At 38.2% G+C, this 60,948-nt stretch overlaps 2 protein-coding genes across 2 annotated transcripts in view; both read right to left on the bottom strand.

The window, feature by feature from the left end:
* Positions 1-986: 986 nt before the first annotated feature.
* Positions 987-35,680, bottom strand: PAXBP1 (PAX3 and PAX7 binding protein 1). The gene is made up of 18 exons (XM_012780887.2): positions 34,196-35,680; positions 32,638-32,766; positions 27,701-27,877; positions 26,060-26,281; positions 25,012-25,115; positions 23,702-23,919; positions 22,975-23,164; positions 19,216-19,339; positions 15,351-15,450; positions 15,138-15,253; positions 12,696-12,895; positions 11,298-11,442; positions 10,508-10,629; positions 9,333-9,409; positions 8,898-8,964; positions 4,864-5,010; positions 3,769-3,923; positions 987-2,147 (listed from the first exon to the last, which is right to left on the bottom strand). Exons 1-18 carry the CDS (start codon positions 34,533-34,535, stop codon positions 2,030-2,032), a joined length of 2,751 nt encoding a protein of 916 aa, XP_012636341.1. The 5' UTR covers positions 34,536-35,680; the 3' UTR covers positions 987-2,029.
* Positions 35,681-49,347: 13,667 nt separating this feature from the next.
* EPCIP (exosomal polycystin 1 interacting protein) overlaps positions 49,348-60,948 on the bottom strand; it is a 17,277-nt gene continuing 5,676 nt past the window's right edge. Inside the window, exon 2 of the mRNA XM_012780888.3 lies at positions 49,348-50,158. Within this exon, the coding sequence (XP_012636342.3) occupies positions 49,435-50,094 (660 nt within the window). The 5' untranslated portion in view covers positions 50,095-50,158 and the 3' untranslated portion in view covers positions 49,348-49,434. The remainder of the gene's footprint in view (positions 50,159-60,948) is intronic.

Raw genomic sequence — 60,948 nt, 5'->3', positions numbered from 1 at the left:
CCCCAATAAATTACTTATGTATCTAATGCCATCTCAGTGTTCCTTGAGGAAACTGGACTGATACACTATGGTTATTTGTCCTCCAAGACCTTTCCTTCTTTGGCTGAGGTCTGCCTCAGGGACAGTATCTTGATGATGATACTCTACCCTGCAGAGCAGGCCAAGAGAAAAGCCCTCAGGCAGAGGAGCAGGTGCTTGCAATAGGACAACAGTAGCATGAACAGGGATAAGGTGACATCATTGGCTGTAATAGTATTAATCACTCCTTATGAATATTTTATACTGTTACAATAAAACAACTTTCCTTTTAAAAAACCTTTCTCACCTATTTTGGAGTTAATTCTGATAATTACCCCAAGAGAAAAGAATAAAAAGGAAAACTTCAGTTTTATCAAAATGTAACCCTCTGAATTTACTTTTTGACAATTCCCTTCATAAGAAATGGTATTCTTTAGCTATTTCAGGAATAATACTTTCTTGCTGAGAAATGAAAACCACTTGTTTATGTACAGTTTCATGTTAAATTCACCTTACATCAAATTTCTAGTGCAGATTCAAACCCATTCCCGAAACCCTAATAGCCTGCTCAATTTCATATGATAAAAAGTCCAACTTTATTGTAAAAGTTCTTAAAAGAAGATATAGGAAGAGTCATCAGTCTAATGAGTTTGGAAACACATAGGCCAAAATAACCTGCATATGATATATATGCATGTTTTTATATTTTATTCCACTAATGATAAGAATACATGTTCTAATTTTATTTCTACTTAGTAGGGTACTAAGGTGTAACAAAAAATTCATCCAGAATGACTACGTAGGGATAAGATAAAATTGATGGAGCAAACAGAATACATGACACTATTCTAAATATTGTTTGTCTTGACCAAGAAAGCGTACACATGGATGGGCTAATAATCTCACTTTGTGAGAGTCATTTAAAATGCTGTAAAATTAGTCACCAGGCAAATACAACAAAGAATATATTTAAAAATTAATTTAATGCTTGGCTAAAGCTTAATTACATATATAATTATCAAACAATAGTCCTTAATTTCCAAAAAGTTCTTCTTTTGAAAATCACAGAATCAGAAAGCATAAACTTTAAAACAAGTTCTTTGAATATTTACAATGTGGTATAAACGTTATAGAAGACCATGGATATTAAATTGCCTGGGTGTGAATCAGCAAGGCGTATTCTTTATTGCATATATAACTCACATATTTGGGATTTTAAATATAATGACAGACTACTAAAATTCAAATGCATGTATCTGTAAGCTGGGCAGGGAATAAAATCATGAATGAGACAGGATAGTCAGCCCAAAACCATGCAATTAGGTTGTGGGTTTATTTTCAAAAATTAAACTGCTATGTTCCATTTGAAACTATGTTGCACATGTCATTTAGCGGTCACATTAAACCCATTTAACTCTAATGCCGATTCAGGAAGAATGTTCAACATTCACTCAATGACTAAGTCCACAACTCAGCTCTCAATTTTAAGGCAGCACAGCTACAGTGATAGCAACGCTAACCAAAAGGTGATGAACATCTAGTCACTTGCCAGCCCTTTTGTTGCAACAGTGTAGTAATTTCCCTAAGACAATTTGCTACTGGATAATTTTCTGCTGTTAAAAGGCTTCCTCTGTAAAAAAACACCACAAATTTCCAGTGTGAAAGTAAGTCCATGGTGATATAAATATATATATATATGCATAATTACATAATTTACACTGCACACATCGTTTACAGAGGACAATTAACTGAGAGGGTTAATTTGAATGACCATACAAAATACTTCTGTAAACAAAGTATGACAGGCAGTAAAGAAAACATTCATTGACTCCTAGAAATAATCTGAATTCCTTTCATTCTGAAGAAATTGCATTTAAGGACAGAGTATTGAATATAATGTTTTTTGTATTAAAACAAGAATCAATATTTTACAGTTTAAGAAACTTTACATATATACAAAATTTATACATTGGGAATGGTACTAGAGCAAATAGGCCTTTCGGTCTCAGATCTATTTTCCTTCAATCAAAGACTTAAATTCTTTCACATTGTGGTCACTTGCAACAGACATAGCATGATCCAAAGCTCGAACACTTGCAAGGAGTTTTACTATCTGTTTTATGTTTTCCCTAAAAGAGAAAAAAATATAGCAGCATGTCATTAATCAGTACATTTAAGGGAAAATTCGTTACTGACTTTATGATCATTTTAGAGACTTTGCAATCAAATTTTCTGAGCATACATTTTTTAAAAAAGGAAACAGAGATGCAAGCTACAGCATGTAAAAAAAAGTTGATATGTATCCATGTAAAACAAAACATATGTTTAAACAACTAGCCCTGAAACAGTGGACTCATTTTTAAAAATGAAACAAAACAATTCATTCAAATCAATCACTTTCATTAATAACTATAAAGAAAAGTAATTTGCAAACTACTTCAGAGTCCTGTCTCCCAATCCTTCCCAAACCAGCTTTTGAAGTATACCTAGAACACAAATAATATTTGTGTGTCTTCATCATCAATCCATCCAAATCCAGCTTAAATTCTACTCCTCCAAAAATTCACAAAATATAGCATAATCTGGTATTCCTTATCATCCCAACCAGATGTCTTTCTGCCGTATGATGAAATGAACCTCAAATTTCAGCACACATCAGAATTACCTAGAGGGCTGGTGAAGCACAGATCGCCCACAGCCCCACCCCAGAGTTCTAATTTCGCAGGCCTGTGGTAGGGCCTGATAATCTGCACCTCTCACAAGCTCCCAGGCCACACTGCTGCTACTCTTCAGGGACCACACTTTTAAGATAAGAATGACTGTTTTAATCATCGCTCATGAGAAACAACACACAACGTGACATTATTAATTGTCTTCTCTCCTCTAAAAAATTGTAGTAAGAACCTTTTAGGGAAGGATTATAACTTGCAAAATTTTGCAACCCACATGAAATCTACTTTATATGCATACCAGACCAGAGTGGGTGATTAAATAGCTGCTGAAGTTCTTTTCTGCAGAAAAGTAAATTGTTTGTTGATATTTAACTCCCCAAACAAAAATACTGCTAAATATATGTAAATCAAAGTTTAAAATCTTATAAAATTTATCAAGTATAAAACAACACACTGGGAAAAAATATTAGTGCCAAGAAATAACAACCAGAATGATAAACACTAAGAACAAAATTAAAACATAAACCAAAATCACCTATCAAAGAATTCTACCATTAAAATCTTTACCATCTACTTTGCTTTTAATTTTATTGTGGAAGACAGCAAATTTTCTGACAAAATAAGGTTCTTTTCAAGAAAGGGGAATGAGGTAATAGAAAAATGTTTTGTTATAGAGGTACGACTAATGATGTGATCTAAACAAAAACTGAAACTTTTTGATTTTAGGAAGATACATGAAATCAAAACTTTAAAAAGGAAATGTTTTCAAACTGTACTAGTTATTATGATTTACTTTTTATGCTAGAGATTTATCCCAAAATTACATGAACATCCACAATATTAATGTCCACAGAAAGATAATGGTTCATTCATTCCTTATAAGCCTTGATAAACAGCATATTGAAAAAAGATAAATGAAAGATTATGTGCATTTTTGGTAGGATTATAATACTGAGTGAATGTACAATTTAAACTAAAGTATAAACATGTCTCTAACTTAAAACATCTTAATACAGAATCTGACGACAACTAAAGAAACTCTCGATTACCATGTCATCAAGTAATTACAAAAAATTACCTTGCATTTCTTTTTTCCACATCAGAGCACCCAATACTATTTCTATAAATTGTATCTGCTAAATGTACAAGGTATCGACAAAAGTTTTCTAACTGAGAAATAGTTCTTTCTCCTTTCAAATTCATGAACCACTGTTTGGGGAAACAATTGATTACCTATGGAGAAAAAAGATGCAAAATAAAATAGTTAAAACAGAATAAATGAAAGCATCTACCCTGACTTCAACACAATGCATTATATCAATGTAGCAAAATTATACTTGTACTGCATGAATACATATACATATAAAAATAAATGAAAAAAAATTAAATTATACAAAGAAAAGAAAGTATCAAAAAGCTAAGTCCAGATAATGGGCATAATGTATTTAACTAGAAGACTTGCTATTCAGCTATAAACTACTCTGAAGGGATATTTTTTAAACCTGACTTCTTAGATTAACTATACCAATATTCCTGAATTTTTACTCCACCTGATGGGTCAGGTACTCAAAGCAAAAGATAAGTAATTTGTCTGGTATTTAAGTAATTTGTCTGGTATTTAAGTAAATTAGTAACATAAAATGAATAACCAATTGCTTCATTTTCCAGCCTTCCAAGATGCCGGTAAATGAACTGAGTTCTCCTTTATCAGCAGCTTTTGATATAATAAATATGAAATTGTGACACCCCCCACAATAATTCCACGAACAGGCATCCATGCTAGTAGTGGCAGCTGAGCTGGCCCAGATTGAGGTTAAGATAATAAAGTTTTTATTATCTCAGAATTAAAACTTTTACTAAAACTAAAACTTTACTAATACCTAAAAAACATTAAAACTTTTATTAATATCTACAAAAATAATGATAGAGATACATGGATAGATATTACAGTATACATTTTACAGCATACATTCATACATTACAGTATAACATTTTTATGTGAAAAATGCTATGGGGATTTGGCATTACCTAAGTAAATTGATTATCAACCTTACACAAGTCTAATAATCAAAGGGGGTTACATAAAATTCCCAAATTTCTCTTCAAATAAAGAAAACTCAATTCATTGTATTTTATGTACTTTAAGAACTACACTGTATGTCATTTAACTCACATTTTGGGCTTTTTTGATGCTGTCATCTCCATATTCTGAATTCTGAAAAGCCATGAGAATGTATCTATTTAATAAGCCATCTATTGATAATTCCTGAAGAGTTTTATTTGAGAAAATGCCATACCACTGAAGAAAATTCCCTAATAGCTAGAAAGAAGGGGGAAAAAAAATCACAGAGGCAATGTTAAGCAATTCAATTTAGGTATAGAGTAAATAAATTACACAGTAAAACATCATATTAAATATAGTAGATAATGTTTTGCCAAAGTTCTAATAAGTACTTTCAAAGGTCCAAATATTTCCTAGAATTACTAAAGATTTAAATTTTAAATTTTACATTAGTTAAAATTTAAATAGACACACGAGGCTAGTAGCCATAATAACAATCAGCACAGTTGCAGAACATTTCCATCATTGTAGGCAGTACTACTGGGCAATGCTAATTCAGATAAAGTATTTCCTCCATTCAAAATTATGCCTAAGCTGGCCGGGCGCGGTGGCTCACGCCTGTAATCCTAGCTCTTGGGAGGCCGAGGCGGGCGGATTGCTCAAGGTCAGGAGTTCAAAACCAGCCTGAGCAAGAGCGAGACCCCGTCTCTAAAAAAAAAAAAAAAAAAAAAAAAAAAAAAAAAAAAAATTATGCCTAAGCTAGTCCTATGACCCCCTCCCAAAAGATGGGAGATTCTCTTTCTGACTACAACACTGTATGGCTAACAGATCTCATTAACCTGGACCACCCTATATCACTTGGACATCTCAAGCTATTCAAGCTCAATACATATATAAAATGAAAGCCATTATCATAAAATGGAAGGCCCAAAGCATCCTACCATAAAAATTTCCCAGTTATTTCCTAACACTATCTATCCAATTGCTCAGGCCAGAAGCCTGGATGTATTTCTGGACCTCTCCTTCAAGTTGTTTGAATCCACCGCCATCAAATCTGTCTGTTTCTCTTGGTTCCGGTTGCTACCCTCTAATCTAAGCTGCCATCATCTCTTTCTGAACCCTGCAGTCACTTCAGTGATTATGAGCAAGAACTCTGGAGTAGCCTTTCTCAAACAGAGTTCAGCAAGAGAAATAAATAAACCTACAGAAAATGATCTGAATAACTCTTTACTCAATTTCCCCAAGGATAATCCATAGCTAGTACCATTCTAGATGAAAAGGAAAGAGAATTCATTGTACATAATGGAAGCCTTAGGGCATTAGGTATGATTCCCAGCTGAAAAGAGCTGCTCAAGAGTCAGACTGGCCTGAGTTAGATTCCCATGTCTACCACAAGCAACAGAATGCCCCTGGGCAGGTTGTTCTGTGCCTCACTGTCCCAGAAGTAGAGTTAAAACAATATCTATCTCACAGAGCTGTTCTGAAGACATAACAAGACAACCTATATAAAAGGTGTGGCACACAGGGCTTAGGACCTAGTAAATACACAATAAACACTAGTTCCCATTTTCATTACTATTACTTCAATCCATTATCTGCACAAGCAGACAGAGTAATCTCAAAGATGGTAATCTGTTTATGTCAATTCCCTGCTAAGCCCTTCCATGACTCACATATATATGGTGAACTGATTTTTATCAAAAGCACAAAGCAATTCAATGGAGAAAGAATAGCCTTTTCAAAAACAGTGCTGGAACAAATGAACCCAAATCCAAGCCTAATACCCCATAATAAAAATTAACTAGAAATAAATCACAGACTTAAATGTAAAACTGAAAACTAAGAAACTTCTAGAAGAAAGGAGAAAAACTTTGTGGCCTTATGTTAAGCAAAGATTTCTCAGATATGGCATAATCCATAACAAGAAAAAAATGATAAATTGGACTTCACCAAGATTAAGAACTTCTGTACATGGAAGAGTTGTTAAAATTATTTGTCTGATAAAGGACTTCTTTCCAGAATATAGAACTCAAAGCTCAAGAAGAAAAAAACTGCCCAACTTAAAACACGAGCACAAGATTTGAAAAGACACTAGCAAATAAGCACATGAAAACATGCTCAATACATTAGGGAAATGCAAATTAAAACCACAATGAGATAGCACTATATACCTAGTAGAATGACCAAAAAACAAAACAAAAAAACCACGCTGACAATAATAAGTGTGGTGAGAGCGAGGAATTACTAGGACACTAACAGAATACTGTTAAGAATGTAAAACCATATAGTCACTTTAGAAAATAGCTTTGCCTAGTTGTTTCACCCAAGTGAAATGAAACCTTATAAACTCAGAACACTATAATAGTAACTTTATTCATAATTACACCAACTTGAATACAATCCAAATGTCCTTTATTTTTATTTTTATTTATTTTTTTTTTTTGAGACAGAGTCTCGCTTTGTTGCCCAGGCTAGAGTGAGTGCCGTGGTGTCAGCCTAGCTCATAGCAACCTCAAACTCCTGGGCTCAAGCGATCCTCCTGCCTCAGCCTCCCGAGTAGCTGGGACTACAGGCATGCGCCACCATGCCCGGCTAATTTTTTCTATATATATATTAGTTGGCCAATTAATTTGTTTCTATTTTTAGTAGAGACGGGGTCTCGCTCTTGCTCAGGCTGGTTTTGAACTCCTGACCTCGAGCAATCCACCCGCCTCGGCCTCCCAGAGTGCTAGGATTACAGGCGTGAGCCACCGCGCCCGGCCCAAATGTCCTTTAATATGGGAATGGATACAAAACCAAAAAACCCAACTTTGGTACAACCACACAACATGGACAAATCTCACATACATTGTGTCAAGTGAAAGAAGCCAGACTCAAAAAGACTCCCTACTATATAATTCCATTCATAAGACATTTCTTGCAAAGAAAACCACAGAACATAAACAGATTGGGAGGTGGCCAGGGGTTAGTGGTGGGCTTAACTAAAAAGGGGCATGGGGAATTTGGGGAAACAATAAGTGTTACATATCTTGATTTTGGTGGTGATAACATGGCTGTATTCACTCATCAGAATTAAGAGAACTATATACTGAAAAGAGTGAAATTTACTGTATATAAACTATACCTTAAAAAAACTGGAATAAACAATCTGTCTGTGTCTTCCTACAACTTTTAGGATAAAGAACAAAGACTTTCATAGAACCTACTAGATCCTATAGCATCTGGACACCTTACCCACTCCCTAACTCTAGCCACCCTGTACTTTTTTCAGTTCCTCTAATGTAGCCTGCTCTCTTTCACTTCAGGGCCACTTCCTATTTATTCCTCTGGTCTAATAATCTAAACTGCACTTCCTCAAATGGAAGGCAATCTTCTGGGACTAAATAGTCAAGGTCTCTGTGCCCTTTGTCATATGCTCCCACACTAACTTGAATTTTCCCTTTCACAAGTCATCACACCTGTGATGACTTATTCACTACATGCCAACTGTGCTGGACTGTAAACTCCACGAAGGCTCCACTTCTATCCTACTCAGTGCTATATCCCCAAAACTTAGAAGAGTACCTGGGACAGTAGTCCCCCATTATAAGTGCTTTCAGTTACCCAGTATAATACATTAAGATATTCTCAGAAAGACAGAGACACAAAGAGACCACATTCATATAACTTTTATCACAGTACATTGTTAATAATTATTCTATTTTATTATTAGTTATTGTTAATATCTTACTGTGCCTAATTTATAAATTAACTTTATCATAGGTATGTATATACAGGAAAAAACATAGCATATATAGGGTTCAGTACTATCTGCAGTTTCAGGCATCCACTGGGGGTCTTGGAGTATATCCCCTGTGGATAAGGAGGGACTACTGGACTCCATTTATTGAATAAATTGTGGCTTAGTTATTAGGCATTTTGTTGAGAAGTTTGGACCTTACTTTGAAACCCAGGATTCACTGTCTCTTGTTGAAATATCAAACTTGAATAAACTTTTGGGAAAAAATTAGTTAGCAAAATGGAGATTTTTATATGTATAAATAAAGCTAAGCCTATGGAGCTAATCGAAAACTGAAATACTTTTCAAAATATAACATGAAGTCAAACAAAATCCGAAGTCTTTTAGATACCCTATGGACACGTACCTTAACCGAAGACCAAAATTGTCGTTGAAAAAACAAGTAAGGCCCAGAATTTTTATTTTCTAAGACACTATTAAAAAAAAGAGAAACACACAATGATCAAATATTTTATAAGTAGGTACCATATGATTCCTACCCAAAAAAACATTTTTTCTCTAAGTAAAACAGGTAGGTTTTTCAAATTTTTCAAAGAATTATATTCTGGAAGATAAAAAGCAATGGAAATGTATTCTGAAATACTGAGGGAGAACAAAGAGTATTAACTGCATTATTCTGCTTACGGGAACAACGTCCCCACGGTGCTAGTCTTTGGAACACTGGCTTACACTACATAGGTAAAGTCTACATTTCAAGCTACCTTCAGTTTTCGAGAATTGTAGAAGCCTTTTCTGAAAGATAATGGAGAATACTGTTTTAATATATTTCAGAGTTACTTACTTTTTGGGATATAAAGGCATAAATACATCATCATCTAAAGTTCTCCTCATTCTCAATAAAAGTGCTTTTAGGTATACCTAAAGAGTTAAAAGTAGATCACATATTTTAATAAGGTCTATGATAATAAAAATAAGCCACATTGCAAATCATATAATGAGTATCAAATTTTGAGCTAACCATTTTCTAAAATTTTTCATTTCCCTCATTGAAGGCCCTTATGTCATTAATACTTACTAATCTATTAGGTCATTCCCCAAAAATTACCAAACAATAAAGCCATTTAGAAATCTTTCAATCTCTTAGACTACTGTATAAAGATCAGATGCATAATCTGGTTCTTCTCAAAATGAGGTCAGAGAAAATTCAACAATAATACAGAGCACCCACCTTCTCCAAGTTTATATAGCTCATATAAAATGTCCACTGAGGGAAAGCATCACTATAGAAAATAATACTTAGTCCTTTTATACTCTGTTTAAATGTTTTAGCATTTAAATTCATTGTTAACCATTCTAGTAGTTTTACATTTTTCCCCTTTCCCAAAAATACAGTTCTTAAAGGGGCATTTGATTAGTTCAATTGGGAGTGGTGGTGTGGTGGTGAGAAATAGTACAAATGAGAGGCTGACTGATAGTATCTTCCTTCCATGTAGATTTTTTTAATTGAAAACTAGTATCTCGGCCGGGCGTGGTAGCTCACGCCTGTAATCTTAGCACTTTGGGATGCCGAGGCAGGCGGATTGCTCCAGGTCAGGAGTTCGAAACCAGCCTGAGCAACAGAGAGACCCCGTCTCTACTATAAAATAGAAAGAAATTAATTGGCCAAATAATATATATAGAAAAAAATCAGCCGGGCATGGTGGCGCATGCCTGTAGTCCCAGCTACTCAGGAGGCCTGAGGCAGAAGGATCGCTTGAGCCCAGGAGTTTGAGGTTGCTGTGAACTAGGCTGACACCACGGCACTCACTCTAGCCTGGGAAACAAAGCGAGACTCTGTCTCAAAAAAAAAAACAAACAAAAAAACTAGTATCTCAAATTTTGTATACTTTAGGCATTAAAGGCCTGGATGACCAGAGTGGGAGAATCAGATTTCTAGTTGGTTTAGAATAACCAGTCATTCTTCGACTTTTGCTGATTTTCAATAGAAAAAGAAAGCCTCCCAAAGATAATAATTACCTGTGTATTTTTATTTTCTGCATTCACTACTGAAGAATATCCATTTATTAATTTTAGTGTAATTCCAACCATTCTTGAAGTCTGTGTTGTAGAAAAAGGGTCCCACATATTTTCAGCTATCACTATTAAGAAAAAAATTGGATATGTTGAGATACAGATATACAGAAGTAAATTACAACTTACTTAAATCTGTATCAAGCAGTCTTCTAATTATAATGCCAATTCTAATTTATTTTTCCTTTCTCTCTACAATGTAATCGTCAGTCTTCTTTGTCCTATTAACCGTGGGAATTCTGAGGAATAGGGGAGGAATGTGGAGCAAGGATAGAGTCTTCCTATTTCTGCTACTTAGAGAAAATAAACACTGGGGGGAAAAGGATTTCTGTATTGAGATGTTGTCTCAGCAGCAAGAATTTCTAACTAAACTCGAAACTTACTTCTAATATAGGTTTCTATATCAATGAGTCCTAATCTTTTTGAGAAACTGATGAAATTGCTCCCCAGATAAATGCATATCCCCTCTCTAACTATGTATTCAGTTTTGCTCCAGGCAGTCTTTGAGTCTCTAAAACTCAACTATTAATCAATTACTCTCACAGGCTCACCCCAAGGGTCTTCAAGTCCCATCATAAGAACTCCCTACCCTTTAGCTATCTCTGGGCCATACAATAACCATCATTTATCAGGCAATTTCTATCAGAAAATGTGCTCTCTATTAAAAACTCTCTTAACAATAGGTTTGGGAAAGCCAACGTGTCTAAATGTTCAACTCAGAAAACAGGAGATTTACCTGTTAGTTTAGGAAGAATCACCTTTTCCACAATGGTAGGTAGTAGTGCAACATCTACATCATCTTTCTCTTGCTCTCTTTCTTCACATCCATAAAACAGCAAAGATTCAAACCACAACATATTCTCAAAGTCACGACATTTTGCCTAAAAAATATTAAAATGGTTACCCAAACATTTAAAATAGTGGCCATTTCCGCTTTTAGCCATAATAAGAGTAATAGGAACTGGAGTTAGCTTTTGATTATAAACAATTAAGAACTGGACAAAATGTGAAATCCATTTTCAGACAATGAACCACAAGCAGCATATGAAAGAAGGGAATCAAATGAGGTGAGCTATTGGTTCAGGACAGCAGAGCAGTCTTGCTGAGTGGAGGAGACAGAATATGGAGTTCAAGGAGGCTGACAAGAGCTGGAAGCTAGGGACAAGAGTGGGCTACACAGAAAAACAACTCCAAAATACACACACAGCCTTGAGCCTTTGCTGTCTACCAAGACACCTATGCACAGGATAAAACTCCACAAGGTCTGGCAAAGAGCATTCAGGAGCTGTGAGCTGAATGCTTCCCAGAGCTCACATTTTTTTCAGTTGTGTTTTCATGGCTTCATGCTCAGTCTTCTTTCCTTATAGTTTACACCAGGCACTCTCAAACTACAGCCCGCGGGCCACATGCAGGTGTTTTTGTCCGTTTGTTTTTTTTACTTCAAAATGAGATATGTGCAGTGTGCATAGGAATTTGTTCATAGTTTTATTTAAACTATAGTCTGGCCCTCCAACGGTGTGAGGGACAGTGAACTGGCTCCCTATCTAAAAAGTTTGAGGACCCCTGGTTTACACATTCAATCTAGCCAATCTTAATCATGTCTACAGCTCTACCCATATGTTGGTAAGTTCCAAAACCATACTGTAAACATACCATTAGATCTACCTATACAGTCAAATCCTTATATACCAGGCCAATGGGGCCTACTGATTCCACCTCCTAAGTTTATCAGCGCCTCACCCTCCCAATTTCCATTACTGCTGACTTAGTCCAGGTCTTCATTCATAACTGCTTCACTATGCTTTCCCATCAGGTTCTAAGTTCCTCTAGTATCAAAGGACCAAGTTCGTTGTACTCATGTTCATATTCCAGTGTCACTACATAAAATTTTAGCTGACTGAGAAAGGAACTATGTATCAAATGAAAAGCAACAGATAGCCCTTTTGGGAAGGTATAAAATTTAGAAGGAAAAATCATAAGATTATACCCAGATACAATCTGCATTAATTAATTATAGCCTGTGCCTTATTTCCCCTGAAAAATGTTTTGCTTAAGCTTACATCTCTAACTCTGAGACTAATATTATCCAGACATCAGGTTATATTGCTTTCTAACAGTGACAGAAGCCACCCACCTCCAAAGGAGTCCAAGTGAGGAGCTGCAGTCTTATGAGGGGGTTGAACAACTTTGGCAAACAAAGGCCGATGTAAGCATCTTTATAGGACATGTAGTATTTTGAACGCCATGCTTCAAACTGTGCTTTAATACAATCGATTGAACAGAAACTTTCAAGGACATCTTCAAAAACTTTGCTGGATTCTTTTGAAATTCGATCTAAAAACAACATAAAACCCCACAGAGAACCATAACTAAGCATGAAATAGAAAAAAACAGTTGAATACTTTCGGTGTTTTCTCTGTAGCCTTACTATTGATCAGATAAGCTCATTAACAAAGGCTGTTAATTGCAATTTAGAAGAAAAGATAAATAAAGGTAATTTAGGTTTTAATTTGTCTACTATGCAATCTAAGGTGCAGTCAGTCCTCGTTTTGAACAGTTTCAATGTGCGTAATTTTCCATTACCAGGGTTTAGCTAAATATCTGTGCCCTAAAAACATGGTTCAAATTTCAGTTACCTGGTATATTAACTGTGAATAAACGCATAAATTACAAACTTTGCTGCTGGCTTTAGTCCACAAATCACTGTACAAACAACAGCTATGCATCATGATCGGTGACATTGCTTCTTTCAAAGTCAGTTGGTGATTATATAAGTAATAACTGACACAGACAAGTATTAGCTGAATGGATACTAGGATCTTTAAGGCAAAATTTGGGAATAAGATATTAATGTGATGCCTCAGATAACTTGGGAAAAGGAAATCTTTATATTGGAGAGATTAAGTCCTAACAAACTTCATCAGAAGATCAATCTTAAGATTGATAATAATAGGACAATCTAACATTTTTTATGTTCTATTATGTAAGAAACAGCATCCTGTATGAAGTATTCTTGCTAAAAATAAAAGTTTAAGGCTGGGTGCAGTGGCTCACACCTGTAATCCTAGCACTCTGGGAGGCCAAGGCGGGATGATGGTTCGAGGTCAGGAGTTCGAGACCAGCCTGAGCAAGAGTGAGACTCCCTTCTCTACTAAAAATAGAGAGAAATTAATTGGCTAACTAAAAATATATAGAAAAAATTAGCTGGGCATGGTGGCACATGCCTGTAGTCCCAGCTACTCGGGAGGCTGAGGCAGAAGAATCACTTGAGCCCAGGAGTTTGAAGTTGCTGTGAGCTAGGCTGACACCACAGCACTCTAGCCGGGGCAATAGAGTGAGACTGTCTCAAAAACAAAATAACAAAAATAAAATAAAATAAAATTTAACCTGAATCTAATCAAACCTTCAGACCTAACTTTCAGTTTACAAGAAATACTATGAATGGAAGAACAAGTTAAACAATAACCATGAGGAAACATACAAACAAATCCAGAATGTAGGAGGTTCTATAAGCCAAGTTGTCTGGTCTCTTCAAAAAGTTAATGTCCTAAACAAGTAATAAGGGTGTGTGATGTGCAGAGTACTCATGGATACCCATTTATTTCAGATGAAAAAATGTAACAACCAAATGCAGAGCATGAACCTTGGGTGGTTCCTGGTTTGGAAAATACAAATGAAAACCACAAAATGACCCATAAAAACAGTGTGGATGCCATTGAGGAAAATTAAATATGAACATGATATTTAAAACTTTTAGTTAATATTCTTAGGTGTGACAATGGCACTATGATTACAATGAAAAATATCCTTTTTTAGGAAAAACATGCTGAAAATTTAAGGAGTGAAGTGCCATAATGTCTATAGATTACTTTCAAATGGTTCATCAAAACACACACACACACACACATCCATGTATATAGAGATACAGCAAACTTTATAAAATGGCAAGCATTGTTCAATCTGAGTGATAGGGATATGGGTGACTGCTGTGCTATTCCTGAAAGTTTTCTGTATGGTTAGGAACTTTTACCATAAAAAAAGTGGGAGAAAAAAAGATTCTCCAACTAAGTTTCAAATGGCTTGCAGCCAATATAATTACAAATAATTAAAGCCAATGGTGGGAAATGAAGACTTTTATTTGGAGATCCTTCTGGAAATGCCTCACACATAATACTAACTATTCCTCTAAGTTAAAATGATTCATGACTCTATAAGTCAGGAGTTTTTTCCAGGTTTACTGCCAAGCTTTACCTATCCAGCCCAAATAGGCTAAAGTTAGAGCTGCCCTCAGGATCTGACACATATTTTGGTCACTTAAAATTCTACTATTCTAAAGAATAACATCATTTATTATGCAAGTACTAAGTAAATCCTATGACAAGGTGTTATCCCTGTTTTTGATATTCACTAATATCACATCATGATAATCACTAATAAAAAAAAGTTTTTGCAATAAAAAAAAAAGTGTTTGATTCTAATGTAGAGGCCACAAAGATCCAAACCATTTCATGCTAAAAACCACACCCAAGTAGAAACCAAATTGACAATGAGTTTCATTTACAAATAAATGTCTAACCTTTTTCCAGATTGAAATTAGTAATATCTGTAGAAGTTTCTTCGTCATCACTGGAAAGGCCTTCAAGGTGATCTGCCATCTTACCAGTTTGCTCTCTGGCTTGTCTACGACGAGTCCTAAATAACAAACATGAAGTTTCTAAATCACATAAAAAAGATTCCTCCCTTCCCAAATAAACCAAGCATTTCCCAAACACAGCACTTTTAGAATTACCTCCTGGCCTCCCGCTCTGCAATCCGGCGTTTTGCATGTTCTTGATACAGTGCCCGATCTCGTCCAAAGGAATCAAGATTTGGTGCCATCAGAGCTTTATCTGTAAAACAGCAATGGTTAAAATTAAAAGCCTTCCTTCAACAATCTTGAGGAAAGAGTTTGCACAGAATAAGCCATTATGATAGACTGCTTGCTAATCTCAACAGCAGGATTCTGCAATAACTGGTAAACTGGGCAGGTTTTTAGTTAGAACAAATCTCAGTGTTATTCTGCATTCCCATGAAAAGAAGTAGAAAAGTTTAAGAATTGATTTCTTTTTTAAGAGTCCAGCAACCCTACACAAATGCAACTGGGTTTACTCACTATTCTTATGTCTAAGTAACAAGACTAGTTTATGCTAGCATGATGACCAAATAAATTAAAAATAAAAATTACCTGTGCAAAGGGAAAAATAATAGATTACATTTTCAAGAAAGAACTTAAGCATCACGTCGAATGATATGAAATGACAGCAAAGAAACATAGGTAGGAAAACATAAGAAAACAGCTTTGTTGCAAGAGTTTAATAATTTATTCTATTTTATTCTAATTTTGCTTTGTAGAAATTTACTCTCCATCACTAGTTTTAGAACAAGACGAAAGTATAGATTGAAAACTGTACCTGAGTAGGACCAACTTACACATTCTCAAACACTACTTTCATAGCATACTTGGCCTTTTAAAAAAAAAAACTTTCTAGGGTAATTTTCTAGCTTTAGATTCCAATTCTTCTATTTAAATTTATATTTCAGTTACCATATTTTTAGTTTCCAAGAGTTGGTTCTTATTTTTATAATATTCCTCTTCTATAGCATTCTATACTGGTATTGAATAAGATAACTTCTATTATCTTTTTAAAACATTTCAATTAAGTTTTAAAGCTTTTTGCTGCCATCAGCATTGTCTTTTTCCTCAGTCCTTTGGTTCTATTACTTGTGTTGGTGTTTATGATGACTGTTAACTGCCTATTCACATATAAAAGCAAGACTGGAAGCTCTGTGTGCATAGGAGGGAGTTGTCTAAAAGCATCTCCATCAGATCACTGGGTAGGAGAACCATTTCTTTTATTGGGGACTCCCAGATGTTAGTGTCTCAGGGTCTTTTCTCCATTCTCTTTCATCAGAAAAAACTCCTCTAATCTCATCTAGGGTAGAAGGGATGGCGGAAACATCTGTCTGCTATACTTCCCTCATTTCTACATTTTAGTTCCACACTATGAAGGTATTCTTGAAAGTATGGAATAGTAATGGGACATAAACCCAAGAAATTGGGGAAAAAGGGGTTCTCATGCAAGATAAAAGACATCCACCTAAGACATGCTGGCTAGCATGTCTGTTGGTTTAAAAAAAAAAAAAAGATTTGTACATATTTTTTCTCTGATATCAGAAATATGTTACCAAAATCAGTAGCAGGAAAAACAAAACCAAAAATCAGCTCTTACTTCAGAGTATCCTAGCTATCATATTCTATTATTTTTAAAAGTTCACTGTTTTTAAAGGAGTTTTTCATTCATTCAAAATAGCTCTGATATTAGGAAAGAGATGTGTTCCACAGTTCACTAATTTACAATGAAAGATTACTACAGTAAACAAGAAAGATGCCCCAGGTCCACCTCGACTATGAGTTCACTACACACCCTAGATGGAGTAGATCAATTAGCTAAAATATGCCAAATTATAGAAATAATTCCTGACTCCTTAAGAAGTATCTTTCATTAAAAAAATAGATTAAAGACTACTCATTACCATAATAAATACTTAAACATGCTTATATATAGGTTTCAAATAATGTATATTGGGGGAGATACATGAGTGTAGATGACTCAAGTGATAACTTCCTTCATTTCTGTAAGAATTATACACAGTAATTGTGGACAAGTGCTTACAAATCAAAACACGTAACTTTCAGACTACTCTTTGCTTCTTTAAAAAAAAAGATCAGAAAATGAATTGATTCGTCAGTGTCTCGGCAATTCTCCTCAAATCTCTGGCAATTAAAATATACTACCTCTAGAACAGTACTTTTCACTTTCCCATTATCTTTTAATTTCCAACTTTCAGTCTAATTAACAGGTATCATTCAACTCTTCCTTCAAATTACATGTAAGTAAATAGCTCCATATTCTGAATAACAGATTGTAGGTGGGAAAGGTATTTGATGAAAACAACAGTTCACACAAATCATCTAATTTAAAAGAAAATGACTTCTCTTCATAGTTTAATGGTTACCTGTATTCTGCCCCAGAAATCTGGTTCTGTCTGGATCAAAAGTGATCTGGGAGGGATACATTAGTCATTCAGGTGCCCAATGTTAACAATCCGATTTAGGCTGGGCTCAGTGGCTCACGCCTGTAATCCTAGCATTCTGGGAGGATGAGGAGGGAGGATCGCTCAAGGTCAGGAGTTCTAAACCAGCCTGAGCAAGAGCGAGACCCCATCTCTACTAAAAATAGAAAGAAAGTAATCGGCTAACTAAAAATATACAGAAAAAAATTAGCCAGGCATGGAGGCACATGCCTGTAGTCCCAGCTACTCGGGAGGCTGAGGCAGAAGGATTGCTTGAGCCCAGGAGTTGAGGTTGCTGTGAGCTAGGCTGATGGCACGGCACTCTAGCCCAAGCAACAGAGTGAGACTATGTCTCAAAAAAATAAAAATAATTCGATTTAAACTTATATGGCAAAAACAGAAGGTCAAAACCATTTATATGGCTCACAGCTGAGTCTGCATCAGCTCTGAGGGCCATATTACCATCTCTTTATGCTTCTCTAAAACCCATCTGACATACAGGAGAATGCTTTCTCAGAGATCCAATATCTCTGACTTGGAGGACACCTTGTATGGCAAGCCACTGCTTGAGGGTCCCTTGCACTTCAATCACCTGAAGTGGTTGTTTAACATGCAGGTTCCTGGGCACCAAAGACCTAGGTAAGAATCTCTAGGACTAGGACCAGGAAATCTGCATTTTAAATGAGTATCAGGTAACTGATGCACTCTTCCATTTGAGAACTAGTGATATGGGAACAAAGAGATGACAAAAGAAGCCAAAGGGAATCCATACCAGGAAAATTCCTATTAGGGCACTCAAGAATATGAAGGGAAATGGGAAAAAAATGGAATTTCTCAGTTAAACTATTTAAAAAGAGGTTTCCAATTAGTTTTCGTTTTCCATAACACATGTCATGATGAAAGTAACAGAAATTCAATTTTTACATTTTTACACAAAATTTCCAGAATTGTAGGCATCAACTGACTTACTAAAAACCCAGTACATAAGGCAAACTAGAGAAAGGAACATTTAAAAAGAAAATACAAAAAGTTTGCTTTATCCAAAGGGTGAAGCTCAAACTCCCCTAATCTTGGAGTTGTGTCATTTTGTTATATACTACAGCTCCCATCTCCCTTCCCATAAACTTTCCCAGTCCCTAAACTCAAAATCTTTCACTGTGATCAACAGCATTTATACTGGTGTTATGAACAGGATGAAAACAGAAATCGAAAAAATCAATTAGGGCCAAACAGATAGTGGTTTTAATATAAAATACCGATAATGTCTTTTCTATACTCTAAAGGAGAATGAAAAAATATGCCCAAAGAAGAATAAGATTGATAGAATATTATCGCATGTATTTTTAGCTCCTCTGTGAAGCTATATTTTATTAAAAACAATTCAAGCACATGCTGTAATAACTTTTAGATCTACCTGACACAAGAGCAAGAAAACTTGTTCTTTAAAAAAAAAATGCTCTGAGATCTCTAATTTTCAATTAGGCTGCACTAAGTAAACAAGGTTGTTTAATGAATAATAAAAACCTTCAAGATGGACTGACTTGAATGGCTTGAAAACTCCGAAGATTCATCTTTAATATCATCTTGTCGTCTTTGGACAAGGCGGGAAGCTCGCTGTTTGTACAGCTGATGTATTGCTGATTCAAGTTCATTAATCAGTGGCACCTGTAAAAATACAACACACTCCGTAACACCAAACTCCTCAGCTGCTTACTTATTTGAGGGTTCCATTCTATTTCCGGATTTCTGAAAAAGTACCCTCTCTATGGACAGAATATTCATGAATCCCCCAGCATAAATATCAATTCAGTTTTACAATGCTTAGGAAACATGAGTTCTTCTTCTAATCCAATAATGTCCAGTGCCTAGTTATTGGAGCAAAAGTTTGGTTAAGAAAGGTAACATTTCAATATTAATAGAGAGAACAAGTAAAGAAATGTCAAAAATTTTAATGCTTTTTCTTTAAAGAATATTTAAGTACTTAGAAATCTTTTTAATGTCTATTTTTAATTTTCCAGCAGTATAATTTGCATTGCAATGGCTCTGAATAAGTAAGAACAAGAGTCTATTAATTGCCCAATTTTGGACATTTAAATTGCTCTGCCACTCATATGTACCAAGTATCTTACAGTAATATGTTAAACTATTTTGCTGCTTTATTACACATTTCAAACATAAACAGAATGATTTATAGGGCAATTAAATGTTTAGCTATCACTAATATGTCTAAAATCAATATATCTCAAAAAGGGAGAAAGTTCTTCCCTTCCTATCAAATGTTTAAATTTTTCCATATTTTGTAATAAAATTCTTCACATGGATTGTCAGTTTACAAAGTCAAGAAATTTTTTTTCAGGTTAATATCCATAGCTAAAGCATTTACTTGATTCATATAGAACATAAAAGCTTATAGAACATGAGACCTAACTTTAATAAAAAAAAAAAAAAAAAACAGAAAATGTTCTCTTTATAAATACCTTATGTTATAACCAAATGCTATGAAACTTTCACAAAACACTAATGACCACTACACATACCTGAGGAAACCAGAAATTCTAGTTTCCTGGTGGTTAGTACAAATGGAAAACACATTATTTAGAGTTTGGGAACACTGGCACCAAGTGTTATATCAGCTTCCTGAACTGAACAGACTGCAAATGGAAAATAAAAAAAGGCAGGTGGAATACAAAGATGTCTGTAATAAAAGCAATTTTATATACTTGCATGATTCCATTGCAAAAGTAGCAAATGTTCACAGAAAGGTCAAACTGATGGAGTCATATGCCACAGCATGGGCAACAATGTCCCCAAATCTGCAATGATTATCCTTCACAACTGAGTCCAGAAACTATCGTTAACATTTACTATAATCTGATTTCCCTTTAGTAATTACTGCCATATCATTGTGACTTACACTTTCCCACCCCCTCATTTAAAAAAAAAAAAAACAAAACATTGTAGAACTAAAGACAAATGTACCTAGCAAGCATTCTTTTAGTCCTGGAGATTGTTAACCTTTCTCTTCTGTAAGAGCTACATATCTGAGCCGGCATCACACAGAATTTAATTTTCGGATTTATAGTTAAGATTCTGACAATGTAGTTTTTCTGTTTAGGAATTGGACTGCCTTTAACAAAGCTCAAAGAAAAACTTTATTGAGAATAAAAGCTCTAAACCACGTTTTCAGCTCTCATTCAAGTTTCTTAACAATACTGATTTATCTCAAGAATCTGTACTGTGACAATTTCTTTACCATCTCCAAACTCAAGACTGTTATTGATGATTACTATTTTAGGATCGAATTTAAGGAAAAGAACACAAGAAAGATGATTATAGGAAAATAAAACAATGCAAAGTTAAAATGATTTACAAATAATTTAAAACCTAAGTTCAAAAACCACTTAAACTCTTATAAGGAAACAGGAAAAAAAAAGGAATCTTTTTATGGTTTTACCCTGAAATAATATTTTATAGTATAATAAGTAAACTGAATATTCAAATCTATCCAATTGTTCCTAAATATTTCCAAGATGACAATTTATGTTATTAAGAACTCAGCAGCATTCTTAATAAAACTGAATGTATCTGAAGATGTCAGAATGAAATAAAATACTCATCTTTAAAAGAGGGTATATCTATCTCTTTTAATTAAAATATAATCACTGTAAAATACATAAGGTTTAAGATCTGCTCTAAAACATCTAAGTGACTATATACCCACATTAGCACAACCTGAAGTAACTTCTCTAAGACTCGATAATCAAGGAGAGATGAAGTACACTAATAATTCTGTAATTAAAAACTATATAAAGCAGATATCCTAATATTCTTTTTAATTCAAGAATGGTATGATCTAGCTGATCATATTACTGTTGAATTTTTTAGAGTTAACTGTGTTTGCAATTACAAGTGTCTTAGTTTACGCAAGTTAAGTTCCAAAACAAAGGCCAAGATACTTCAAAAAGCTCCCCAGGGAAAACCTAACTTACAAAACAGTTTAAGAAAAAGACCCTTTCTCTAGTCACAAAGGTTATGAGACCAGCTCCCATGGTGCCCACTGGGCTCAGAAAGGCTTTACTAGTAGGAAGGAGTATCAGCTCTGACACTCAGGTTCCACTTCCAATCTTCACTCCAGCCCCCTGCATAGAGGAATACAGTCAAATCTATGTTTCTTTCCCAACCTAAGCAACTGATCTACCAGATGGGATATTGTAACTCAGATTGCATTTGCTTCTCCAGAAATCAGGTAATAAGGATAAAACATGATAAATCCTACAGAGAGGACAGGGCGAATGCTATCTCATGCTGGATCTGAACACAGATTCACTGGAACCATTAAGACCCATCAGCAAGACACAGTCTGGCAATGTTCTTTTGCCAATCTTTGGTTTTAGAGTATTGAAGTAAACAAAAGAGATTTAAAACAAAAAAGTTAAAATATTCATTTAACCACACTATATGCTTCTAAATTCTATGCTAATCTGCACAGCCATAATAAGGGGAAATGTTCCTTCCAATCCAAAGTTCAGAGACATATATAAAGACCCATGATCTAAAATTTTTTTTTTAAAGATAAGGCTACAAAGTCCACTAATGTTGGTTATAAACCAACCTCAAACAATACCATTATCTTAAAGAAAAATCAATTAGGAGGTCACTTGAGAAATTAGCTGTGTGCACCTAGTTTTTAAAAATGCAAACAATAAATGGTGTAACAGAATGCAAAAAATTGTGCCAACTGACTATCATACTGAAAAAAATGAACCTGGAAGAAATGAGACCTTAAAAAAAATTATGTCCAATGAATGGTTTCTGAAATGAATAAAGCATAGGCTTACTTAAGATGAAAACTACTAGCAGCAATGGCAACCATCTAGAGTAAAAAAAAAACTAATAAAATTTTGCACCTTTATTTATATTTAGAATAACTTGTAGAAACAGTTTAAAAATAAGTCTACACCTAAACCACAAAAAAGAAAATTCCATCAGAATGAGTCCCTTATAGTCTAATAATTTAGCGCAGGCTAATAATCTAGCATTACATTGAGATAAGACTTGCCAAGGCCTTATTTAAATGTGCTTTGAGGTATTATCTTTTTTCCTGTTTTCAACAAAGGCACTATCATGCCCCCAAGAGATCAAGCCACCAATGAAGTGAAGAAAATGAAGCATGAGTTTCTTTACTTCTAAAGTTGAATTCTGTGGATATTTCCTGATAATTACAGAATGTTCTACACAAAGCCATCTAGACCTCCTTAATTTTGCCTTATTCAAAAAGATTAATATTTTTACATTCTTACCTTTTCACTGAAACACTCAAGCAAGTCTTGGACATACCCTCGCATTTCTTGCAAAAATTTATACCGTTCACCAATACCCCCAGAAGACCCTTCTAATCTTTCAATAGCCCTGGTAGAGTCCACTCGGCTTTGCAGATGTTTCTCGTGCTGCTGTCGATTTGTTTTGTGCAATTCTTTCATGGAGTCCAACCTTAAGAACACAAAAGGATAAATATAACACATTTACATCCAAAAGTCTATGCTGTCAGGACTCTTGCAATATTATAATAATGCATTTAGTTCCACTATTAGAACATAAAAATACTTGGAATGGCATCTTTTCACGTGTACTGCTTTTTTTCCTCAAAAAAAAAAACAAAAAAAAAAACAAAAAAAAAAAAACTGTTCATAGACTTCGTATAAAGTTATTTGGGTGCTAACCAAAATCTCATTGTTTTGCTTTTCCCCCCATAGCTTGGCTACACTTTTTCAGAGTCCAAGAGGTACAAACTCAGAACTGTCTTCAACAAGATCATGGAGTAGCATTTTTTTATAATTTTTCGAGGCTTCCACGGAAGTATTCCAAGAAGGTAGCAGAACAAAGTATGAAGTCATCTTCTGGTTAGCTTTTGAAGATGGGCCAGTGAATCTTCTTTGCTGATGTTCTGCATCTGCTACCCCAGACTACAAGTTGCCTGAGGGAACAGAAAGCTAGAGGACAGGTCTTTAAGAAGTTGATCTGCCCTACCTGTCTTTAAGCTGTTTCTTTACCAAATCAATAGTAACGGGAGTCATCTCATTACTGGGAGTTTTGAAAGGGACTGTATTATCTGTTTTTTGAGATTTGGCATCTGATGATCCATAGGCCGTATAACTATAAGGAATGCCATAGGATGAACCATAAGGCATTGTCTGGTAAGTGTTCTGGTAGTACATATTCACTTCAGCGGGCTGACTTGCTTGAACCTAGAAAAGAAATTGATATATATGAAAATTAGAAGCTAAAACTTTGAAAAGAATAATATGCTTTGAGGATTTAAAAACAAAAACCACCTAAAAGCAAAAATTACACCCATTTCCCAAACAGTATGTAATTAAAATAAATAATTGCAGTATTCTTCAAAATCAGGTAAGAGTAGCATTGGATGGATGTCCTATCTCTTGATGGAATCACTGTATTTATTTAAAAATAATTTCCAGAAAAATGGACTATCAAAGAAGTTTAGAGTCGGAAGGGGCATTAAAAATAATTCAAGGCCACTTCTTATCAATGGAATCAGATAAATCTCTTGCTCATGGTCACGGAATAAATAGGCAGCCAGAGATCACAATCTAAGACTCCTGACATCCATTCTAAGACTTTCCTTATTATACTATTTTCTTACCACCACCCAAATGCATGCAAATTCTGCCTCAAAATACTCATTTATGTAATTTTCCCCACTGTATTACTTAATTCTATAAAACAAATTATTATAACTACCTGGGAAGATATTTTTCACCTATCTCAGTAAGTTTCCGCATTATTAGAAATCCATCTTGATTCTAATTCTAATCTATCTTATCTCTAAGAAAATAAGCTATACAGGAAAGAGAAAGTCTATCTAAAGCAGTGGTTCTCAAACTTTAGTGTACAACAAAATCAACTAGAAGGCTCGTTAAACACAGATTGCTGGGGCCCACCCCGCTACCAACTCTGTTGGTCTGAGGCAGGGGCAAGCACTTTTGCATTTCTAATACACTCCCAGGTGACAGTGATACTCCTGGTTGAAGGACCACTTTGACCACTTTGAGAAACACTGATGTAAGAAACTGGAAACTGCAAAAGGCAAAATATAATACAGTTTCTTCTAAAAGCCTATGAATATATAGAGTTCTCTGATACAGAAAAAAAAAGAACAAAAGCCTATGAATACATAATTTCATGTGATTTTCTTGATTATGTTACTTGAATGATGAAGAATCAATATAGAATATGTTTTTAATTATAAGAAAAAAAAACAAAAAGGCTTTTCAATTTACTTTTTAATTTTTGAAGTTGAATTCTTTAGTTCTCACCTGAGGGATATTAATTCCTTTTCTTATCTGCTCCTGTTCCCATCGGCTTAGCTCTTCATCTTGTTCTCCAGTTACTAAAGCATCGTCATCACTCCCCTCAATGCCTGGGGCCATGAGCAACAAATGAAAGTAAATAACACTCAAAAAAACAGAGAGGGAAGAAATGCTATCCTGACATTTCACAAGAATTGAGCAAAATTATTGTTATTTACTCAATCTTACTAAAATGTCTATTATGATCTCTTCTAATTGATACTCCTGACTTTGTCTGTCTAAACACAGCATCCCTTGAAGCTAAAAAGGTAGTATTAATGTAATGGTTAAAATGTTAGCTAGGTTTCTTAATCTCTGTAAGCCTGACATCAACTCAAAGGGAAGAATAAAATCTAATGCCGGGCCGGGCGTGGTGGCTCACGCCTGTAATCCTAGCTCTCTGGGAGGCCGAGCCGGGCGGAACGTTTGAGTTCAGGAGTTCGAAACCAACCTGAGCAAGAGTGAGACCCCGTCTCTACTATAAATAGAAAGAAATTAATTGGCCAACTAATATATACAGAAAAAATTTAGCCGGGCATGGTGGCACATGCCTGTAGTCCCAGCTACTCGGGAGGCTGAGGCAGTAGGATTGCTTGAGCCCAGGAGTTTGAGGCAGGAGTTTGAGGTTGCTGTGAGCTAGGCTGATGCCATGGCACTCACTCTAGCCTGGGCAACAAAGCGAGACTCTGTCTCGAAAAGAGGAAAAAAAAAAAAAAAAAATCTAATGCCGCCTAATAATATTGAATTATGTAAATTTATGCATGTAAAGTGCTTAGCACAATACTAGCCACACAAGAAGTGCTCAATAAATGTTATTAGCTATCACAATCATGCTACAGTTTTCAAAAAATTCCAGTAAGATACTTGTACTAAAGCAAGAACAGTACTCTAACATAATGGGATATATAAGAAAAAATATATATTAAGTATAAATACTTTTTGACTATAATATCAAATCACATTTAACAGTAATGCAATGGTCCAATGGGCTTACTATTCAAATCAATCACATTACCTATTTCCTCAGCGATTTTTTGTCTTTGTGACTTTTCTTTCACAGAAAAAACTATACGGCGTTTCTCATCATCATCTTCATCATCGCTGGCATCGTTCTCATCTTCTCTAACAAGGCGGCCTTTACCAGGCTCATTATCATGAGGAGTGAAATCTCCCAATTCCCGTGCCATCTGACGCTTTTTTCTCGCAGCATGAATAAAAGCCGCATCTGGAATTTCTCCTGAAAACAAACGAATTAAAAAATATGTCAGTTGTAAATATGAAGTTTCTATTTCTTGAAAATAGGAAGGGTAAAATAATCCAAGATAGCCTGGTCACAGCTGCTGGCATCTCCTTCCCCAACTGTGTGTGCAGTCCAATTGATTTATTTTTAATTCAGTTTAAATGGAAGCTAAAACTCACTAAGGGAACTAAAAATATACAATGGCAATATATACGAGAAAGAGTGGGGTGGGGGAAAATGGAAACTTATCAAAGCAGTTTTATTTTAACTATAATTTGTTTTTCATTTTTAAGAAATAAAAGTAATGAAACCATATTACTAAACTGGAAAACAAATAAAAATAACAAAAATGATACCCACAATCTCAAGACACTAAATGCACTATTTGATTTATAGCACATTTCTCTTGCAGACATTGTTTTAATTCACCTGTATATATAATTTTATACTTAATTATTCTTCATATTAAACCATGATAAGCTTTTCTCCATGTTATTGTTCCACATAAATTTAATTTTTAGTGTCTTAACAATATTTCCTGAACAGTTACAGCATAATCTACTGTGCAATCAAATTAATTGACCTTTTGACTATAGTAAAAATTAATGCCTTGCTACTTGCCTAATTGTTACTTTAATAGCTACATAATATCCCATCAAGTAAATGTACTATAATTTACTAAGCCTTTCCCCTCCTGCCAGACATTTTTCCTAAATTTTGCTCATTGCAAATAATGTTGCAATAAAAACATTATTTCCTTGTGATAAATTTCTAGAAATGGAAAGACAGGGTCAAGGGTAAGAACTTTTTGAAGTCTATTGATTCATATTGCCAAATAGCTTCCAATAAGGACTGTAGCAATTAGACTGCTGCTAGTGAGATATGTATAAAATTTAGCACAACTTTCTCAGCCTTGCAGGCATTTTTAAGTTTTACAAATATTAAAATTTTATGAGTGAAATGGTACCTCTTCATAATCTAAATTTGGCTGCTAAACACTTACTTATTCAAAAACGGATTAGCCAGTGGATAGATTTGTAAAATATTTCCAATAAAAAACTAAAAAGGAAGAAAAATATGGACATAAAACTAACAACCATTAGTTTTGCTTTTAGTAGCAGTTCTCAAAAAAGTTAAAGTCTTAATTTGAGATACATAAAAAAGAATTTGGACTACTTACCCATTTACTTGAAGACCCATTTACTTTAATAAAAAAATTATGAATAAACTTGGGAAAGTTGGATAACTTCTAGTTCTCCCATTTTCTACATTTGCAAATGGAAATACCCTGGCTTCAAACAGAAATGTCAGTGTAAGAAATACCATTTAGCTAACTCCTTCCTTAATATTCATCTTTAAAGATGGCCCATTCTTGAGGGCTTAGTTCAGTTGTGATAAATACTTGCAAGTATATACCTGGACGGAGAACATTCAAAGAAGATAAAGCATTTGAAAAAGCTCCACCAGCCTTTGGCTTTTCTTCCTCCTTTTCACTTTCCATATCCATTTCATCTTCACCATGTTCACTGATGATAACACCATCTTCTTGACTTGTATCCTTAACATGTCCTGTTTTGTCCAAAGGTTGTTCATCTAAATTTTTGCAAAGATCAATAAAAATAAAATTTATAAATTAAAGAGGCACTTTTTATTCAATTATGGGCTCAATCCACTAAAGCTTGAATTATTTTAACTGTTTATAAAAAACTTAAAACACTGATGAATATGAAATAGCATTCTGAAACAGACATTAGGTCTGTGATATGCAACAGACATTAGGTCTATAATAGCAATATGAAACAGACATTAGGTAAAAACAATATAGAGGACACAAGCATGTATTTGAAGCCCCCTGTTCAATCCTACCTCAGTTAATTTTATCAAAATTTTAGTAACTTATCAAAATCAATTGTTTCTTCCTCTAAACTTCCACAGCGCAGACCTCCTTTAAGCATTATTTCTAGCAAGGGAACTGTGCAGTGGCCACATTCTGCCATCTCAACAGAGAAGAGAGCTCTCTAATTCTCAGTTCTAGTACAATCCTGAGGCCCGTTTCAAGAGTGCTTTCCTGTTACTGGGGTCCAGGAGGCACCACTACATATTTATGATAAACTGTTCTTGGTTTATATAACTTACAACTAAGTAAGTCCTATTACGGCCTCCATCCAAGACAAAATCAAGAAAATCAAAGTGGGCCGGGCGCTGTGGCTCACGCCTGTAATCCTAGCTCTTGGGAGGCCGAGGCGGGCGGATTGCTCAAGGTCAGGAGTTCAAAACCAGCCTGAGCAAGAGCGAGACCCCGTCTCTACTATAAATAGAAAGAAATTAATTGGCCAACTGATATATATATATAAAAAAATTAGCCGGGCATGGTGGCGCATGCCTGTAGTCCCAGCTACTCGGGAGGCTGAGGCAGAAGGATCACTTGAGCCCAGGAGTTTGAGGTTGCTGTGAGCTAGGCTGACGCCACGGCACTCACTCTAGCCTGGACAACAAAGCGAGACTCTGTCTCAAAAAAAAAAAAAAAAAAAAAAAAAGAAAATCAAAGTGTTTCCCCTCAAAGCACTGAACCTGGTAATGCTCACAATAAGCAAAGTAAATATAATTAAAGAGTGAAGCAAGAGTTTATTCTAAATATCTTATACTTAAGATATTTACTTACTCTTTCTTTACTCTTCTGTTGTTTCCTTAGCATGTTCCCTTCCCAAAAACTGCTTCTAAAGTTCTCCCATCTTCTCAAACCATATTCTACTCCCTTAAATAACAGTCCCAGAGACAATATCCCTTCCTCTTTTTAACTTTATCAAGATTTAGGTCATTCTGTTTTAGGCTTTTTTCATTTACCATCTTATGTTAGCCACAGACTTCTTTCTTATGTGCATTCTAAAGTTATGAGATTTTCAAACTTACTTTATCAGATGTATGATTAAATGAGGTGAAATACTACCTATTTCCTTCAGTTCTAAACCCACACTAAATCAGTGGCTTTTTAGTAGGCTGAAAATATAACTGCAAAAGGTCTACTATATCAGATATGCTCAAATAATGAATGACTGCTGCAGATTTTTAAAGAGTCAGTGTTTCATTAAGTTCATAAGTATTTGTGATTGAGCAAATACAAGGCCAAAGCAAGGTGATAGGTGAGTGTTTGTAAATGGCCATGTTATCCTTCCAGATATCTCTATAGAGATGCTAAACCACCGTTTTCAAGCCTTCCCTTCTGCCTTCAATTTCCTTTACTACTATTTCAAGACACTTGTTCTATAGCTATCCACTTCACCTTAAACCTGGTCAGGCTCTTTCTCTCCTCCTTCTTTTCTGTTTCCAAAGAGACAAAGGCTTCTCTTCATCAAAAAAGAACTTCTACTTGATGCCATAGGTCCCTCTAGCTACTGTCCTCAGCTACTGTCCTCTACTTCTTTCTGCCAAACTTCCCAAAGCAGCAGTTTGGACCTGCTACCTTCCACTTCCTCACCAACTTTCATGCCTCACCCCTAGCAAATGGCCTTAGATTTCACACCTAATGCACATATGTGGTATTGTCAAGCAATTTAGCAAAATGTATTCCTTCTTCCAAACAGCCCTGTGGGCACAGAGCCTGGCCATCCGTGGACCATTCCCTCCCATCAGATGTCTGCTCCAGAGAAAAGCCTAGCAACCCTGCAGATAACCATTCCTTGGTCCTCATTTTCCCTGACCTTTCTTGTACTATTTCAGATGAGATCAGGTGCATTCAGGGTGATACAGCAGTAGACTCATGTACTATGTATGTTCACACAACACACAATTGGCCATCATCTTCTTGAAACCTTCCTCCCTTCTCTTCTTTGGCCTTTTTGATTCTATTGTATCTTTGGTATCTTTTGTAACTTCTCTCTATATAAGCTTATTACAAAGTATAAGTCTTTGGATCTCAGTAATTTTCCTTTATACTGCTCTCTCATCAATTCCATTCACTCTTTATTATCCCCTCAAAAAACACCATACCTAAATCTCTAACTGTTCACTGGCTATGTCCACTCAAATTCACAATAATGAGTGAACTCATTACCTTAGAAATATCATAAAGATGGGTTTTCAAGTCAATATTGCTCTTGTTTGAAGGTAATTCATCTCTGCCTAGCTAAGGAGGGTTGCGGGTAGAAAGGATTGTGATTTGATTAACAAAAGACATTTCAGTAATAATGACAACCTATAATACAAACAGAGGCTCCACCTTTGGTGAGGACATAAATTTGGTTATCTAGTGAGTGGAATATCAGAATTATATAAGGGTGGAAGGTTGGAAGAGGTCACAGAGGATGGTGTCATAACCCTCACACTTGCTTCAATTTCTAAACTTAATAGTAAATGGCCACCATGCCAATAGGTCTTTCTCATTTTTCACTTTTCCTGAACTTTCTTATACTATTTCATCATGTATAGATGGTTCTCAAAGTTCTAGGAAAAATGAGGAAGTTTCAGTTCTGCTAAAATATTCTTCTTCACACCCATCTTTCTTATTTCTGTACATAATATATAATTAATCTCAGTCATCTGCACTATGGTTTGAGTGTCCCCTCCAAAACTCATGTTGAAATTTAATTGTTATTGTAACAGTGTTAACAGGTGAAGCCTTTAAAGGGTGTGGTTAGGCCATGAGGGCTCTGCTCTCATCAAGGATTAATGCCATTATCACCAGAGTGGGCTCCTGAGAAAAGGATGAATTTGGCAGGATATCCTGTTTCACATGCTCACTTGCCCTCCCACCATGCTATGACCCAGCACAAAGGCATTCACCAAATGCCTGCACCATGCTCTTGGACTTCTCAGCCTCCAGAACTGTGACCCAAATAAACTTCTATTATTTATAAATTACCCAGTCTGTGGTATTCTGTTATAACAGCAGAAAACAAATTACAAGACCCTGGCACAAAAGCTCAAATTTGACTATTTCTTTTAAATCCAATAGCAAAAGCATATATCAAGCCAATCAATTCTTCCCTTGGACTGTTTCTCAAATAATCCTTTCTTACCATTTCTTCCCCCACATCAACAGCAAACATTTTCAACCCATACAGAATTTCCCACTGAGTCAGGAAAAGCCTCTGTCTTGCTCAACTGAGACCTTTTAAAACCTGCTATTAATGGATCAAAGCTGGCCCTCGAATTTAAACTGCTTTAGGCCTCCAATCTTTCCTCATGCCAACCCATGCTGCATGTTAATACCAGGTTAAAGTTTCAAAAGGCATTTATCAGGTCACCATCTTGGCAAGCCACTAAACACAGCAACTCTAAATCCCTTACTGAATACTGAACATCCTTCACAATCTGTCAACAGCGTGTCTTTCACATTAAACCTCTAACTATTTCTTTCACAAATCATCTACTTTGACCTGTCAGGTGTACTTGCTCTTTTCCAAAACAGCTTAAAGTCTTTTTAATCCTTGATCATACCTCTATACTTTCCCTCTTGTATCTTTTAGAATTTTAATTATCAAAGATGCAGCTTCAAGTCCCAATTTTTCTATAAAGCAGTCCTCCCTCCTCCGAAAAAAAAGCATACTTATCCTTTAGACCACTCATTTGACATTTTGCCAAACACTGAATCCTATTACACATTTATGTGTTGTCTCCACAACTAGACTGTAAATTTGAGATATATTGCCATACTTTTCACATTGAACCTCTAAGAAGCTAACAGAAAATAATAATTTTATCTTTAATGTCATAAAATAAAAAGACTTCCCTAAGTCATTTCCATGAGAATAACTCAGATGAGAGAATATTATAATGGATCCACTCTCCTAAAGACAAAATAACTGCTTAAAAGTTTTTAAACTTAGGTTTTGAGAGACATAAGAGATATCTGTACAATACAACTACCTCATACTGAAGAGCCTTCATCCATGTATTAGATAGAGCTGCTGAGTGGTGGTATTCTCAATATTAAACTTACAGCATTCTTAAAAGTTCTATAAGAATTAAATTCTGTGAAAATATCACTAAAGAAATGAAAACCTGTCTCTATAAACTACAAGTACAGGAATTCATACAACACTCCTTCAAACAGAAATAACTTTGTATCTTAGGGTGAAATGTACAGACTATGTTCAACAACAGTCTGTACCCTAGAGGGAAAACTGAGAGAGGAGGATTTAGTTGTTGCAGAAGAAACATTCCAGCAGCAGCAACAGTTCTGTCTTTTCAAAAATGCACTTAAAAAAGCAGTTGGGTTACAACGTAATAACAGCTGCATTGCTAATCAATGTGGGCCCTTGACAAAGACAGGGTCACCAGAATGAGTTCAGAAGACACACAACAAAGAGCTTTCATTTTGTATTGCAAAAGAATCCTATTACTCTGATACTTACTGTCAGCTGATGAATTGAGTTCTGTCTTAATCTTCGATTTTTCAAGATCTTCTTTATATTCTTTCTTGAGCAATTTTACTATCTTTTTGCTATAACTTGATTTCTTCACTTTGAAAACTTCTTCATTTTCTTGAAAAAGAAATTAAATGAACCATTTTCAGAAATAATTTTCCCTTTTTCACATGATCTTATGGGCCACTGAGATAAATTCTTCTAACTATGTACTCATGTACTGAAATCATCACATAATTTGAAATCATTTCACATATGCCACAGACTCTCAAAAACTAAAGTCAACTTAATAAATTAATCTGCAGCAATAAGATTTTGAGACTTTTTAAAAAAGTAAATGTCACTTCACAGAATTTTCCATTTCTTACTGCTTTCTTTAAAACCATCTACTTTAGGAGAAAAAAAAGTCATTCAGAATGTTTCTGAAAAATCAAATCACCAAATTACTAAGGAATCTAAAAATACCTACAATCAAGAGGTGCTGTCAAGTCTTAGTAACTCTACATCCACCGCAAGCTGACAGTTATTTCAAAACTAAACTGAGAGCAAATTACTTTTCAAAAATAAGTTTTAGTGATATATTCATCCTCTTTGATTTGAAAATGTAAAAACCCAAGCGCAAAACACTTTACAAAAATAGCCCATACTTCTCAAAAACAAAAGTCTGCCTGTACTCCTTTCAAACTAAAAAAAAAAAATAACAGAAAGGCCAAATACAAACTGCCTACCTTGCTGGAAACATCTCGAATCAAGGTGGAAGTAAGATTTCCAAACCCCTTAATTTCTTTTGTCATAACACAGAATTAATTGTGTTACACACTCAACTGTTCGGGAAGTAAAAAGATGTAAAGCTCATTTAAGATCAGAAATCTAAATCCACTGCAGCCTGGCCTCTCACAGGAATTGGAGAAATTGCTTTGCTTTCCTATTACACCATCTCTTTTCACTGTAACCCAATGCGAAAGCCGGACATCTGCCTCGACTATTTACTTTTACAGCGAAAATGAGGCTCGGCGATTGCAAGGGACTGGCCCAAGGTCACTAGGAATCAAAGCTGCAACTCCAGACTTCTGTTCCCAGGCCTAGCACCCCTTTTTACAAACCCGGCCTTCCCGGTCAAGGATGCCTGGACAGAGCATCCAAGAGGCGTGGGCACAGTGACCTGCAGAGGGCTCAGAGCAGTTAGGGGACCCAAATCAAGTTCTCTCTGAAACACACCCGGCAGGAAAGAGGCAGAATAAGGAACACTAAATTTCCACTTAGAAAATTCAGAATGACTGATTTGAGCTCTGGCCCCTCGGAGTAGAAAGTGCACAGGAAGACGATGAGGAGGCGGCGGTTGTTAAGAAAAGGCTGGTGGCAGCGCGGGAACGCGTCCTCTGCCGGAGCAGAAGGCCGGAGGCGGGGAAAGATTCGCAGCCAGTCGGTTGGCAAGGGGCTCCGTTCCGGGGCTCGGGGGCTGGGCGTCCAGGGAATGCGAGGACTTGGGGTGGGGGTCTGGAGTAGGGATGCGGAGGTCTAGGGGTGCCAGAAATGCAGTGGTTACCTTCCTCCTCGTCCTGGAAGCTGAGCAGGCTGGCCCGGGGCACCTCTTTGTTCTCGCGAGGCCTCTTGCGCGGCTTCAGCCCGTTGCCCGGCTCCGCGCCGCCGGGGAAGCCGCCCCCTGCCTCAGCCCCAAGACCTGGGGTCAGCGCTGAAGGCGGCGGCAACCCCGGGCCCAGCAGCGCCTCCCCCCCGGGGGCCCTGTCGCCGCCGCCGGGGCCCTGCTCTTCGCCAGTGCCCGGCGGCAACAACGGCGGCGGCTCCTGCTCCTCTTCGCGCTCCCGCTCCTCTTCCTCGGAATCGTTCCGCTTGCGCACGTTCACTCGCCGGGCCTTTCGGAACATCCCGACGGCCCGCACCGCTGTCGCACACCAGCTCTCCCACACGGCGGCCCCGGCAGCGCCGAGCTTGCTACGGCGCACGCGCGCTTTCCAGAGCGCTAGCCAGGTTGTGCCTTCCCTCTCCCTACGGCGCACCAGCGAGTACGCATGCGCTTGCGCTCCCACGCGCTCTCGATGCTTGGAGAGAGAAAAAGAGAGGGAGATCGGCCCACGCCTCTCGCGAGAACGTCTACTCTTTGCAGCGTCCTCTATGGGCGTGGAGGACTACTGGCACGGAACTCCGGTGTCGTTCGACTGGTCACAAAGAGGATCATAGAGATGAAAAGAAAGAGAGGTCTCTGTCGTTCCCCGGTCGGTGCTGCTGCGGTGCGTCTTCCGCACTTACGCGGAGTGGTCACGAGAGGAAAGATCCCTCCAAGCGCTCGACTGGACAAATAGAGGAGGAGGAGGGAGGAGCCAGAAGGAGAAACCGGGTTTGGGGAGGGAAAGTGTGGTCTACGGGTGGAATATTTGCCTGTCAAATCCGTGACTTGAGGTGTGATTAGTAATACAAATCATTATTAATTATTACTAATAATTATTAGTAACTCTATTGACCAATACTTCCTATTTCTACAGCTTTATAGCTACAGAGCTCTTTCAAAGACATTGAATTTCAGTTATGATAAAGTGTTATCTGGCGTAATGCCCCTGCCCCGGCACGGCCCCCCCCTTACAAGGAAAGCAAAAGTGTTTTAATGTCTTCAAAAGAATGCCAAGTTTGTTAGCAAGTCTATGACTAAGTACTTTGCGAAGCATATTGAATTTCAGAAACAAACGGAAGGAAAATTGACTTGGTATGGGAATGGTTGTGACAGTTTTCAGTCTTCCGTCAGAAAGGGACAGTCTTAACTGGCAAGACCTTATGGTGTGATTGCCTCCCAGGCTGAATTCAACGTGCGTTCCCGTTTTCATCACCAAACTTGGAGTTTTTCCTTCCGGTGCTTACGTATATATGTGAATTTATTTTCGTGTTTCAAAATTTAAAAGATATTCAGTATTGTGAAAAAAGTCCACCCAACATCAAAAGTTTTCCAGTTCACCTCCTCGGCGGCAATGTTAACAGTTTCTCATGATCCTCCAGAGATATTCTATGACCATAAAAGTAAATAAATATGCATATTTTAACGAATTCTCCTTTTTAAATAGATGGCGGGTAAATGTGTAAACAGTGCATTTGTAGCCTAACATAAATTAGACATAGGTCCACATATGTACATTTTTTTTTACCCAGCTGAGTAGTGATCCATTGTTGAAATTTACCATAATTTATTTAACCAGCCCTATAAAAATGGATATTTAGCTAATTTCCAGACTTAACTATAATATGCAGTGCTACAATAAAAAGCTTTGGAAAATTGTGACATCTGTAGGATGAACTAGAATTGAATTGCTGGAACCCAATATGTATGCATTTGTGATTTTGCTGATTCTAAATTGCTCTTTATAGAAGTTGTGCAATTTGTACTCCTACGAGCAAACATTAGCATACCTGTTTGCCCAGTGAAATTGTCAAAATTTCAGTGAGATTTAAATTCCAAGGCGAAGCAGAAGATCCCAAGCCCTCCAAGAATTTCTATCTCATACACATTTGCCTCTTTTCTCTTATTTTCTTTGATTGAATTTGAGATCAGTCCACCCAGGACTGAGTTTTGGAGCTAAAAGCATCCTGTGTAGCATTTTCTTCCAGTTAATAAAAAAAAAATAATAACATCTGGCTTCCATTCAGTAATGTGAGTACATTACTCTCAGTTCTTATATTCTGTCTGTTCAGCATTGGTTTAAGTTCTGATTCCAGCAGAATGTTTCATTGGTGAAATTGGACTCCCATTTCTAATCACAGAAGATTCAAATTGCGCCTGGTCAGCCTTCAGACACCTGAGCCAAGAGACAGATTTGCAGTAAAATGACAAGGGTAGAGGTAGCAAAGGTAAAGTCCAGAAGCAAAATATGTTAATATGTTGGCCTGAAACTTCAAAAAGATCTCCCACTGTAAAAGTGACTGTGTATGGATAGAGAGAAGAGCACCTGTCATTTTTAAGTGAGCCAAAATACAGTTATGCATCATTTAATGACAGGAGCATGTTCTGAGAAATGAGTTGTTAGATAATTTCATCATTGGGGGATTGTCATAGAGTGCACTTATACAAACCTAGATGGTATGGCCTACTACTCACCTAGGTTATATGGTGTAGTCCAGTCCTCCTGAGCTACAAACCTATCCAGCATGTTACTGTACTGTTGACAATGGTAAGTATTTGTGTATCTACATACCTAAACAGAAAAGTTACAGTAAAAATATAATATAAAAGACAAAAAATGGTACACCTGTATAGGGCACTTACAGTGAATAGGGCTTACAATGAATAGGGCTTGCAGGATTGGAAGTTGCTCTGGGTGAGTCAGTGAGTGAGTGGTGAGTAGACGTGAAGGCCTAGGACATTACTGTACACTACTGTACACACTACTGTAGATTTTGTAAACACTGTACACTTGGGCTACATCAATTTTTTTAATATTTATTTTCAATAATAAATTAAACTTAGCTTACTGTAACTTTTTTGCTTTATAAATTTTTTAAACTTATAATAACACAGCTTAAAACACAAGCACATTTATAGCTGTACAAAAATATTTTCTTTATACCCTTATTCCGTAAGCATTTTACTATTTTCAAATTTTTCACTTATTTTTTTTTTTTTTACTTTTTAAACTTTTTTATAAAATACTAAGACACCAACACACACATTAGCCTAGGCCTGCACAGGGTCAGGATCATCAGTCTCAGTGTCTCTCACCTCCACATCCTGTCCCACTGGAAGGTCTTCAAGGGCAGTAACATGCAGGGAGCTGTCACCTCCTGTGGTAAAAATGCCTTCTTTTGGTATACCTCCTGAAAGATCTGCCTGAGGCTGTCTTATAGTTAACTTTTTTTTTAGGTCGGAGTAAACTTGAAAATGATAAAAAGTATACTAAATACATAAATCAGTAACAGTCATTTATTGTCATTATCAAGTATTATGCACTATACGTAATTGTATGTGCTATACTTTTATATTACTGACAGCACAGGTTTGTTTACACTAGCATCAACACGCGCACACACACACACACACACACACACACGAGTAATCTGTTGCGTATGACATTACGATGGCTATGTTGTCACTAAGTGATAGGAATTTTTCAGCTCCCTTATAACCTTATGGGACTACCATCATAAATGCAGTTTGTTGTTGACCAAAACATTGTTTTGCAGTAATCCGGTACAACATAGGTATTTGTAACTTCTCCTGTCTACCTATTTAGATAACGAAAGGGCAAAGTTAAACATGTAGAAGTTATTTTGCTGCCCAAACAAGCCAAAGGTCCTTTTACCAGAGGTTGTAGACATTGTGAAAATTAAATTCCTGAAATTGAATAGCTGCTTTAATTGCCTCTCAGCCAGTATATTATCAGAAACTAATTATTTGATAAAGTACTCCTGTGCTTTGAGTATTAAAACGACTAGTTTGTTTATTAATATAGTATTATCATCACCATTTAATATTGGAATGTCTTTAGTATTTGAGAAGACAGATGTTACATCACCCATTTTGTCTGAATCAACAAATTCTTTTTAAAAAGTCATGTTTCTAAGCAATAATTCTGATTGGTTCTTTTCCCAATAAATTGTGGTTGCACATGATTAATTGATGTACAAAATAGGATAAAATAAGCAAACCAGTTTTGTTTGCTGATTCAGTTTTAGACCCTGTAGTCTAGAACAATGGATGCCAAACGCAGGTCTGTGAACCTGTGAAAAGTTTTCCTAGGTCAGCTGCCAAAAGAGAAGATTAAGGATAGTCTATTTGTGTAGAGTAGCCACATGCCCTTTCTTGGAAAAAAATGGTCTATTATTCTGAGATTATATCTGTCTTTTTCTTTCATGTTAAAATGAGAAAAATCTCTTCTGCAAATGATGATAATATATGGTAGTGTGCGTGTTTGTTTTCATGCCCTTATTTAGCAAATAAAAAGCAGTGAATGCTGTAAGTTTATTCCAATTTTTTATTTTATCTTTTAAAAACTGCTGACAGGTGAAGTCTAATTGTCTAGAAATCCTGATCTAGGAATTTTCTCTTTTTATCCCCCTAAAGCTACAAATCTGGACATCTCCATTCTATTCTGGAAAAAAACCTGAAGAAATCTATTTATTAATTTTTTTAGACCTTACCTTAATGAAGGCAGTTCTGCATTAACTTAAAGTAGAATGTAAGCTTCATGGGTGTGCAAAGTTCATGTGTTGGAAACTTAATCCCCAAAGCAATGGTGTGGAGAGGTGAGCCTTTTAAGAGGTGATTAGGTCATGAGGGCTCTGCCCTCACGAATGGATTAATGATGTTATCTCCCGATTGGTGGGTTAGTTATCTAGGGATTGGATTTCTGATCAAAGGGATGAGTCACGCCCCTTTTTCACGTGGTCTCTCCAGCTCTCCTGCCCTTCCACCTACTGTTATGGGGTGATGCAACAAGAAAGCCCCCATCAGATACTTGACCTTGGACTTCCCAGCCTCCAGAACTGTAAGAAATTTCTGTTCTTTATAAATTGCCCAGTCTGTGGCATTCTGTTATAGCAACACAAAACCTACTAAGACAATAAGGAAGAGACTTTTATATTTTATTCAGTGCTGTCTTCACAGTACCTTGAATAGCACTTAGCATACAATAGATACTTAATAGTTTTTAACTGAATAGTATTGGACATTATGTGTTTAATTGGTGATAAGTGTTCTAACCTATGTTGATATAAATAAACATTTGCCACAGCTTACATCCCTTTATTCCGAAAACATGATCTCAATGTGTTTGTTATAAATTCCCAAGGTAGATTAGTTCTTAAAGTGGTAGTAGACACTTCCCCTCCACCTTTGAGAACTGCCTCCTCTAGAGATTAGAGCAGGGATCCTCGAACTTTTTAAACAGGGGGCAGTTCACTGTCCCTCAGACCATTGGAGGGCCGTTGGAGAGTGCGGCGCACATTCCACACATGCGCACTGTGGACTCGGGACCAGTCGGCTGCTAAGCAGGACAGGCAGCAGCAAAAACACCTGGCGGGCCAGATAAATGTCCTCAGCAGGCCACATGTGGCCTTGGGCCATAGTTTGAGGATGCCTGGATTAGAGCATCCCCACCCAGGAAGGTAGGAGGCCAAGTTGCAGTGTACTCACTGGGCCAATCAGATTTTCCCAAGATTTGGCACTTGGGACAATGAGTCCCTGCTTATGCCTAGAACTGCAATGAACTCAAAGCTGTAGGAAAGCCATAAATTACATGTCAACTCAGGAGCCAAGAAATCTAATTAGTGTAGCAGGAAATAAGATGAAGTAGACATTCAAGAAAGCAGAAGACAGAGGGAATACCATGTGGGATTCCAGTACCTTTCCAGGTCCTTGTTCTGGACTCTTCCTGAACCTGGAGTGCACTCTTGTCTGTGGGTTCTCTTAGATAACCCTGGAATCCTTATAATAAATTTCCTTTTTGTTCTTGTGTTTTTGTTATTGACGATGTTTTATTGGGTAGTACATGTATGTGTTTGCCTAAAGATTTTATTTTTATACTAGTGTTAATTTTATCTGTGCACATTATACAGCTGTTAAAATTTAGCCACTTAACTCTTCAGCTGTAGCTTTTGTTCAACAAAGAGACTTTTTTCCTTTTTTTTTTTTAAAAAAAAACTATACACACGCATATTCTCACTGGCAGGCACTTAAGCAACAGGTAAAAGTGAGGAAAGGCCTTTCTCTTCCACATATGCAGTTATTGCAAGTAACTTTCACACAGAGACAAGTACCTCCATCTAGAGCATATGAATGGTCCCGGTTTAAAATGTCAGAAAATTTCTAAGTTCTATGTCTCAAACTCCATGAAAATCTAGCCATTCATCCTGATTCAGTGGAGTCATCTTTTCTATCAGATCATTATCATTGACTCAATCAGGTTTAAGAGATCCAGAGTTTTTTAAAAAGGTTTTTATTAAAAAAATATATTTTTTGGCCACATGAGTATCCCCAGTGGAGAGTCATTCAAGTCATAAATATTGGCAATTCAGCTGTAATGGTCATTCATTTTCTGAAATGACACTTTCTTCAACCCAAAGAAAGTTAGTGAAATTTCTCTGTATCCAAACTGAGAATGTCATAACAAAGGTAAATAATGTTTTAATGGAGGTTACCTTGTTCATCTAGTTTGTTTTTAAAATGCATCTGCTATTTATGTATTTATTTAAGACAGAGTCTCGCTCTGTTGCCCTGGCTAGTGCAGTGGTGTCATCATAGCTCACAGCAACCTCAAGCTCCTGGGCTCAAGCCATGCTCCTGCTTTGGCTGCCAGAATAGCTAGGACTACAGGTGTGTGCCATGTTGCCCAGCTAATTTTTCTGTTTTTAGTAGAGACAGGGTCTCACTCTTGCTCAGGCTGGTTTCAAACTCCTGAGTTCAAGCGATCCTCCCAGAGTGTTAGGAATACAGGCATGAGCCACTGCACCAGCCTGCATCTACTATTTAGACCAGCTATTCCTCTCTTATCATTCATTCATTCAACAAAATATATTGAGCATATTTGATGTTCTAGGCATTGGTTAGGCAGTAGGAATGTAAGCGTGAACAAGACCAATATGTTCTTTGTCCTAGAAATTTAGCTAGGTACTGGAAACATAATAAGTAAGTAAATAAACAAAACATCATTACTCACTGTGATTATTATTATGAAGGAAATCAATAGGGTACTACATCATTTTTTTTTAACTCAGACTCATCTGTGCAAAGGGTACTACATCTTAAGAACTATAGATATAAAATCATAGAAATTTCAATTTGAGTTTATTTTTTCTATGTGCTGTAGCAGGGAGGAAACTTTCTACTCTTTGAAGGTTTGATAGTTGAGTCTATGAAATAAACTGATAGTAGACAGATTAACAGGAAAAAACAATTACAAATTTATTACATGCATGGAGGTATCACAGGAAAGAAAACGAGTACCCAATAATCCAGTGAAATTTATAATAGAAGCTATCTATGTACCTTCTTCAAAGGGGAGATGGGGAGGGGATGTAGTCAACTTAAGGGAAAGCAAGTAATTTGGGGGAAAGATTAATAGATGACAAAGTCTGGGCCTGGTGTCAACCTTCAATGTTGTCTCATGTGATACAGTTAATCTTCCTTGGTTGCTGAGATTCCCAGGAAAGAGACTCATGACAACTGAGTTCCTTATTGGAGGATCTATCTTTAGGCATATCATAGAAGCATTAGGGGTGAGAAACAGGAGGGCAGGAGAAGCTCAGAGAGATGTTGGTTCTGCTTCTTTTAGTTCAAAGTAGTCAGCATTACAATCTGAGCTTTTTGATCAGGAAAAGACAAAACAAACCCAAATAAAAGACCTAAGTGCTCAGCACTCCAAAGTGCCATACTTTAGGGTATCACTTTCTGGGCCCCAGTAGTGCCAATGGCCATTTAAGTATCTTCATTATTAGAAAATGTGTAAGGATTTCTGGAATTGAAGCAGAGCATTTTCCTGTAAAATGATTATAATAAACAGCTCCAGGGTTATCTCCTTTAGTAAAATTTTCTTAGAACATTTCACATAAAATGAGCAGTTGAAATCATTTTATCCAATTAAGTATTTTACATCTTCTAGAGTTACAATGTGAAAGAATGTAACTCAGAACTATAGTACGATAAGATATTTATATTACAACTCACAATGGACACTTTATATATACATCTAAGAACAATGTGGCCAATGAAAAACCAAAAATAGCAATCCATCTTTTCTGAAAGAACTCACTGATCACTTGTGTTGGATCAGTATCATTTAAACATTATTGTCTGTCCCTCTTGGCAAAAAAATTTAAAGCAGATACATCATTGAAAACAACTGGGTTATAAACACCCCTCTGGGTATAAAAGATAGAAGAAATTAGTGTTTCCTTTTTTCTGTATTGTTTGGTTTTTACTTGAGGGCAGCAAAGTTGCACAGTAAACATACAGATTATAGTATGATTACTGAGAGAAAAATCAAATGCAGCTTCGAATTTGAAAGTAACCTTTTTATAATTACAGAAGTACTGCATGTATATTTTAGAAATTTAGTAAATATAGAACAATGCAAAGAAAAATAAGAGTCATTTATAATCTTATTATCACTTTTGGTGCATTTCTTTCCAGAATTGTTTTAGGAATATTCATTGACTCATTCATTCTTGGCAGCTCCAATATTCAAGTGGTCTATCTTCTTGAATTTTTAGTTTTCTAATCTCACCTTTAATAATCACATCCACCATTCCACTTCAGCCACCTACCATAATGATTGCACCCCTGGACCATCTCCAGGTTACTGGGGAGTTACTGGGAGCATCTCCACTAACTGCATCACTCCTGTTGGTCCAGTCTATTGAACCCATCACTTTTCACTGTCTACCGTCTTCTTCCTGCCATTGTTTCCCTTCTTATTCACATTGTATTTCATGGGCCAAGATCATAACCACTCCTTTGCAACACGTTCAACTGTCTTTCTCACACTCCTTGGTTGTACTCAGCCAGCAAAACCCTGGCCGGCGTTGAGCCAGACAACAACCTTCTCTGTACCTCTTCCTAATTAACAAGTTGTCCCTGTTTTGTTTTAAATTACTAAGTATGAATTTCAAATGAACACTAAATATTATCAGCATTTTTTCTTCATAATGGAATATTTTAATATGCGTCTCTCTGAATCACACAAATCAATGGGCCAAAAAATACATAAAGTTTTGTGAGATTTGAATAATATAATCAGTGAGCTCAAATGTATATAGATAGATAGATACATAGAGACAGATAAATACAAAGAGAGGATTTTCTACTCTCCAAACAGAGACTACTTCATCTGTGAAACATTTATGAATATCAATCATTAACCTGGCAACAATTTTCAAAAAATGAACAAATTCTCCAAAATAAAGATTTTACAGCCACATTCTCCAAAGTGAGGAAAAGTTAAATGAGAAACCAAATCCAAAAAAATTGAGCAATCTTTCCTAATTAAAAACAAAGAAAAAAACCATAACTACTTACAAAATAATGAACAGTTATCTAAATCTCTGAATCAAATAGGAAATATATGGTAAAATTAAACTCTCTAGAAATTAACAGAAATGTTGCTATTCCATATAAAAATATGGCATATATTAATAGCTAAAGGGGTACATGACATAATAGCTTTAAACTAAGTTTATAATTATAAAAATAAAAACAATCAATCTTAGAAACTATTTTAAACAGCAAAACAATTCAAAGAATGTGGGAAGTAAATCTAAGCCTAATAAAGGAACAACACAAAACACACACACACACAAACACTGCCACTACTGTAGGTATAACTAGAAGTAAGAAAGAGACCAAATTAATTATGAGAGAATATGAGAATATTGTGTGCAACCCAGTGACAATACATCTGAAAGTCTACAGAAGGTATATTTTCTAGCAAAATACAAATTCCACAAAGCTTTTTTTTTTTTTTTTTTTTTTTTTGAGACAGAGTCTCGCTTTGCTGTCCAGGCTAGAGTGAGTGCCGTGGCGTCAGCCTAGCTCACAGCAACCTCAAACTCCTGGGCTCAAGCAATCCTGCTGCCTCAGCATCCTGAGTAACTGGGACTACAGGCGTGCGCCACCATGCCCGGCTAATTTTTTCTATATATATTTTTAGTTGGCCAATTAATTTCTTTCTATTTATTGTAGAGACTGGGTCTCACTCTTGCTTAGGCCGGTTTTGAACTCCTGACCTCGAGCAATCCGCCCGCCTCAGCCTCCCAGGGTGCTAGGATTACAGGCATGAGCCACCACACCCAGGCCCCAATGGCTCTTAACAGATCAATAAACAAATAAGCAGCAGGAAAGATTTTTAAGTCAGGGTTAAAAATGTGGGAATGGCCATTTAAAAAATCAGTTTTCTCACGTCACCCCAATAAAATAATGGTAAAGGCTTTAAACTGTCTAAACATATGGCAATAAAGAGATCACACACATGAGGGATTTTGACAAATTTATCTATCCAGTATTCATAATATGTTTTCTTGTTAAGTTTACTTTCTATACCATAAGATGATTATTATATAACCTCCTCTCTTCTCAAAACCCTTCATTTTGGGGGGCAGTTCCTGGTATTTCCATATGTAGAGGAAAATTTCAATGGAAGACTCTGGCAATCCAACCAGGGCAGGACTGCCAAGGGCTCAGACCCCTCAGGAACAAAGTTTTGGGTAATTCCAGCGGATAACCCCTTTCGGCAGGAGACTCACTGGCCGAAAGAGAGTAGCTGGGATTACAGGCATGCACCACCATGCCCGGCTAATTTATATATATATATTTTTAGCTGGCCAATTAATTTCTTTCTATTTTTAGTAGAGGGTCTCACTCTTGCTCAGGCTGGTTTCGAACTCCTGACCTTGAGCGATCCGCTTCCGCCTTGGCCTCCCAGAGTGTTAGGATTACAGGCGTGAGCCACCACACCTGGCCAAAATTTAGGATCTTTGAGCTACCCTTCCTGCTTTATTTATTTATCTATGTATGGTGCCTGTACTATTTAAACTGGCTTATGACTAGCTTGATGAGACGTGTACTCTCTGCAAAGCCTGCTCTCTCTCTCATTCATTTTCTAGAGTCTAGGCTGGATAAACAGGACTTTATACATCATTCTGAGTTGGGACTCTGTTAAACTTAAAATGCATAAAACAAAAAAGTCTCTGCATATCATTATCCCTGTAACAAATCACATCAGATTTACAAGTGTCCTGTAAATTCTGAAGAAAGGAAGGTCCTCAAATTATTAGTGAGCAAGTTTGAGAAATGGAAGTGGATGGTCTCATTCCCATTTTTGCTAATTTAATGTGCATAAAATATTACTCATATCTTTTCTTCATTGCTTTGTTCCTTCCTTCCTTTTGGAGGGGCTTTCATAGGTTCATTCATGAGTTTTAATGCCTAATTCATTTTTTTCATAAGGCCTTAAATTCCCAACCCCACCATCTCCCATCTTGGGGGCTTCAGGGTCCTAACCCCCATGGAGGAGCGGGCTACTGCATGGAGAGTGAGTGCAAACTCCTAAAATTCCCACCTCTAGTTCTGGCATGTGATTCAGTTGGGCATTTCAATCCTGCAAGCGATCCTTCACACTTTAAACTCGCCATCTTCACTCAGTTCCTTCAGCGTTTCTTTCTCCTAAGTCAGCAGGGGTGTTGGTATGGACTTGCCCTGGCACATGGGAGCTGATCAGTAAATTTTCAGGAATCTTGCAGGCTGGTTTTTAAGTCCAGTCATTATTAAAAATTAAATTATATAAACTTACAATTAAATAAATGATATCAAAACCAAAAATAATAAATATTTGAAACATACTAATTATTTTACTCTTATTCGTGCCCTTGAGATTGTTTGTGCCTAGTGTATCTACAGGGTGGAAGTGCTATGTAGCGCTGGCCTTTTGTGTACCTTTCCTCAACTCTGTGTTCTCTTGGTAGCATGAAGTTGGCTATGGTGGCAGTATTTACACTGCTGACATTGGAAAACACTACAAATCTGTTTGATTTATGATTTTCTTGAATGTGATGGAGAAAATGTTAACAGTGCAGATTCAACTTAAAAGTATGTCACGTCCATAGTCCTTACTTTATGAATAGTTCCCCACATTGAGGAAACATTTCTCCAGTATTTGAAAACTATTATTTAATTTACCAAAAATGTTGCTTACATGATTGACTAACATGTGACCTTCTCGCATATATCTTTGTTGTTTAACTTTCCTCTTAATCCTAACGCAAATGAGAATATCAATCAGCATTCACGCCAAAGCTATATTGCTCATTAGCTGCAACAACCCTAGGGGTGGCTTTGAATACAAGAGTTTGGCAAAAATCAACTAAAGCGTTCTTTGCGAATTAATTGCAATGAAGAGTAACATGTTTTATTATCATTTGTAAATTGTATGCTACACATCCTTTACATAAGTAAAATTTACAATAAACCATGTACATATATATCTGCAGAATTTTGTGGGTTTTTTTTTTTTTTTTTTTTTTGAGAGTTAAGGGTTAATCTTTTTGGCCAGAGGTGACAAAACTGCTAGCCCAGGCCAGATTAGTACCACTGGCATAGTTTGTTTTAATTCATGCCATGTTATTTTAAACAAACAAAGAAAAAAGCTTAATGGCAGGCCAACTTTTATAAATTACGAGACTTCACATAAAAACCTGGAATTCCTAATTCTCTCGAAGGGTCAGACCTGGCCCCGTTGTATTCTTCTGTGGCAACACTCAGCTGGAACCGGGCCACTGTGGACCTTCAAGTGGCGTGTGACCCTCACTTTGCCACCATCCCACCTCCCCCTGGGATCCCCACAACTCTGTGCCTGAGTGGGAAATGCCATCTGTCCCCATGTCTGTGCTGTGGATCTTCTCTGCCCTTTGTTTATCCCATAAAAACACAACCTAAACCACATTTTCAGTCCAGAAATCTGAAAACCTCAGGCTGGATTTATAACTAATTGTTTTCCTTTTTCTACTGGTTCAAGTCCCACTGACCGACAATTATTTTTCAAAAGAATCATTTAAAGTCGAGCATGGTGGCTCACGCCTATAATCCCAGCACTTCAGGAGGATGAGTTGAGAGGATCATTTGAGGCCAGGAGTTCAAGAGCAGCCTGGGCAACATAGTCAGACCCTGTCTCTACAAAAAACATATGTAAAAGGGCTTTGAAACTGTTAAAAGCTATCCAAAGAAAGACATTTATAGGCTGCACATAATTTCTAACATCATTTAATTTTATACTTTATTAATAAAAATAAATTTTATTTTGAATGGTAAAATTCAATGCATGACATTTTCAGCAACTAATGACAATAAATATATTACTGATCTTTTCACTTATGTCTTTCTTGCCTTCCTTTCTCCTCCTCTTTTCACCTTCTTTATCTTTTTCTGTCACTTTAATGTTACCTCTGAGGTACAATGCAGTAATGAGGTCACTAAATTTTTTCTATTAAAATTCATACTTTGGTCTTCCCTTTGGCCTAATTTAAACACTGACATTATGGACTCATGCTAATTAGCCTGAATGGCCAAATCCCCCACCAATTAAGCAAATGCAGCAAATTTCAGGTTATATTAGTTACCTTAGATAAGGGTAAGAGAAAAAAAATGTGATGAATGTGATCTGAAGTCATTAACTCCAGAACATCCTGTTATTTCATAATCAAACAATTTCTTATTATTATGGTATCATGATTGCAATGATGTTTCAACTTCATTGCACTCTAACTTTAGACATTTGCACCACAATTGCCATGCATTCTTCTTTATACTCCACTTTAATGGTGAGGGAAAATTTTCTTTGTACAATGATGATTATACAAAGAAAATAAAATGATTTGATTTTTTAAAAATATGTTGATTTGGTTCGTTTTATAAATACACATGAAACCATTCTGTGTTAACCATGTTGTGTAAAGTATCTTAACTTTACAGTCTTAAACTTCCAAATGGACTGAGCCCTAAAAGTTCTTTTAATTATCTACTTGCAATTTGAGCATTTTTACCCATAGGAATAATGCTATAAGTGGTTATTAGATTCCCAGGCTAGCCCCTAATGTAGTTAAATACAGTTCTAATGATACTCATCTAAGTTCTGATTTCTGGAGCAAGAGGAGAAGGAAGAAGAGAGGGATGAGGAAAATGAGAGGAGAAATATGGGAAATGGTAGAGTGAGGACAAAGGTAAAAGTCTCAAACAAAGAGAGGAAAAGGAAAGCGAAAGGCTAGAGCATAAGAACTTTCCCTAGGGTTAGGCCTGGCTCTAAGCAAAATTTTGAGCTACTCGTAATTGTTTTTTGTGTCCTCCTATTTTCATTTTTCTTTCTTCCTTTTTCTTTTTGTTTTTAGAGATGGGGGTCACCCAGTCTAGACTGCAGTAGTATGATCAAAACTCACTACAGCCTCCAACTCCTGGTCTCAAGCAATCCTCCTGCCTCAGCCTCCTGAGTAGCTAGGACTACAGGTGCATGCCACCACCCCCAGCTAATTTTTAAATTTTTTTGTAGAGACAGGGTCTCACTATGTTCCCTAGTAGGGGTCTTAAACTCCTGGCCTCAAGCGATCCTGTCATCTTGGCCTCCCAAGTGGCACGTTTATTTCTGCATCCCCTTCTTCAGAACCCTGGTGTCCTCATTTGGTCCTAAGCTCCTACCCTACCCATACCTGTTTTCCCTCCCCTATAACACACACAGTCTCAAAACTCCCATTTCTCAATGCATCTGTTCTTAGCAAGGTATTTGGAAAATATCAGTTCAAGAGAATCTAATCAGTTTCTAAAATTCACAGTCTCAAAACCTCTGAAATCTATTAATTTCTACTTAGGGGAATTCCAAGCAATGTCACAAAATGAAGCAGAAAAAATTTAAGGCAGTATTTTGAAAGAAGATACCTTTCTTGGGGGTTTCTGTTGAGCTCCACTAAGCAGTCCCTGGGTGCATTGCTTTCTCCACGTCTGCTGTGACATTTCTCTGCAGACTTCCAGCTGCAGAGACCTAGCCTCCAGCTCGCTCCCAAGACGCGTATCTCTGGACTGAATGGAGTTGGTTTCTTTGGTTTCTTTTCTCTTTTCAAAAGAGTTCACACAGTTGAGCACAGAGCAGAGCAGAGGGAGGTGGTTATTTATGTGTGTGGCTCTGCTGGGAATGGGGCCCAGGGAGGAACGTGTGGCCGTACAGGGACACCTATCTCATGGCTTTCTTTCCAGATTCCTTCTTCGAATTATCAGTGGTTTGCCAAAGTTCCCTGGAGCTGGACACAGTCACAATGTTAGTAAATAAATGTAACAACATAGCTTTTGTTGCTTGGCATTGGGAAGGTTTTAAAGTAAGAGAAGTCGGGAAAGTTGTTGGCAATGCTGGCCACGTTTTCAATGCTATACGATCTTAGGGACGAGTCCCTGTTGAAAAGAGCCGTGTCTAAGAACGAGATGTACATACATGTTTGCCAGTCTTTGTGTAACAACACGGGCTTCTCTTTGGAGTGGCCGTCGGCACCTCTGTGGACGAGTAAGCTCTGCTCCGGGAAGGGGCGCCTGGCCTCCGTGGTGACGCGAAGCCTCTTGAGACCACAGATAGCCAGGTATTCAGTGGGGAGAGTGTTGGCGCTGCACAGGGAAAGCTTCAGGTCCTGCACCCTCGTGAAGTTCAACAGGCGGCCCAGCGCAGACGCGTCTGTGAACCAGATGGTCAGGTGGCCGTGGTAGCTGGCTTGCTCGACAGGAAGGGGCAGGACGGTTTTGCAGCTGCACATCAGGTTGGCCAGGCTGTAGTCGCAGTCCTGGATGTCAGCAGAGCAGCTGCAGTTCCGAATGGTGTCTTCCCTCGTGAAGATGAGTGTGCTATTCTTCTGACCTCTCGTGAGGCGGTTGAGCGCAAAGGTGCCCAGGGCGCAGAGCAGGAGGAGGCGGTGCCCGGGAGGCGGTGCCATTCTTGCCCAGGGAGGGCCAGCGTGTTTGTGTCTCCCTTTCCTGCGCCAATTTGCTGGAACTCACCTGGAAGAAAGCATGCAACTTTGTTATCACAGCCTCTCCTTTGAAAGACGCAGCTAATGGAAAAGGAGCCCCCTACGTAAGTCACTGAAAACTTCCCTCTCTTGCAGTTCTAATAAAGGCAAGCAAGGCCTGCAGCTGAAGCACCGGAAGAACTCTCCCTCGAGCCTCACCAGGGATGACAGCCAAACCTCCGAACTCTGCTCGTGCAAGGCATGAAACTCCCAGCGATGTCTGCTGACAGCGAGACCAACATCCCCACGAGAGAGCCAGAGAAGACTCCAGAGGGACCCACCGCATGCAGGCAGGGATTTGGAGTTATCTGAGTGAGCACATCCTCCGAACATCCAGTTACTCGTCATTGGTACCTGTAAACCCCCTAAACATGCACAAGCCCTCCTCCCCCTCAGTGTCTGACTTCCTGGAATTCAGGAGACAAACAGTTCCTTGTCGGATTCAGCTACCCAAGCACTACCTGTTAAACAACATAGCATGAATACCAACGAAGCATTTAGTTAATGGTAAACTTTAATTTCTAAATAGATTAATGTGTCTTCAGCCCCCGATTATATTAATCTACTTATGGGTCCTTCTTCTGGCCTCCTACAAATGTACCATGTAATTGTGTTAATAGACAATGAAAAGACTAGTTATCTACCAATTAAACATAATTATCTTGGTTCATCTACTCCTATGCCAGAACAAATTTTATGAATTTATTTTATCAAGCAATTTATCATAAAGCTCCAAAGCAAAACCTTATACAAGCACGGCTAAAGGATCCGAATCAAGTAGAGATGCACGCATAATTTAAAGAGCAACTCCAATGTCCAGATTAGGGGAAGTGCCCTATAGTGCCTGGCGTATAATAGTTGCACAGTCCTCATTTAGGGTATGATTGGAATAAGATCATCATTGTGGAAGAGGGTACAAGATTTCAGTTTTGCAAAAATAATAGAATTTTCCCTGAATTACCCAATAATTAAGAGAGACATCAAGCAATACAATTCAGTTCATCTCTATTTACTGAGCTCCATGGGTATGACCAGATACTTGGAATGAGACCTCTGGCTAGGAGGGCCCAGGGCCATGCCAGGAAGGGCAGGGAAGCCCCAGAGGAGAGGGTCAGTCTGATGGGTTCAACATATGTCCAAAGAGTATGGTGACAGCAGGAAAGCGGTCAGGCAGACATGCAACACTTAGGGTGCAAGATGAGCCACAAGATGGCAAAACAAGGCAATCAAAAATCCAAGGGAGCCAAAGTTAAAAATGCCAGGGATTGGGTAGACAGGCAGGAAGCTCAAGCCTGTCTAGAGTGTAGGGAGGATAAAAAACAAAAAACAAAACAAAAAACAAGAAAAACACCTCTCCTGTAAATCCTAGCCCTCTGGGAGGCAGAGGTGGGTGGATTGCTTGAGCTCAGGTGTTCAAGACCAGCTTAAGCAAGAGCAAGACCCTGTATCTACTGAAAATAGAAAAAATTAGCCAGGCATGGTGGTGTGCATCTGTAGTCCCAGCTCCTTAAGAGGCTAAGGCAGGAGGATCACTTGAGCTCAGGAGTTTGGGGTTGCAGTGAGCTATGATGAGCTATGATGACACCACTGCATTCTAGCCAAGATGACTGAGTGAGGCCCCTTGTCAAAAAAAAAAAAAAAGGAAAGAAAGAAAGAAAGAAAGAAAGAAAGAAAGAAAAGAAAAGAAAAGAAAAGAAAAGAAAAGAAAAGAAAAGAAAAGAAAAGAAAAGAAAAGAAAAGAAAAGTTTAAAAAGCCCTGATCCTGTCCTTCAGGGGTTGATACTCAAAGGAGGAATACAAATAAGGCTGAATTGAGAAGGGCTCAACTGCACACAGAACATAGAGATAGATTCAATTCTATTTGGGGGAATGGATAAGGCAGTTTCTGATGTTCTGCATTTATTTTGAAATTGGCACAGAATTTTCTTAAAGGATTTATTAATAGATTCATTTTGTAATAAAGGAAAGAGCTTTGAGAAACTTGGAGAGCCAGAACTCTCCCTGAACAAGAGGCTTAACTGTTTTAAATAGTGTTAGAATGTGGTGGTGACTACCCACTTAACAGAGAACAGTGAATAATTTATTAATTACAAGATAATTTTAGACAATCAGCCGTCCCAGATTCCACCAGAGGTTTCTAGGACTTCATGTCCCAGTAACCCTGCCAACTCAGAACTAAGAATACTGTCAATACCATTGGTCTACTCTGACCCCAGGCTTAAAGGGAAAGGGAGGGGATAGCATTTATGCATCAGCCCAGACCCTGGTGAGAAAAGTGTCTGCCTCATTCTTTCAGGTGCTGATACTGTTTGGAATTGGCACCAGAAAGAGGCATGCATGGAAGAGGAAAAGAGGTAGGGAGAGAATGAGATATTGGTTTGCTGGAACATGTGGAACTGGAAGTCTCCAAAAGGATTTGTGATCAACTTGCCAATAGTTAAGGCCCTGGCTACACCTCAGGATGACCCTGCCTCCCAGACCTCAGGGCACCCGAAGGCCAGAACAAGAGGGCCTGATGCAGAAAGGCTCGCTGGGAGTGCACGGATGGGGCAAATGTCCCCAATGACCATGCGTCAGTGGGATTCATGCGTGTACCGCCAAGGCGCCAGTTGGGTACTTTTCTCCTTTAGTCTATCATGAATTTCTTTCTCTTGTGTTTGTTGAACATAGATTGTGAACACCCTGGTTTCACTATTTATGTATTCATTTGGGGGCAGGTTCCGGCATGGCACAAGCAGAACGGGGGGCAAATATACTACTACTTTGCCCCTGCTTTGTGCGGTGGCTCTGCCCATGGTGGGGTTGAAGTGGGGCTTGCATTGCAGTATTGGGGGCAAGTCTCAATGATGAAGCACATAAAAAGTTGGGGTACTGAGAAAATGATGAGTCAGGCCAGGGTGGGTCAGAGGGTTCCAGCCCAGTGGGACCCATTGGCGCGTCCCTTCCCACTGCCAACCTTGCCACTCCCATTGTCATCAATCTTCTCTGTCCCACTTCTGGATTTTTCAAATTCTTGTTACACTATGTTCATTATGTAGGAATTTTTCTTTTCTTATTCCTACTCAAAAAATATCCCCCTACTCAGACATTACCTCCTCCATGAAACTTATCATGACATCTTCCACCACTGGGCATAGTTAGGTATAGACTTAACTCCCCCTACAAACTGTCATTATAGTGATTATCACACTGTACTGTGACTATTAGTTCAAGTATCTCTTCTATTGGGAAGCTTCCTTTGAAACAGCTCTTTTTTAGCTTTATGTCATCAGTTTTCAGCACAGTGCTTAGCACATAGCAAGGACTCAGTGAATTTTATCGAATGAATGGAAAAACATAGTGTACCAAATGTCAATGTACTAAAATTCTTCTGACTGTTAGTTATAGAAATCCCATTCAGGCTGGCTTGAGTGAAAAACAAAATTGGCTCACTTATTTGAAAAGTCACAGAAGGATTTCAGGTATGGCTTGATCCAGCTACTTAAAAAGAGGCTGTCAGGAATGTCTCTCCATTTTTCAGTTCTCCTGTGTGGGCTTTATTCTCAGACAAGCTCATACCTTCTGGGGAAAAAGATGGTCACTAGTAGTTCTAGGTTTTCCTTCTACCAGCTGAGCAACCTCCAGAGAAAAATATCTTTCTTTAAATAGCACCAGGCAAAAATGCACTGGTCTTCCTGAGCAATATGCTCATCCCTGGAGCCAGTGAATAGGAAAAGCCATACTGGAAACAATGGACTGAGAGGGCAAAAGGCTGGTTCTAGAAAGAGGAATCTGGGAGCTTTATCAGAAAAAGGCAGAGTAGGCAGTCAGAGCGGTGGGTGCCCATGAGACCCATGAGGTGAGTATGGCCCCCTTACTGCTCCCAGTCTCGGCAAACACTGGGCACCACTTTTCTGCAATACACTCCAAGAGTGCAGAGATATGTCTCATTTTGTGGGATTCACACAGAACTCCACATAGTCTCTTTACTGAAAGACCCCTCACTTTTTTTTTTTTTTTTTTTTGAGACAAAGTCTCACTGTTGCCCAGGCTAGAGTGAGTGCCGTGGCGTCAGCCTAGCTCACAGCAACCTCAAACTCCTGGGCTCAAGCAATCCTGCTGCCTCAGCCTCCCGAGTAGCTGGGACTACAGGCATGCGCCACCATGCCCAGCTCATTTTTTCTATACATATTAGTTGGCCAATTAATTTATTTCTATTTTTAGTAGAGACAGGGGGTCTCGCTCTTGCTCAGGCTGGTTTCGAACTCCTGACCTTGAGCAATCCACCCCTGCCTCGGCCTCCCAGAGTGCTAGGATTACAGGTGTGAGCCACCGCGCCCAGCTGACCCCTCACTTTTGGAATCTTCAAGGGTTTTTGCAGGGACACACTTTAGGGATTGCATTTGTGAGAGATATCCTTCCTTAGCTCCCCAAGGCCTGGCTTCACAGGGTGTTTCTTGAATTGCCCACAAAGACCCTGACTTTCTTCTGCCTTTAACCTTGAGGCCATAGCTCAGGTTTTATATTTGAGGTTGTCTGTTTCTTGCTGGAGCGTCTCGTCAGTTTCTGGCTCTCTTATTTCCCCTGTTTCTTCATTTGAACCTTTTCCCTAATTGCCCTTCCACTTTTAAAATTAAAAAAAAAATCACTTCCGATTTCAAGTTAAACTCATATTTGAATTGAAATTTTTAATCGCTTTTGATTTTTAATTGCTGTAAGGTTTTGGAGAATGTCACCAGGTTTTTCAACAATTGTATATTTTTTGTCATTTGTGTTGAGAGTTCAAAACAGCATTATTTATGGACATTTCAAATTTGTTTTGGGCAAATGGTCCAAATGCTTTCCTCCCACTGACTCAGTATCTTCTTACTAGTAATATCTTCTTATAAACAGAACTAGTCCAGTTTGAAGTATTCCTTTTGGAGCCAAGTGTAAACATTATCTAAATGTTGGGTGTAATCCTAGATTGAGAAGGAATCTGTGTGGAATTTGTTTTGAACTAACTGTTGTCTGTATCTGTTCGATTCAGAACTCTTTGTCTTCCCGGAGCCGGCTGATAGCATTAATTGCTCTTGTGATTTCTTTAGCTGCAACACAAAAATCATATTGAAATGGATTCTGAAAAGTAGCTCTTTCTTTTTTAAAACATGTCTTTTTAAAAACAGTGCTATAAAGGCTCAGAGATTTAATGACGATACACAGTCTTTAGCATCTTGACCGACAAACTTAGGTGCATTGACACCAACTGAGTTTTTGTCAAGTTGCAAAAAGCCACTTATTGTGTCTTATGATCCAGGTATGTCAGAGACTTCCAGTGTCCACCGATACCCGGGTCTTCCTCTCCCCGTTGGCACACTCCGGGACTTCATTTCCAAGCTTCTTGCAGTGAAGTGGTGCCATGTGACTGAGTTCTGGCCAATGGAATGTGGTAGAAGATTCCATGGAGGACCTAAGGGCCCTAGAAGATGGTAGAACTACAGGTGAAAACTTGAGTCCCTGAATGACCGTATGGATCAGAGCACATCCTTCTTCCTCCTAATGGCATTAATACATGATGTAAGGGAGGAATAGACCTAAACTATTCTAAGCCGTGGATATTTTGAAGTTTGTCAAAGCAGTTAGCCTACCCTAATACAACAGGTGCTGATATTGTTTTGCAACTTATGATTTTTACATCCTCTTTTCTCAAAATAAAATGAGAAATCAACATTTAGAGAACATTTACTGGGTGCCAGGCAATGGTCTAAGTTATGGGAAATTATTAATAAAAAGGAAGAAGACACCATCCCTGCCCTCAAGGGAATTGAAATTTGCCCAAGGAATTTGGAATGTACTCTGGGAACAAACTGGGCAACTAATTATAAGACAAAGTATTGATAGTGCTTATTAAAGATGCAGATAAGGTGTTGGGCAGGAAGAAATGGGAAGGACTCCCAAAGGGGGCGCTCTTTGGGCCAGCCAGAGAAGGGGCTGAGGTTAGGGAGGGCCAGGCAGTGCGAATATAAGGGTCACTTGAGCAAAATCTCAGAATGACTTAAATCCTTGGCATGTTTAGTGAAAATATAAGATATCTTAGTGCCCAGGAGCCTGGGAACATGGGCAGGACAGGGCTGGATCACACCTTGCTGGCCAAGCTAAGGGGACTGGACTTTATACTGGCAGCAATTTGATTTTCAAACTTTTCTGATCTTCAATAAAAAATGTAAAGACCTCCGCCAGTAGATGTATTTACTTATAAAGGCCGCACATATTGCACTACTTATATTAATATGTTATCTATATTACAAACAATATACAAACAGAATTTAAAAAAAAATTTGAGATGTAAAATAAATTAAAAAAATTAAAGTTTGAATATTTTCAGCTGTACCCCACTGGCTTGGCTTGCACACGCCCTTTGATGTAAACACCCTCTTCGGAGGCCCCTGCAAGAGACAAAAATGAGGTGGTGAAGATTTAGAGCAGGGGACAGCCATTCAGGTCTGTGTTTAAGGAAGGTAACACAAGCTGCTGGGTCGAGGTTGACTTGGAGAGGAGGACATCAGAGATAGGACAGTGAGTTCTCAGTATGAGAACATTTTTCTTTTATATATTCTTTTCTTTTCCCTCCCTCCCTCCCTCCCTCCCTCCCTCCCTCCCTCCCTCCCTCCCTCTCTCTCTCTCTCTCTCTCTCTCTCTCTCTCTTTCTTTCTTTCTTTCTTTCTTTCTTTCTTTCTTTCTTTCTTTCTTTCTTTCTTTCTTTCTTGACAGAGTCTCACTCTGTTGCCCGGGCTAGAGTGCCGTGGCATCAGCCTAGCTCACAGCAACCTCAGACTCCTGGGCTCAAGTGATCCTCCTGCCTCAGCCTCCCCAGTAGCTGGGACTACAGGCATGCGCCACCATGCCTCGCTAATTTTTTCTATATATTTTTAGTTGGCCAATTAATTTCTTTCTATTTTTAGTAGAGATGGAGTCTTACTCTTGCTCAGGCTGGTTTCGAACTCCTGACCTTTAGCTATCTGTCCGCTTCAGCCTCCCAGAATGCTAGGATTACAGGCGTGAGCCACCACACCCAGCCTCTTTTATATTTTCTTCGAGAGTTTTTACACGTCTCCATTTGTTGGCTCCTTCTGACTCCAGGGTCTCCAGATCAATGCATTTCCATATCTGGAATCCTCATGGGGACAGAGAAGACGAAGAGAGTAGGGTTGGGGAGATGGGGAGGAGGATGAGACTCCCTCCCTCCATCGAGCATGCCCTGCCTGCTGGAACCCCTTGGAGGGAGCCGGTGCCAGGGGAAGTAGGAGAGCCCACGTGGGCGGCTCATTCTTAGCATCCCAGCACAGCTTGCCTGTAACTCCACTCCTGGAGACACCCGCTGTGTGCCCTGCCAGCCATGAGAAAAGCACGGTTCTCAGAGTCAGGAGGCTCGGGGTGGTTTCCTGAGACTGGCAGCAAGGCTAGCTGCAGGCGAGGACTGGTTATGGGCAGGCTGTAGAGTAGAGTGTCTCTCCAGTCCTTGGGTTCACCTCGATGTCCCTTCGTCTCAATTCCTTGACCATCCGCTCATCCATTCCTTCCAGGTGCCCAGCGCTGCAAACCGGCTCTCAGATAGGAATCCGGTACCAGTTGTTTAAGCCTTAATAGGAATTTACACCAGCACATTCCTGCCCAGAGGTATGTGCGCTGCTTTAAGCCTTCTCCCTCCCTTGTCCCTTGTCAGAGGGACCTCAAGGGTAAAGGGGAGACATGGGGGGAGTGTGGGGCGGAGACTCCACCGCAGAGCTCCAGAAGTGAGTGGTCCCCTGTCCCCCTTGTCCCTGGCTGTGCAATGTCCCTTTCCATTTAGGTCACAGAGAAACACTGGCCTTTCTGTGTTGTGTAGATGCTGCGCACAGAAGCTTTAGGTGTAGGATCTTGAAAAGCTCTGGAACAAAAGGATCTTTAGCGTTTTTCTTTTCTTTGGCTCTGTTCCACGAATGCACTGCAGGAGGTAGGTTGCGGACACGCACTCCGTAAGATGATATTTAAAAGGAGAGCGATATCTTCGTGGTTTAATATTTCAAAGCTTACAAAGTTGAAAGTTAAGTTAATTTGGGTCTCTCCCAGTGTTTTCTTACTGCGATATGTGTTGTCATTTCTTTCTTCTTCACATTCCACAGTGGTGCAACCCCCTGTCCTTGGTACGAGCCACTGGATTTTCACATGCCCTTACAAGCGTCTGTGGCTGAAGTCACCGCTCTGCGCACCTCTCTTGGTGAAGGTCACTTCCCTGTCACTGTGGCCTACGCAGTTCATTGAGAAAGGCAGAACTGAGTTCACAGTCATAATGATACGATCGCTATCGTGCTTGATGTATATGTAGGATCTAAATTATACGGTTTCATCTGGTATATTTGCTCATCTCGAGAAAGAAGTAAAAGTTCATGTCTTCATAAGTTGGGACTTAAGCAGAATTAGCTTCAAGCATGAACTCTGGGTTTTAAGAGGACACAATTTAAAAATTTTTGTGATTGTTCAGGTTTATCTCATGGTACATAGAGATAAACCGTCAGAGAGCCTTTCTGAGTCTCACTTCTCTCACTGTGGCTGGGATGGGCAGCCTACCACACAAGGTTAGAGAGACAGCAGAGCAAGATGCATGTGGTAATATGTATGCAGTCTATTAGAGCTATTCATGAGTATTATTACTACTACCCGTAAGTATACTGCAATATATAGAGTACCATAGTACTATCATAAACTACGCTATTTCGTGATGTTAGAAATATAATGAAAATAAGATTATATTAGTATGCTCTATCAGGGCATCCCAAAGATATAAGGATATCTGAAGTAATCAATTCATTTAATGCATTACTTGTATCAAAAATTTGGCTAGAGAATGGGCTCAACATACAACAAAAAGGCCTCTTTGCATGATTTTTCCTGCGACAAATCAAATCAGATTTACGAATGTCCTCCTGTAAATCCTGCAACTATTGGTGAGCTAGTCTGGGAAATGGAAATTAATGGTCCAGGTCCCAATTCTACTAATTTAAATGTGTGTAAAATGTTTAAAGGAACAGCAGGAATATGATATGTGATGAAAATACTTAATTTCTGATCTCCTACTCTGCCTGATGGATATTGCGGCAGGCTGAATAATGGCCCTTAAAAATGTCTGTGTCCTGGCCAGGCGCAGTGGCTCATGCCTGTAATCCTAGCACTCTGGGAGGCCGAGGTGAATGAATTGCTTGAGGTGAGGAGTTTGAGACCAACCTCAGCAAGAGCGAGACCCTCATCTCTACTAAAACATAGAAAGAAAGTAGCTGGAAAACGAAAAATAGAAAAAATTAGCCAGGCGTGGCAGTGCATGCCTATAGTCCCAGGTGCTTGGGGCGGGGGCTGAGGCAGGAGGATTGTTTGAGCCCAGGAGTTTGAGGTTGCTGTGAGCTAGGCTGACGCCACGGCACTCTAGCCCAGGCAACAGAGTGAGACTCTGTCTCAAAAAGAAAAAAATAATGTCTATCTGTGTCCTAATCCCTGGAACCTGTGATATGTTGCCTTACGTGGCAAGAAGGATTTGCAGATGCACCAAAGTTAAGAAACTTGAGATGGGGAGGTGATCCTGGGTTATCTGGGTAGACCCAATGTAATCACAAAAGTCCTTACAAGAGAAAGACACGAGGAGACAGGAAGAAAAAGGCAATGTGACCACTGAAGCAGAATCGGAGCAATGGGACTGCAAACCAGGAATGCCGGCAGCCTCTGGAAGCTCGAAGAGTCAAGGAATGGAGTCCCCAGAAAGAACAGCCCTACTGACATTTTGGCTGGAGCCTGGTCAGACTGATTTTGGACTTCTGACACCCAGAAATGTTATAAAATATAGATGTGTTGTTATAAGCCACTCATTTTGTAGAAATAGCAGCAATAGGAGACTAATACAGAGATCATAAGGAAACCAAACCACCACATCAAACCATCCCTTTGGACCAAACAAACTAGCCCTTTTTTATTCATGGCCACTCAGGGCTTGCTAATTGTTCGTGTGGTTTACTACTTTCGCTAGACTGGATCATACGCTGTCAGGGTAATTATGTCTTATGTTCTTCTGAAGTACCAAACTCAATCCTCTCATAGAATAGTCACCCTGTACTGGACCCAGCCAAGTCCAAACGGACACGTCTGGACATGTCTCATGACTTGAGGGGGTGACTGTCTCTGGGTGGTTATTTGCAGAAGTGGAATGTTTGCAGAAGAAAGAAGAGTGAAGGTGACATGCGAGGGCCTAGGGCAGGCATGAGCAGAAGGATGGGACATCAGCACTTGTGCCTTCTCAGCCCAAATGCATGCATTAGGTGGAGCTGCAAGAGGAGGCTGCATGAAGTGCTCTCAAGAACTCTGAGATGGGGGGCCCAAGTGGCCCCAGCCCAGGCAACAAAGTGTGACAGCGAGCAGAGGACAGACACTCTCCCCAGTTCTGTACTGAGGAGAGCACAGCTTTGGCACAGCGAGAAACAAGGGACAAGCAGCATCATTTGATCCCTCCTTGAGATCAGACTGGGGCCACCCCTGGACACTGCTCCCTGGCCATCAAATCAACAGTGACCTCCACAGCAGAGGCCGGGGACAGTCAACACCCAAGGCAAGGTCAGGGCCAGGAGCCTCTGAAAGGACCATTGTGAGCACTGGCAAGACCCTCCTTGGGACTCTAAGAAATAATTGGAGGAGACTCTACTTTGTAGCCATGGTGGTGCAGAGGAGGCCAACACCTGTATCAGGTAGGTGGCAGCTCTAGCCAGCAAAATACAAGCTGTCAGTGTTAACGAAATCCTATCT

Source organism: Microcebus murinus, chromosome 1 (assembly GCF_040939455.1).
Source record: "Microcebus murinus isolate Inina chromosome 1, M.murinus_Inina_mat1.0, whole genome shotgun sequence".
Classification (NCBI taxonomy): Eukaryota; Metazoa; Chordata; class Mammalia; order Primates; family Cheirogaleidae; genus Microcebus; species Microcebus murinus.
This window is presented reverse-complemented; position numbering and strand designations above follow the sequence as displayed.

Excerpts from the sequence above, each read along its gene's own strand:
- PAXBP1 (XM_012780887.2), bottom strand. The coding sequence starts at position 34,535 with ATGTTCCGAAAGGCCCGGCGAGTGAACGTGCGCAAGCGGAACGATTCC. Across the intron at positions 15,254-15,350 it reads GCAGAGCGGGAGGCCAGGAG|GACTCGTCGTAGACAAGCCA; the intron begins GTAATTCTAAAA and ends TTTGTTATTTAG. Across the intron at positions 10,630-11,297 it reads GATTCTTCCTAAACTAACAG|TGATAGCTGAAAATATGTGG; the intron begins GTAAATCTCCTG and ends TTTTCTTAATAG.